A 72,089-nucleotide genomic window follows, 5' to 3' on the forward strand; every position below is an offset into this window, starting at 1 on the left:
CCATGCTATGGTTGGATGCATTAAGAAAGAATCCAAGAGCACCTTTTCGAGGTTCTCCAATTTTATTACAGGTATAAAATAATACTATTCTTAATTACAAGGAACTAAAAATATTTTTACACTGTAATACTAATCAAATACATATTTTACAGATATGGCTCATGGAGAGGTTAAAATTTATTAATCCTCCTGACGATATACACACATATATTCCAAATTGCATAGTCCGGCGAAAGAAACGATTTTTGAAGATAGGTCGCCGTGAATGGAGCAAGGTGTTTGCTGCCGGTGATTTTACCATAAGCTGGATCGTCCCTTGGTGGAAGATTGAGGCGATGGTTGGTTGTAATAATCAAGCATATTGTCGTCTCCCGAGCTTGTCAAGATTAACCTTCTATTTTCCTTGTAGAGTTATGAGACAATATGGTCTCGCACAAACCATCCCTATAGGAGATCTCTGTCGTCCTTATGAATTTCCTGTGTCACAAGAGGTTGAGCGCTTTGACAAATATTGGAGTGGTAGGCCCTTATGGGAGGTGGTTACCCACAAGGATCCACCTTGTTTGTCCAACAAAGTGAAACAATGGCTTGATGGAAGATTCCAGAAATCTCAAGTCAAGATTGAGAAGACCGATGTGAAGAATCGTCTAGGTTACAAAAAGGTCCCTGCTAAAGAATGCCTAGGATAAAGGAGCGAATTCAAAACTCCTATTATGCCAAGGAAGAAAAGTTCTAAGAAATACAAAGGAAAAAGAAAGGTTGATTCTACAGAAAAGAAAGTTTGGGTAGAGAAGAAACATGGGGTTTTGGCGGAAGGGGAAACTATCTATACTAAAATAGAGTGTAGATCTTCTAATGGATGTCTCCTAGCAAAGGTTATGGATCAAGAGGAAGAGAATGAAGACAAAAATTGGAAGAGAATCAAGAAAGAGAAAAAACAATAGAGCATTGCTTTTCCTTTGATTTATTAGACAAAGTTAATTTGTTTTAGTTAATTTTTCAGCTTTTATTTCATCAATATTGTAATTTCTTTATTAATAAATAAAATTTCAGCTTTTTTTTTTATTAACTTTTCAATTAAAGCAATGAAAAAAATTACAATATTTATTTTTCGGAGAATTAATTCGAGTACGGAAGTCGAATAAATTTCCAGAATATAAATTTGCCCAGACACTCGCAGAAACTTGGCGCTGCTATTTGATTCACTGTCGCTGTCAATTTGGCTCTGTCTCCTGGCGATACAGAATTTGAAAAATTAAAGTGGCCGCACCCTGTCTGGGTTGCCTACATATCCTTTGTTTAAGGAATCAAACCAAACGTAGCTCTCTGGAGTATTTTACTCAGTACTTATGGGTAGTATTTCTTAAGTTGGTCAAGGTTTGTCATGTTTGAAAATTCGTTACCATCCATGTCAGTTAACTTAGTCGCGCCTCCTGACAGGATTGTTTTGACGATATATGGTCCGGACCAATTAGGCCTAAATTTGCCTCTTGGGTCCAAATCATTCTTACTGCTTTCAATATTAAGTCTCCAACCTTGATATTTCTAGTCTTGACCTTCTTATTGAAGTGTCTAGCCATGCGGGTTTGATAGCATTGGGTGTGATGTAGAGCCTCTAGTCGTTTTTCATCGAGTAGAATTAGCTCTTCATACCGTGCTCTAGTCCATTCGACTTCATCAAGTTTACTTTTTAACGCAATGCGTAGCGAAGGTATTTGTAACTCTACAGGTTGTACGGCATCCATTCCATATACTAAGTTGATTGGCGTATTTCCTGTTGATGTTCGAAGTGCGAAGTGAAGTTTGGAAAAACATAGAATTTGATAAGGAATAAAACTACACGCTGTCGCCATGAATCGACTTTGTCGCGAGGCGACAGGGTCTGTCGCGCGGCGACGGACTTGTCGTTTGGCGACAACCTGTATTAGCGCGTTTTCTTCACGCGGAATCCGATCTTTAATAAACTTGATCTACGAAATCTGTACAGAAGATAAAATACGTATTTTTAAGATAATAAAATAATATTTTACTCAAAATAAAAGTCTATTTTAAAATAATTAATTATTAAATCTAATAATATTAGAATTAAAAAGAATCTTCTAGAAACTTCTAGAAAATTATAATTAATCCTAATAATTTTAGGAATAATAATTAATATTGGGCCCTCCTCTAGATCATTGGGCCGTATTTAAATAATTAACCGAGCCCAGTTAAGTATATTGGCCATAACTTCTTCAATATTCATCGGAATTGGGCTTATAATATATCGTTGGAAAGGTCTTTTCAAGCCCCATCCAACTACACTATTATTGGACCTTAATTATGGACCAAACTAAACTGGTTTGGCTATTTTCAAATAAATAGAGATATTTTCAAAAATAGAGAGAAGAGAATTTTAATGAGAACTAATCCGCAACACTTGGCTTTCAACCACTTTCACCTAATTCGATAATGGTTCGACGTGAAAGGCATTCATCACTGGGTTTGGTTTTGGGGAGACACAAATGGGTGTCTACAATAGGCCTCTACTTTATTCTACTCGTATTCATGTGCGCTTTTTGACTAACATGCAAACATTAGATTTAGCCCTAAACCTGTTTATCTATGTTGGTTGAATATTAATGCAAAAATAAAACTATTATTGGCGATCACTTGAATTAAAATCATATTAGCCTAAACCAACTTATTAATTATTTTATTAAGCGTGATTTCAAGTACAATTTCCCTTTAAACAAGCATAAATGGCGTGATCAAGCAATAACAAAAATATAAATTAAGAAACATAATAACAATCATAATAATAATAATAATAATAACAACAATAGTCAAAATCATGTTAGGGCATAATAAAGCTTAAATATAATAGCAAGACCCTAGGCATGATACTAACAAGATTAATAACAAACCCTAGCATGTCACTAAGCAATAAAGATCAAAGCTTTAAACCTAACATGGTACTAACATGCTAACATGATATTAGAAATAATAAAAGGAGCCCTAAACATGATATTAGGAAGCAATAAATAACATCCTAACATAATACTAGGAATTAATCAATAATAATCATGCTATCTACATTGAAAGAGAGTAATTAGATTACATAATTTGAAGCTTTGTACCTCTTTCTAATAACAAAATACACAAGTTAGTAAACTTCAATGAAATAATGAATCAAAGAATTAATTTTAATAAAGTATAAACTAGATTTTGACCAAACCCTCAGAAAATTATAAACCTTGCACGTCTAGGGCGAAGGCGACTTCGAACTTGGCTAGATGATTCTAAATCTTGTGTATGCGGAATTGTGTTTAAAAGGTTGGTTTAGAAAGAAAGAGAGAGAGAGAAAGAAAGAATATATTGCTCAAGAGAGAGAATAGAGAGAATCAAGTAATTTTTGATGAGAGTTGATGATTGGAAAAAGGGGAGATACGACCTCTATTTATAGGGAAAATAGTCCGGAAAAGCATAGAATTTGATAAGGAATAAAATTACACGCTGTCGCAAAAATACACGCTGTCGCGAGGCGACAGTGTCTGTCGCGAGGCGACAAGGTCTGTCGCCAAGCGACAGACTTTTCGTTTGGCGACAGCCTGGCTTGCATGCGCTTTCCACGCGGAATCCGATCTTTAACCAAATTGATCTACGGAATCCGTACAAAAGGATAAAACGTATTCTTAAAAATAATAATATAATAATAAAAATAATACTTGCAAAACACCTTTTAAGCACGCAGTTTTAGGAGATGATTAGTGAGGGTAAACGAGCGATTTTATCAATATAATTTTTACACGAAAATTAGAATAGGGTTAAGTATCATTTGTAAAAATCATAATGAAAAATTTGTCCGTTTACATTACATAAACCCGACCTGAAAACACGTGCCACAAGGCTGTGTTGCAAGTAAAAGAAAACGGAGGAAGTAATATTTTATTCCAAATAAAAATCCATCTTAAAATAATTATTAAATCTAATAATATTAGAATTTAAAATAACCTTCTAGAAACTTCTAGAAATTTATAATTAATCCTAATAATTTTTGGAATAATAATTAACATTGGGCCATCCTCTAGATCATTGGGCCGTATGTAAATAATGAACCGGACCCAGTTTAGTATTTTGGCCATAACTTCCTCAATATTCATCGGAATTGGGCTTATAATATATCGTTGGAAAAGGTCTTTTCGAGCTCCATCCAATTACACTATTATTGGACCCTTATAATACAGCAAACTAAACTGGATTGGCTATTTTTAATAAATAGAGTTGTTTTCCAAAACAAAGAGAAGAGAATTTTAAATAAAACTAAACCGCAATACTAAACTTTTCACACCTTCACCTCATTCGATTATGGTTCGACGTGAAAGGCATTAATCACTGGGTTTGGTTTTGGGGAGACACAAATGGGTGTCTACAATACTGCTGGAGCAATTATTGATGTGAAGAATGGTAAATTGACGCTATTAGTAGGGGATGATAAAATTGTCTATAATTTGAATAATGCCCCTGAAAGCCCCATGATAGAGGAGAAATATTTTAATATTGATGTGGTTGATAATTGTTCTAATAAACCCCAAGCTCTTGTTAAAGATCCCTTGAGGCGGTATCGCGTGTTGCATCTTCTACAGGAACAACTAATCGATGGGAAGCGAAAGTAGATGCAATAGAGAGAGCCTTATATTGTGAAGGTGTTGGCTTTGAAGATGAGAAGGTGGAGACAAATAAGCAAGTTGCGAAGACTGAGCCTATAGTGAGAGTTCCACCAGATCGAGTTCCAATCTCTCAATCCAGTGACAATTCGAGGCAACCAACGGCCAAAAAGGGTTCTATATCGAATAGCAGCGAAGAACCACCAGTTCAAGCCAATGAGGATCCACCCGATAGGGTGAATTGGCGCCTTACAAGGCGTGTTAGGAAGCTGAGTCATGGTCTAAAAACCACCCGACCAGGCGATAGGCCAAGGGTCTTAACTTCTCGATGATGAGTCTATTTTATACGTATATTTATTCCCCGTCCCACGGTCATATTTGTGCTTATTTGAGATCTACGGAGCTATTTTTATTACTAATATACGTTTTCCAGTATTTTTGTAGAGTTGGTATTATTTTGTAGGAATTTGAAGAATTATGACAATTCCCGAGCTTATTGAACCACTTCAAAGATATTAGAGACGGAGGGTATTTTATGACCGAATATTTTAAGCCCAAGACTGAGTTAAAGGAATTATTTCAGTGATTAAGGGCTCGATTAAGTAAAGGAGGTCCAAAATTTCCCACACAAATTATGGACCAAGCAAAAGAGGAAATGGGCCCTAAGCAAAAGAAGCCACAAGGCCCAGCATGTAGCTCCAGCTGATCGGGCCCGATCGGGCGAGGCCTGGCCCGGTCGGGCGGACACCTTCAGCACTTTTGGGCCTGCAATTTTATTGGGCTACCTCGCTAATGTTGGTTTCCGGCTTTTAATGGACTTGCTCCAGTTTCACGCTAAGAACTTGAGTTTTGTTTCTAATAGGAGTTTTAATAATTGGTATAGACTAGACTCTAGTGTAGGTACCACACCCTACACCCCCCTCTAAACATTTAACAATCTCTCTCATATACCCACTTTCTACAATTGTAGAGTAAAAATCAAACCACCATTTATCTTTTTTCACTTTCTCTCTCCTCACCCATTTTCTGCATTTTCTCTCTCTACACACATTTTCAGCATTTTCTAATCCAAAATTTTCAACAAAATTTGCGACAAATTAACCAAAAAAGTTGTTCAACTGCTACATAATTCAACAAATCAAGGTCGAAATTCAAAGAAGTAAGTGATCTTGTTCATATTTAATTCGAAAAAGAGTATAAACCCTAATTTTTATAATTTATTGTTGCAATTGTGTTACGGGAACATTTACTATTTTTAGTTTTAAAACTAGTAATTTGAACAAGTACATTTTGAATTTTGAGTATGAAGTATTTCATTTTTTTTATTGTAGTATGAAGGAAATAGCTTTAGAGAAGAACATTAAAAAAATCTGGAGAAAAGTAAGCATTTATTAAATTAGTTTGGTTTTTTTTTTTGAATTTTTTTTTTTTATAAATGTTCATTTTCATTTTGATAAATGTTCATTTATATATTAGTATACAATCATTCACATGTTAATAAATGATTAATACAAATATTTATTTATATATTACTACATTATAGTCATTGTAAAAATCCTCCTATTGTAGATCAAAAACTTTTAAAAGATATTAAAACTTATGGTATAGATGTTAACATTTCTACAATTCCGAGGTAATATATGAACATATACTGAATTATAAATGTTCATTTGCATATTTGAATCTATTTGAGTTTATATTTGACTTTATATGCTAAAATAAAAAATGTTCATTTTTATGATACGTTATGCACATTTATGAAATGCATAAATATTCATTCATGTGAGTTGAGAAACTAACTTATGCATACTATGAAATCTTTTGATCATATATGAAATTCATAATGTTCATTTACATATATAGTAATGTAAATCAATGTAAGTATTATACTATAATCTTAGCAATTTTCATTGAAGAACTAATAAATTATATCTGTACATTCTTCAATTTTGTTTGTAGAGCGAAGGAAATCGTTTCAGAGAAGAGAAACAAAGATTATAGTTCGTAGTTATTTTTTTTATTATTATTATTTCTTTAATTTATTTTATTTTTATGAATGTTCATTTATATGTTAGTATAACGTCATTCACATTTTAATAGATGATAAATGTTAATTTACGTATTGATAAATGCTCATTTTCATTATATATAAATGTTAATTTACGTATTGATATATGTTCATTTTCGTCCTTATTCATGATCAACAAGTAAATGCATTAATTTTAAAATGAATATGTGCATATACTTAAAAGTTCATTTTTATACTACTAATTAAAGCACCCAATTATATCATGAATTAGTTATTTTTAACAAATTTAATTAGGAATTTCAATAAGAGTGTGTGCTATATTGTAGTTTTCATGGAAATGATTCTTACAATTACAATAAGGAGTGTGTGCTACCTTCAAAAAATTTCAATAACAAGTACAAAATTATAAATTTTATACATTTTTCATCTATAATAATGCTCCTTATTAAATGTTCAATTATAAATAATTGTATGTTCATTTACAACTATTAATAAAATATGTTCAGTTTTGAAATATTATATGTTCAAAATGACGTCACTGTTTTACCCTGTGATGAGATTTAATATTGGTAAATTAACTCTGTGATTGTAATACGTAGAGAAAGCCTTTTATGCTCTGGTTAACTGATGTATTGATGATTGATTCTTATGTTTTACCCTGGAGTATTATTTATTGGTGAACCTATGCCCTAGGCCTTTTAATATTTGATTTCCTCCTACTTTTATTTCTCCCTACTTTTATTCATCGTAGTATAATTCTTTTAAATAACAACAATTTGGTTACTTAATAATTTAGATTATAATAATTTATTAGAAATAAAAGAACACTGTTTCCCTGTGGATTCGACCCTACTTCCCTATCTATTTTAGTTAGTGGTTTTAGAAATTACTTTTGATTAGGTGATACGACTTTACCCTGTCACTCGACATGTGGTAATAGGGTCGTGCGGGACCTAGATAAACCAGCACTTTGTGGGAAGCAACCCGTATTTTTCTTGCTTTTTAGTCTAGCTTTCTTTCTTTCTTTTTCTTATGAGAGGAGAGAGGAGGGAGTTTAATGAGTGTATTGAGTTGTACAGGTTTGATGGAAAAGAGTTAGTGAAATTTGGAGAAAAGTGAAGGAATTTATCGTACCAATTGTGCTGTCTCGGGCCCGACTAGGTGAAGCCTCACCCGACCGGGCGCGAGAGTAAAGGAGTAAATTCAGTAATTTTCGCCCGACCGGGCGCGAGAGTAAAAGAAAATCAGAGTTTTTAATCGGCCGACCGGGTGCGAGAGCCATTCAATTTTCAGAGTTTTCATCGCCCGACCGGGCGAGAGGGCACCCGACCAGGCACGAGCTCATCCAACAAAATCCACCTTCTCTTTTCTTCTTCCTCCTTCTTTCTTTTCTCATTTTTCCATCTTACCTCCATTGATTCTCTCTCTAAAAACCTTAAACTCTCTAACTTCTCTCTAAGATCTTCTCACCATCTCTTACCCAAATTCAAAAATTCTTACATATTTCTAATCCCCTCTTCATTCTCTACAATTCTATACCAAAATTCCCCAAAATCCAAAAAAAAAAATTAATACCCATTTTTCTAATATGGCAACAAAGAGGGCAAGATCGATTCTTGTGAGGAGCTCCAGTTCAAGCCAGCAATATGATCCGAATTTGCAACTTCCGCAATGGCCAACCATCCGAATAGCAACACGGAGCAAAAGGAACGGCTCGAACAACTCTACGGGCGTGAGGTAATCCCTTCACGGTGGCTACACCCCCCTACTCTTGAATCTTTTGGTTTATATATGTTAAACATTTTTTGAATGATATAGGAATGAGAAAATTTGTTGATATGCATTATCCTACTTATCGTGAATTGACGTGCGAATTTCTTTTCTCTTTGAATGTTGTAAATAGTAAAAATGGGCCGAATTTATTTTTTAGGTTGAACAACAGGAACGTTAGTTTAACTTGTGTTGAATTCTATAAATTATTTGATTTGAATTCTAAATTACCTCATATTTGGCATGCTAATTATAAAATGGATGATATTTACCATATTTTGACTGTTTACCGGCCCCGGACGCCCAACATGCTAATACCAAACCCATTCATCACCCTGTCCCTAAAATCTGGCAAAGATTTGCAGGTGTTTGTTTACTAGGTAGGAACGAACCTCATAATGCCCAAACAAATGAACTAGCTATAATTGGACATTTTGTGTTTGGATTTGGTAAACTGAACATAGGTAGATATATCATCCACCATTTTAGTAGACATGCCACGGCTAGTAACCAGGCTAGTACCCCTATTTGTTTAGGAGGCCTAATTACTAGGATAACAGTCAAGAAGGCCGGGTTTGTTGAGAGTGGGCCTCACGGTCTCATTAACTGTGGAGCGAACACCTACGTGACTGCTAGGTACCTTGAGGAGTTGGGTTGGGTAAGATTGGTTAGCCAGCAAACCCCCCATTAGTGTATTAGGACAAGAATTGAGCAACCATTGCCTATCTTAGCTTTCCCCTGCCTAGTCCCGAGTAGACCGGTTTTCCCCTTCGGCAAGAGTCTTACACTTATGACCTTTTAGTTGCCCATGCCCGAGGGCAAGCACCACCAGTTCCACCACTCCAGCCTGAGCCCGAGGTAGTGCATTCACTACCCCGCATGCCTCATATGCCTCCAACTCCCCCTCAGAGTGACTTTGAGACAGTTTGAGACCTTCAGAGTGTAGGTCAGGTCATAGGACGCATAGAGCATTCACATGGTGACCTTAGGAGGATGGTTGGCTCCCTAGATTCTCGATTAGGGTCCCTTTAGAGGAACCAGAGTAGAGCCATGTACCCCATGTATGATGATTATGCTCGTCGGGTAATATTCCTGACGATGATATTTACCCTGATTGGTTTCAGCCTCCACCTCACGGATACGCTAGAGATCCCACCGCCCGTGGTATTTATACAGACTATTCATCTTTCCACGGGTATGACCAGGACATTCCTTTTGGGGAACCGGCGGGGGGGAGTTTTAACCTTAACTATTTTGGTGGTAGCTCTTCTGGTGCAGGTGGTAGCCATGGAGGATTTGGCTCCATGGATGAGGATGATTAGGATTAGCCATGCTGGGCTAGTTCCCAAGCCAAGGAGAACATTGTCTGATTTTGGCTTGGGGGAGATTTTTGGATTTGGTATCTTTCTTTTTCCTTTTTCTCTTATTTTGGTGTATTTTCTTAGAGTAGATTTATTGCTTTCTAGTATAGTTTTATTGCTTTCTCATATGAAAAATACAAAAAAAATTGAAAAATAAAAAAAAATACAAAAATACTTTCCAATGAATTGTAAATCATGTTTCCCTATGCCCCATACTTGAAAAAATTGTTATGATTCTTGGTATATGATGATGAGCATTGTGGATTTGTTGGCCATGATTTGAAGTTTGATTGCTTGGATGTCTTAACATGCGTCAATTTTGTCCAACTGCTTGTAAATATAGTGTTTGACTAGTTGATTTGGTTAGGAATGTGTGTTAGTTCCTGGTATGTCAATGAATTTGAGTATTGATTTACAACTATGAGTAGTGTTTCATGGCTCACCATTATGCAAAGGTGGAGCGTTCATTCTTTTAGGTGGCCATCAGATGATTTTAGATACATTTGTATGTTGTTGCTTGTGCCTTTTATTGTTTATTAACCACATTATAAGCCTAATTAGCCCCATTGGTTACTAGTCCCAAGCTTGGCTTGGGGGAGCTTTTCGTTAGTGAAGTGAGGAAGTTGTAGTGTGCGCATTATTTGCACAATGTGGGAATACAAGATGAGTAATTTGTTCTTTGATTTTTGTGGTTGGAAAAAAAATAATAATTTGTGGTTCAAAGTTGAAAATTTCCAATGTGAGAATAAAAAGAAAAAAAAAAAAAGAGGAAAAGAAAAAAATTGTTTAATGTTCAATGTTCTATGTGAAGGTTGCTCAAAAAGAAAAAGAAAAAAAAGAATTCAAAAGAAAAAAAAAGTATCAAGTTTGAAAAAAAAAGAATGAGTTTAAAGTTTGTTTATTCACTCTAATTCTACATTGGTATATTTTATGAGTGAAATTGTTTGTGCTGGGTTTGTTTGATGTGTTTTTTGGTGAACTTTTAATGGAGTTGAGTTTGTTGGAGATTTTGGTCATTATTTATTTTTTGACCTTGGTTTTATTAGGAATCGTCTCCCTTTAAGCATGGCTTTTCTCTCACATTTCCCCAAATATTTCCTACCCTTTACCCTGGCCTTATATTACAAGCTTTAAAGACCTTCCGACCTTGTGCATAGAGTTGTGTGGATGTGAAAGTGTTGCCTATCAATGCAAGGAATGACTTGACGTATTCCGAGTCGACTATTAGGTTGAGTATATGTCTTTTTAAGCACACGAGAGTGTGAGTTGGGAGGGCATTGTTCACATTAAAGGGGTTAAGATGGAGAGCGATCGAGTACATCTTTTACTCGCCACATAAATGAGAGTTGAGTGTGTGACCACTAGTCTTGAATTCTATATGCTCATGTGGTTTTCTCTACTTGACAATTGTTGGGGAGGATGAGTGATTGGATGAATGAGATTGGTTGATGTTGAAGTATGTTTGTTAGATTTGCCTTGAATTATTTGTTCTTGATTTTGATGATTTGGGGTGAGGCATGTTTGATTTATTCATTGATGAGCTCTTTGCAGGGACAAGCAAGGTTTGGCTTGAGGGAGTTTGATATGTCTATTTTTTATAGTATTTTACCCCCATCCCTTGGTCATAATTGGTAGTGTTTTTGGCTCTTTAGAGCCACTTTTATTACTAATTGGTGTTTTCTAGCGTTTTCGTAGTTTTGGTTGAGTTTTGTAGGGAATTGCACTTTTGGAGCATTTTTTCGGGATTTTATGGAGCGACTACGAGCATTGGAGGAGCACGACCACCTTTCATAGCTCTAGGCCGGTTAGAGTCATCGAACCGATGATTAAGGGCTCGGCATATATGATACTGAGGCATTGGACCAAGTATTCAAGACCCGAAGAGGAAATCCGGATTGGGCCAAAGAATCGGAGCCCAATTAAGAAGTCCAAGAGTGCCGAGTGGCCTTGCCCGGCTAAGATGCTACTGCCCGAAGGCGCGTCCGACCGGGTGGGGCTGATAAGGAAACAAGTCTCGCGCCCAAGCTTGCGCCCAGCCGGGCGTGAGAGATGCACCTAATGGGAAAAAGTCGAGCCCGATCGGGTGCGTGTTTTGAAGAGCTAATTTCCGACAATTTTTACTTAGTTTCTAATTAGGATTTTAGGAGCTTAGTATAAATACGTTTTGGGTTGTTTTGTTACGATTATTCTCCCTTACTCTCTTTTTACTTTTCTTAACTTCTTCCCTTAGACTTTTTCTCTCTACTTTAGTTATTTTCTCTCTCTTACTTTCTCTCTCTACAACTTTATATTTTGTTCTTAATTCAACTCTTTATTTCCGATTACTTTGGTAACGATTTCTTTCTCCTTTATCTCAGTTATTTATTTTCTTTCTTTCATCATGACTTCTTTTATTGCTTTGTTTAGTTTAGATTTAATTATGTGTGAGTAGTTTAATTCTAGGGTTCTTGGGGGATCCATAATTAATATGAAGGGATAATTTGTTATTATTGATTATTTATATTGCATGATAATTTCTTATTGAATTGTTTTAACGCTTTACAACCGAATTATAAATCGAGCAGATGTTAATTTGATATCAAAGGCTATTTTCAATAGGAACTTAGATCTAGTAAGTTGCGAGAGCCTGTTAGATCTATGTTGCTTAATAAATTGCGATAGCCTATTAATTATGTTATATGTGCAATGTTAATAATTGATTGTTATGTTTTATCCCATATTATTAATTATTGGTGGACCTGTGACCCTAAGCCTTTTATTATTGTTTTCTCTCTACTCTTGATCTACGTAGTTAGTTCCCTTTTAATAACAACAATTTGGTTACTTGATAATCTAGATTATATTAATTAACTAGGAATAGAAAGACTTGTTTCCCTGTGGATTTGACCCTACTTCCCTACCTATTATTAGTTAGTGGTTTTAGGAATTACTTTTGATTAGGTGATACGACTTTCTACTTCCCTAATCTAAGCTAACTTCTCATCTCTGAGTTCTCTGCCCTCTCTCTCCTCTCCTCCGCCCCCTCATCTTCTTCGCACCCTCTCTCATCTTCTCCGCCCTCTCTCTTCTCACTATCTCTCCTTTCGTCTTCATCTTCTCCACTTTCACTCCCATCTCCTCTTTTCCCCACCAGCCCGCATCACCATAGGCGAAGGTTTTAAGGTTTTCAAACTCCATCAAAGGCATCTACTAAAGGTTTTTCATTTCGAACACCATCAATTAAAGGGTTTTCATGTTAAATTCGACCTTGAAAACTCTAGATCTAGAGTTTTCATGGTCGAATTTGACCTTTAAAATCCAAAATCAACGTTTTTTGGTGGAATGTGAGGACGTGACGTATGTCCTCTTTTTCTTTCGTTTAATTTGGTTTAAGTTTTATTTTTCTACTTTATTTTTATGGTGGTGTGATTGAATTGTGGTGGTGGTAGGTAGTTTTGGCCTTTTGGGTCAATCTAGGGTTAGGGCGTGGGTGGAAGGGTGAAACATGGTGGGTTGTGGGTTGTGGTGGGTGCGGATCTAGGTTAGGGCTTCGGTTTTGTTTGTTTCGGTTTTGATTGGTGTGGTTAAGTTCGGCTCTTTTTTGCTAAATTTGATGTTTATGTTTCTTGATAGGAAAATTCGGTGCGGTTTGGTTTTTTTTAGATAATCGAACTATCAGCTGTATAACACATATACAACTTTATTTATAATTGTAGTACAAAACTCTAGGCATGGGGCGAGCCATGGCCTGGGTAGACCCGCCCCTGGATCCATCCTTGTCTCTCCTCCTCTTCACACCCTTCAATAATGGAGGACTTATGCGAGGGAAAAGACTTCTCCTTCCCAAAAGAAGAAGAAAAAGTTCATTTGATACCACCAAACAAACCCCTTATCTCAAATAACGGGTCTTTTTTCCTTCAAATTATCAATTTCCTAACTTATGTAACAGACTCGTTATCACTAATGACGGGTTTCTTTGGTCCTCACAAACAAAAACCCTTTTAAGGAATGGGTCTCTTTATCAAACACACCCCTGAAATAGAGACCCATTGTGAGGAAATCTCTCAGTCTATTTTAACGGATCTATTTGTCATTTTTCGTAGTAGTGTTGGGGTTGGCTGAGGGTTGAGTATCGGGGCTAAGTGGTGTTTTTCGGGGCTAGGTGGTGTTTTTCAGGGCTCGGGGTGGTTTTTTTGTGGCTTTAGGGTTGTAATTTTTGGTGTTAGGGTTGAGTTTTTCTAGGTTGGGTGGTGTTTTTCAAGGCTGTGTAGGGTTTTCCAGGGTGGTTAAAGAGTTTTCGGTGTGGCTGGAGAGTATCCTGGTGGGTGGGGGTAAGGGTGGCCATGGCAAGGTTGCAGTTTAGGAGGCAAATGGGTTTTAAGGGTGGTGTTATGGTGGTGGATTGGTGGCCAAGGAGAGAGACTAAGAATAAACAGGTGTGGACCAGAACCCGGACCGGTTGATTACATTCCGGTCCCGGTCTCGGCCCCCAAAAAAAGTCGATTCCAGGTTTCGGTCCGGTTTTGGACCGGTGCACAGTCCTATGTGTGTTTAAGCTTTCAATTTGAGTGTTGTGATATTTCCAAATTAAATACAGAGTACAAGTTTTCTTTCTGAAGGAAACGTTATCTTTTTTAACCTTATATATCAAATGAGTTATCTTTCTGTTGAGAAAATTTATTATAAACATAATATAAAGTGTTTGGTTAAAGACTATTGTTTAAGGTATAGTAGAGAACAAATTAGATGGGTCTATGTTTTGCTTGATCTAAGGAAGATAAGGTTGGGGTTAGCTAACTTGGTAGCTCAGAACACTAGAGATTTCATTGTCGACTAAGTTCAAGTAATGGTCAAAAGTTCAAAACTCTCTAATTAAATAATTACTAGGTTAGGTCTCATGCCACGCACGGTAATTTTTAGTATTATTATCAATTCAGCAAGTCTATACTATTTTAGTTAGTGTAAAAAAATTAGTGTAAGAAAATTGTCTAATAATATTGAAAAATGAACTACCAAATATTTATTGAAATAATCACAGAAAATCCAGTTAGATTTTATGCATTTGATCATATAATTATATATCTACCTCACGAAATAATTCAATTCCCTTCGTACTCGCTATTAAAAGCACGCTATTATTTTATTTCAGATCAAGCCATTTACAATATTAATCCATATCTTCCAAATAATGTATTATATCTTTATTCAACCTTTTTCTTATGAACTCTAATTGAATATCATAATGTTTTAAATTATGTTTTGGCAATATCTTATACAAATGTTAAATAAAATTATTAGTAATCAATCAATTCATATATCATGTAGTTATTGATGAATGTTTATTACTCGTATGTAGTTAGTGATTATTAAGGTAATTAGCTTGACAAAATAATTTATAATACTCTTTTATTATTATTATGGATTGTATTATAATCTACGATATTTTAGTGTTGTAATTGATTTTTTTTATCTTCTTTCTAAAAGTTAAGATTTAGACAATAATTAATTTTTAACAATTAAGGAAGTACACTTATTAGTCAATTTTTTTTACCTCATAACTTTACTTAATTAGTGTTTTCCCAAAAAAAATAAATAAAAATAAATAATAAAACATAAGAACACACCAAGAGATGACACGTGTCATGGCTGATATGTCTTTTAGTATATAGTTATTGATTGATGATGATTGTGAAGCATGGTGGGTTTTTAAATTTAAGAGTTAATTTATTTTGATCTATAAAGCTGTAGAGTTGTGATAACTAGTACCATAAAAAATAATTAAGATATAATTAAGTGATCTTTAATAAACATTGTAATTAAGTGTTCCCTTAATTAGAGCTGTCAAAAACCGACCCGAACTGGTGACTCCGAACTGTTCCGAAAAGGAACTGAACCGTTAACAACCCGTTATGTTATAACCGTAAACTGACCCGACCCGATTTTATAAAACCTGAAACTGAACCAATCCAAATGTTTGAAAACTGTTAAGAAACCGTACTCGTTTTTCAAGCGAACCGATGCAACCTGAAACCGAGAACAACCCGAACCGAGTACTGCCAAACCCGATAGTAACCCGACCTAGTGTAAACCGAAACTGGTAAAACCCGACAAAAACCTAATTAACCCGAACCGTTTATAACCCATAACCAGTTATGACCGAACTGTTTACAACCCGTGACCGATTACGACCGAACCGTTTACAACCTGTAACCGGTTATGACCGAACTGTTTACAACCTGTGACCGATTATGACCGATTAAATTATAACCCATAAGTCCATAACCTATTATGACCAAATCGTTAACTCTATACAAATTCCTTTTATGAGTAATGGCTTATTGGATAGTATATACTTCCTCTGTTTTCTTTTAGATGCAACACACACTTTTCACGGTATTTAAGAAATGTGGGGTTCACATGATATAATACACTTTAAAATGGGATGAGTGGTTGTTAGGAGTGTAATTTAATGGGCCATGTGCTTTAAATAAAGGAAATAGTATAGTATTTCCCTAAAGTAACTTTCCTTTTATAGTGTGTTGCAAATATTGTGACATTTCCTTTTTAGGGAAGTGTTGCAAGTAAAAGAAAATGGAGGAAGTATTGTGTTAAAAAATTGAAACAGAGTTGAAGTTTACCGATTTTTATTAGGGTTTTTTTTTTTGAGGGGATTTTTTTTTTATTAGGTTTCATTATTTGGGAAGACGAATAAGGCCATTGGATTAAAGATGAGTTTAATCAGCGGTTGTGAGGGTGTTTTGATGAGGGGGTATGGATTCTAATCCGTGTTTTTATCGAGTGGCCAATGAGAATTAATAAATTATAACTCAATTTAATACTATTAAATAGATTATAACAAACTAACTAACTAACTATTACTAGCTTACTATTATTAGTAACTTACCAACTTGCTAGTTAAAACAAAATATAAGTTCAAGTCTACAACTAATAAAATTAAAGTATAAATTATAATTATTACTATAAGTATATAACGTGTTTATAACCTGACCAATTACAAGTTTACAACTCAATTCGTTCTAATTCATTTCTCGATCAATGTTATTTGTTTAAAGTCTTTAAACCTTTATTCAATTTTGACATGTTTAATACCCGTACATTTCAATATTTTATGACCCGATAAATCCATTATCTATATGGCCCGACTTGATAATGACTTGAGTCAGTTGACTCATTTCAACTCATTATTCGATTAACCCAGCTTATTTTTAACTCATATTAATTAACCGAGCATATTTATGACTGAAACCAAATTTCAACTTGTTTTAATTTTCGTTACCTATTCAACCTAACTTGTTTAACTTATAACTCGATTTTAATTTGATCTGATTTGAATTCGTGTATGAGTCGTAACCTAAGTCATTTGATTTGAATTCGTGTATGAGTATAAATGTATGAGTCATAACTTGTTATACGTATGCTCAATCATATCCTAACTCACTTGATTTGTTTAACTCACTATTCAATCAACCCAGCTTCTTTGTGACCCTTATTTATTAATTGTGACTTTGTGAGTTAGGATTTTACCCAATTCTTCATAACCTGCTCAATTATATCCTAACTCACTTGATTTGTTTAACTCACTATTTAATCAACCCAACTTGTTTTATGACCCTTATTAATTAATTGTGACTTTGTGAGTTAGGATTTAACCCAATTCTTCATAACCTGCTCAATTATATCCTAACTCACTTGATTTGTTTAACTCACTATTCAATCAACCCAACTTGTTTTATGACCCTTATTAATTAATTATGACTTTGTGAGTTAGGATTTAACCCAATTTGTTTTGAACCAAAACTCGTTTTTAAATCGACTGAGTTCAACCGGAACCAATTATAACCCGACCCGATTATAGCCGGACTCGATTAGGACCCGATATGTTTTGACTCGAAAACCGTTCTAAATTGGGAAACCCCGTTTTCAAACTGACCAAGTTAAACTCGAACCAATTATGACCTGAACCGATTACAACCCGACCCGATTAGGACCCGATCTGTTTTGACCCGAAACCTGCTTAAAACCGAAAAATCCCATTTTCAAACTGTTGAATTCAACCCGAAGGGCCTGTTCACATGTAATCCCTCGTATTTATAAATATATTATAAATGAATTTTTATTTTATTTATAATATTTATATGTGTTTTTCCGGGATTTAAGTTTTAAAGTTCCTAATTATTTTTGGATTGATGATTGATTTTGTTCTAAAAGGATTTTTAATTGTTCTTTCTACAACTTATGCCATATTAAACAAAGCTAGCCCATTTCATTAATCTAATTGGCCCATTAATTTTATGAGGCCCAATTGTAAAACTAACCCTACACTACTCTCTCTCCTATAAATACCCCCATACATCCCCAAATTTTTCCCCACACAAAAGGTTAGTCTTATTTTTTTTCTCCTCTTTATTTTCTTTATTTTATTTTTCCTTTATTTTCTTTTTCCTTTTTCCTTTTTTTTTCTTCCTTTCTTTTCCTTTCTTTTTTTTTCTTTCCTTTCTTTTTCTCCTTATTCCTCCTTCACGTGAGAACTTTCTCACTCCCCACTGCCGCCATCTGCTGCTGCCACCGCCCGCCGCCTGCCGCCGGCGACCCACCAGCGGCCCACCTCGCTGCCCCCTTTCTTCCTCCTTCCTCCTTTGTTTCATTATTTTCTTGCTTAATATTTATATAATTAGTTTTGGGTTATGATTTTATGGTATAAAGTTTATATTTTTAGTATCAAATTCATGTTTTTGATAGCTTAAACTTATTCATTTCAGATTTTAATTGTGTTATAATTTTCAGATTTTATAATTTATAAACCTAGGGTTTTAATTTAATCAAATTCGGATTTTAGGGTTCTAATGACTAATTAATTTGGGGCTTTTGTCCCTATTGGATTTCTAATGCATAATTAAGCATAAAAACATGTTTTTGATAAAGTTGTAAGGACTTTTAATCTAATTTATATTGCTGGAATTTTCGTTAAGTATTAATTTATTGTTGTTGGGTGTTTTCTAGGAAGTGATTTTTCTCTAGGAGACTTTTAAGTAATTAAAAGTGGCGCAAAGAATTGTTTATACGAGGTACGTACATGTCTACTTCGTTATAAGTAGTATCATGTTTAGGTACCAAAAAGAAAGAACTTAGTTTCATGATTAGAGAACACTTGGATGGAAATTGTTTGGTTATATATTTAATTAATTCATGTATTTATGTTTATGAGGCATGTTTTGGTGAATTGATTATGTTTGTATGGAATTATGGATGCAAACATGTTGAATTATATTGGATTAATTGTTTGTATGGAATGTTGATACAAACATATTTTATTAGATTGGTTTGTTAACCACATTTGAATTATTAAAGGATTGGAATTGAATGGTTTATTTGGAATGAATTTATTAATTATTCCACAAGGTTATTATTTATTTATTTATTACTCAATCATGACTTGTTAGTATGTTGAGTAAAGGTGGATTAAGCCGAAATGGCTAGGTGGGTTGACTATGTTCAACAATTTTGAATAATTTGGAAGTTTAATGGAATTAAAGGTCAACTTGTGATGTGATCACTATTGTCCTAAATAAGATTAAAAGTGAATTGATGTATGATTGTTATGTATGGTCTTCTTGATTGAGTCGGCTATTAATTGAAATTGTAATCACGTAAAGTGAAACATGGATGAGCAATAAAACTCTGGAAAGTGTGCACTTCTAGAGTATTGACAATTACGGGTTGGGGTAAACGGTGGTAGCCCGTGGCTTTTCGAGGCTTGTTTGATCAATATGTCCTCTTCTCTTTTGGTATTTACATTTTATTTTATAATGAAAGTTAGATGGGATCCTAGACTAACTTTGTGAGAATGGAGTCGCGCCCATTCTTGCATCGCGCTAAACTTTTATTTCAAATGGTCATTTGGGAACAAAATGATTTGGTGGATTGGACAACCTGGTCTATTGCTTACTCCAAACTAAATTAATTGAATTAAATACAAAGAGTCAAGTGTTTGGAATTAGTTAGTAAGTATGTTGAGTCAATTGAATTGTTTAAGTGTGGAGTCTTGATTATTGAATTCACATTGTATGTTTATTTACTTCAATTAATTGAGCATGCTAGGTTTGGTACGTTGTAGCTTGTATGTACTCAGCTTTGCTGATTGCGTGCTTTTGTGTGTGTCTTTCTTTTGGTCATGGCCTTCGCCTTTCAGTGACCCTGTGATGATTCAATTATTACACTTGTATTATTGGGGAGCAGTATGCACAGGTTAGCTTGATGATGTGAAGTTCAGGGATTTGAAAAACGCATTGTCAAGGGATTGGTGTGATTGAGAGTATTCGATTCTTGTGTTGAACTTATTTATGCTTTGTTATTTCATTTATGTTTTGGACTTTGATTATTGGTATGGTTTTAAATAAGGGCCTTATAGGGTTCCAATTTGTAAGCTTTGACTTATTAATTTCCTAAACTATGTTATTTTAAAGACTTAAGTTTGTTTTACCGCTGCGATACTTTGATAAAGCCTTAACGTTTTAACACGTGGCGGTAACATGTCAATGGTTCTCCACTATTTTATTTAAAGTAAGTGGTTTGAAAAAGGGAGAATTATTGGGGTGTTACATCACATTTACTTAATTTCAGTTCAGTTCAGGTCAGTTCAACTCCAATCAGTTCAGTTCAGTTCCAATCAGTTCAGTTCAGTTCAGTTCAGCTCTTAATTTCCCTCTCACATAAAATATTCATTTCAGCTCAATTCAGTTCAGTTCAGTTCTGTTCAGCTCCAATCAGTTCAGTTCAGTTCAGCTCAATTCAGTAAATATGAACAGGCCCGAACCAATTATGACGCGAACCAATTACAGACCGATCTGATTAGAACCGGACCCGAATAGAAACCGTAGTTAAAAAAACCCAAACCGAACTGACCCGATTTTATTTAAAACCGAACTGAACCAACCCGTTAATTATTTAAACCCGTTATAAACCGACCCGTTACAAATCGAAATCTGATAAACCGAACCGAAAAATCGATTGACACCTCTACCCTTAATAGTACTAAGACATAGTCTTATCAGTGGCATAAAATAAAGCATCAATATTATGATAATGAGAGTAAGAGACCTAATGCTATTGTACATATACATAAATAAATAAAAATTAAAGATTCCTTGCCAACTGTACTTGTTAGACATTTATAGTTCATATCTCACAACCTTCTTTTGGAAATTGATTTTGGCACACCCCTATGTGAGAAGAACATAAAAAATTGTGCTCTCACACAGAGGTTTTCCAAAATCAATTAAGGGTGTGCTAAAATCATTTCCCCTCCTTTTTGGAACGCCTAGTTTCCCTTTCTTCACCTATTACCATACCACAACTTTCAAAAAGTCCTTACAATCACACCATCATTATCTTCCCCTCCCTTATATTTCATTTTGTTTAATTTTACTTTTATTACCCTAAACCCCTAGTAATACAATTCACTCAATCCAAGTATACCGTCCACATGTGAGGTGTGAGCAACGATAAGATAAAATGTTTGAAGAAAGACAAAACGAAAGTTGCAATTTATTTAAACCTATTCAAAACATATATGGAAAAAAAATATAATAAGAAAGATAAACATTTTTGTTTAAGCGCCATGATATTCATGTGACAAACTGGAACAAGACTCACATAAGCACTAAATTACTTCGTATATCACTAGTGCACTCAATGTCTCAATACAAAAGATTCAATTTTTTTTAAAACAAAAAAATTACTTTCTAGGACGGAGCTCAAATAGGTCAAAATTGTCAAAACCTTGGAAACAATGTTCCACAAACCTCATATAGCTCACATATTACCCTTACCGCCACTCCTACTTGAACCTTTCATAGAACCCTTGCCCTTGCCCGAACCTTTAACTGAGCCCTTGCCAGCTGCCTTGCCCTTGCCTGCTCCCTTGCCCTTGCCTGAACCTTTCTTACTTTGCTTGTTCATTCCCTGCTGTCTTGCATCGCTCTTCATCCTCCTATCCACAAGAAGTTTTCCTTTCCCTGCCCTAACCTGGACCCCCTTTTTAGCGACGACTAATTCCTTCTTAGGCTTTCTGGGTGTTGCTGCTTTCTTGTAGAGTTGATTAATCATCCGTGACTTTGAACGATCAGGGAGATCATTCTGGTCGGCGATAGTGTTAGCCTTCTTTCGTACCTTCTCCATGGTCCTCATTGCAGCCCTCTTTTTTCTAGCTTTGGCTTCTGCAACCTTCTTAGCAGGACGTGCATTGATCTCTTTGAATCGGGCCTTTTCAGCATCTATCTCCTCCTTGGTGACAGGTTTCAATGGTTGGTTATGCCTCTTTTCATCTTCAGCAAACCAGCTAGGCAAGCCTTGATCATCAAATGTACGTTTGTTGTAACCATCATCCAATATCTCGTCTCTTTTTCTCTTCCTGAGCATCTTCTTTGCAGCAGCCAACACCTCACACTTTGTGTCAGTATCATAGTCCTCAGATTCATCATCTGAGCTACTGCTTGAATCAGTAACAGGAGCCGGAACAACCTCTAAATCATCTTGTATCTTTGCAGCCCTATTTTTTGGTGCTTCTGAGCCCAAAGAATGAGGCTTTGACCCATCTTTAGCTTTGTTTCTGAGGGCAATCTTCTTCTTTTGTACAGCTATCTGCAAGTCATCCTCATCACTACTATCCTTGCCTAGATCTCCCCCCTCAACAGCTTCAGTGAAAATGTCTTGACTATACCACCTGTTTTTGATTTCCTCTTGGGTTAGTTCTCTATCTTCATCAATAGGAACCACAAGTGGATTCGCTCCCTTATCAACCTGATCATTGTCAGAATCGTCATCTGGCTGATCTACGTCGTTATTATCATCATCACTACCCTGCAAAAACAAATGTACAGACATCTTAGGTCAATCCAGTATTAAATGAACTCACACAAGCGAGGCAGAAAAATTTTGGTATCAACTGCAAAGAGGTACATAGCACCCACCTTTCCACCACCAAAAAAAATTTTAAAAAGAAAAAAAAAAAGAATTATTTTGCCGACAAATGAACCAAAGATTTGCAGAAAAGGAACCTCAGAAGATAGCTTCAACAGTCACAGCATTTCAAGGAAGCTATAACTTACATTGACAATTAAAAAAAAAAAAAAAAAGCAGAAAGCCCATCAGTTCCAGCTTACCACAGTGAGCACGTCAGAGTATGCTTCCTTTGCACGCTTCCTCTGCTTTGTGCTACCATCATTTTTGGCCAAGAAACGTTCATAGGCTTCATCAAGAATCTTATCTAGTTGTTCATCATACCTGGGACAATCATAGGAGCACAACTTAGTGAGGTAGTACAAGATTACATACTCCCTCCGGGTTTTTTTCAAGTAGGTCTATTTGTTGTAAAGGTCATTTTATAAAAACGTGGCATAAAGGTCCTTTTATCACACTAAAGGTTGTGGCGAGGATCCTTTGACCAGATTCCGGCCCTTGACTCTTTTTTTTCCCGGCAAAAAAGCCATGGGCCTTGCGCGTGACCTCTTAATATCTTTTTTCCCCCCTTTTACCTTTATTAAACCCTAATTTCTTCATCATCAACCTTGATGCGAATCCTATTTTGTGAAAAAAAAATCATCAAACTCCAATTCTAGAGTCCCTCACATTAAATTTGAAAGCAATTGAAGACAAATCGAACCATGTCATAGAGTAAAGTGAGGAAAAAGGATCTTGAGTGGTGCACGTGACATTTTTTGGTCGGAAAAAAACAAAGTCAATGGCCTAAATCCGGTGAAAGGACTCTCACCACAACCTATGTGCGATAAAAAGACCTTTTGTGTCACCTTTTTTATAAAAGGACCTTTACAACAAATAGACCTACTTAAAACGGACCTTTTCTTACAAATTCTTCTTTTTTTAAAGTGTTTAAATTTCCTTTTGCGACCTCTTTCTTTTTTTTTTTTTAATGTTACGTTAAATTTCCTGTTACGACAAACTACATTTTAATAATATATATCTCTCCGCTCATAGTCCCCACACATATCCACAACTACTTTTTAAGTTATTTTTCTCCTCTCACATTAATTATTTTATGATTTTTTAATACCCAATTACCTTATGTATTATTATACTAAAAACAATTAAGTTGTCTAAAATTATGTGCCAGCAAAAGTGTAACACTTAATAACAGAGGGAATAACAAAATCATTACATGGGGGCACCAAAAGCCATTCAGAAACAAACAAAAAAAAAGGGACCAACCTTGAACGCTCCTCATCAGAATCCAAGTCACTAGATTCACTATCCTCATCAGCTTCATTGTCTGCATCATCATCACTACCAGCCAATTCATCACCTTCAACATCTACTGTGGTATCAATAGTTGCTAAGTCGTCCTTGCCCTGAATGAAAGCAAACACAAATTAAAATATAGGTAATACAGGAGCATACAGCTCAAGGTGCAGTACAGCTTTCTCAGTATTGTAGTATTAGTTCCCCATGACTACAATGTTAGCAACTTCAATCAATTCAACTAAAAACTGCTCCAACTTAACAAAAAAACAGGTAATAAAGAGAACATTGAAAGCATCAATGAGACTAGAACAACCACAAGCAAAAAGAGTTGAAAAAACAAGTCCAAGATCTGAATTAACAATTTCAACTGAAAAAAATTGATTTTTCATCAAGTCCCTTCAATAAACCTCCCCTCTTCAATAACGCATCAATGAGATTAGAGCAACAGCCATCAAAGAGAGTTGAAAAAACAAGTCCAAAGCTCTATATTATCCATCCAGTTACAATAATTTTACCGTACTAACAATTTCAACCGAAAAAAAAATAGATTCTTCATCAAGCCCCTTCAATAAACGTCTCCCCCACTCTCTTTCTGCAAGCCAGCTCCCCAAGAAATTGAAAAGAATAAGAAACAAGTATCCAAACTACATTTTGGAACCCCCCCCCCCCTCTCTCTTTCTGCAAGCCAGCTCCCCTAGAAATTGAAAAGAATAAGAAACAAGTATCCAGACTACATTTTGGGAACCCCCCCCCCCCCCCCCTCTCTTCTGCAAGCCAGCTCCCCAAGAAATTGAAAAGAATAAGAAACAAGTATCCAAACTACATGTTTGGAATCCACAATTCAAGTAAAATAGCAGCTTATAATGACTAACCTTGATAGAAGCAAGAGAAAACAATTCATTGTCAACATAACCATCTTGTAGAGCATCTATTTGCATTCCTGTTGCTTTTCGAGCTTTATCCTGATCCAACAAACCACATCATCAGAGAAATTCTTATTGTATAATACATCAACTTAAAAATCACCGGTAGTATGAATCCTATAGTAGAAAATTCACAAAGCATCATAAAATACACAAACATAATTTCAGGATATTTAGAGACTGATCATCAAAATGTACATTTATTAGAAGCTAAATGTGATTGGAGATACTGAGATTTTTTTTTGTTTTAATTGTATAAGTATATCATATAGGAGGTAGTTGAGTGATATTTGTAAATGTAAGAAAAAAACGAATCATTTGAGAGAATACAAAGAGGCACCTTCAGTTGTTATGCACAGATATTGTTTAAAACAATGGATAAACCCAGCATGAAGAGCCTGAACGGACCACATCAACAGAACATCATTAGAGATCCTTTTCTTTTATAAGAACCAAGATCTTTAATACAAGGGATCTTTATAAGATCTTTAATATGGGCATTACATAGAAACAAGCCGCCAAGTAAAACCTCTTCCCCATAAAAATGCAAAGGCTCTATTCTCTTAAACAAACAGACAACAATTAGTAACTCCACCCCTGTTTCATTGTGAGACCTGACTCAAGGCTTCATGGCTAATCCCAGTAATAAATCCTCACAAAGCTAAAAGGTCCAACAACAATCACAACTTACGACACCACATTCTTAATCAATCAAGAGCTACTGATAAATTATGAGCATAACATCCTTTTTTTTATGGATTATAAAGTAAATCCATAAGCACAGGTACTTCAAACTCAAGGCTCATATTACCGAACAGTAAAAAATAAAAAATAAAACATAAACCTCAAAGCACAATAAGGCAAAAATGGTCAAAGAGCCTAGGTGCAAATCTAAAGCATAAGGTCTGCCCAAAATTGAAGTGAGGTGCATATTATACAAATATATAACTTTGGTGCCAAAAAATGTAAATGTGCTCCTTGGTGCATTTCAAAGCACTTTTCTACGCCTCATCGAAATCTTTTGGCCAACCCGCAAATAAGGACTGTCAGGTGCACTTTTTATACAATGATTAGGGCTCAGTATTTGCCTAGTTTTCTAAACCAACGACAATTTATATTACATTGTTTTTACTGCATGTGACGGCAACAAGTACTATCCTTAAAATAACTTCGGGGGGGGAATTGATGCATTCTGATATGTTTCATTAGGAAATTGATGGGAAAGGTTAGTGTTAATTAGTGTGTTAGGTAATGGGTTTGGGTGTTTTAAGCGAGTGGGCTAATTTTTTGAAAAAAAATTGTATGTGAAATGGTAGTTTGGTAAAGTAAAGTGGGTAAAGATGTTAGAAATAGAAAGGTTGCAACTAAAAAGAAATGTATCAAAATAGAAAAGTTACAACTAAAAGAGAATGGAGCAAGCATAAAATTTGACTTCATCTTCAGGTGTAAGTGACAGTGTTAACTATTAAAGATGCATCAAAGCCATGTTTATTGGATATAACCTACAAGTCCATTGCACATGACAATATCAAAAATATTTCCCATGAGGATCTTTAATTTTAATGAACAGCCACAAACATGTAATTATATTCTGATACCCAGAGGTCTGGATTAGCTAGATAAGCTACTAATTACAGGACATGAAATTAACTTATCTTTGATTTTGAAAAATAATAAATAAATTAATAAAAGAAATATACCTTAGCCCGCCTCTTCGCAAGAATTTTCTTTTCACGTTTCTTTTTTCTCTCTACATCATGCGTCAACTGCTCCATTTCATTGAGAACTTTCTCATCCTCGTCCCCATCCCCATCCTCATCCTCCTCTTTATCCACATTGTTGTTCTCCTGATCAATGTTTACAACAGTAGAAGTGGTTTTCCCAATTGGAGAAAGAGCCTTTCGAATATTTATCCTCCATCTGTAGTAAAATTAGAACACAATTAGTGAAAGAAGAAAAAGAAAAATTAATGCAAATGATCATTATAATCCAAGAAGAAAACGGAACATGCAGCCATATTTGAGAAAACAAAGGTTACAAATCATCTGAAAGCTTGAAATTGGGTAGCCATATATGTGTTCCTCAAAACAATATTCTGTTGAAGGAGATATTTAGAACCATTATTATGTAATATAAGCCGTGTTCATTCTCTGAACATCAATGTCAGGATAAACCAAGAAATTTATATGCATGTTCTATATATATATATATATATATATATATATATATATATATAGGGGAGGGATCCGGTGAGAATAGGTTCATATGTGAGAATTCATATTTATAGAGAACTGATTTAAAATTTAAAGCATATGAGTAAAATTTTAGAACATGTGAGTTAAAATTTAGAACATGTGACTCAAACTAAAATTCTGAACATATGAGTAAAAATTTAAAACATGTGAGTAAAAATTTAGAACACGCGAGTTAAAATTTAGAACATGTGACTCAAACTAAAATTCTGAACATATGAGTAATAATTTAGAACATTTGTGTGAGTAGTATGTTTAGAACATCTTATTTAAGAATTAGAACAAATGATTAAAAATTTGTAAAATTTGCTTTATGAAATTTTAAACATATGAGTAAAATTTAAAACATCTGATTTAAGATTATGAACATGTGAATAAAAATTTAGAACAAACTGATATAGAATATGAAAGTATGAGTAAAGAATTTAGAACATACATGTAAAAAAATAGATCATACACTTTAAAATCTGGAACATATAATTAAAAATCTTAGAACACACGTTTTAAAATTTAGAACATATAAGTTAAAATTTTGTAACAAGTTATTTAAAATTTATGACATCAAACTTAACTACTTTATGGTTTAGAACATGTGAATACTAAATTAGAACATTTGATTTAAATTAGAAATTTAATTTAGAACACCTAAGGAAAAGTTTAGAACATCAGATTTAAAATTAACATACGAGTAAAAATTTAAAACATAAAGAGTGTTCTCACATAAGAAAAATTCTCACATAAGAAAAAATTCTCACGAGAGCCTATATAACATGGAACTCAAATTTTTTTTTTTTCATGGCCAAAAAAAAGGCATCTCTGAAACGAGACAAATCAGCATTTTAATAATGGGAATAAATAATAAATAAACTTACTTTAAAAGCTGCTTGAAATCTTGCTTCCCCAAAACACGCAGGTCTTCACATAGGGTTATAACCTGTCAAAGTTTCAGAACTCATAGAGGTAAGATTATTATAGCAGGACAAATGTGAAAAAATAGATACTACAGGAAATCACCTCCTCAGTCGTCGAAGGATGCTCCTTCAAAGGCAAACTAGAATCATCACCAAAGCTGATGGATGTTACTTTGCCAAGAGTTTCAACAGGATCATCTGATGACCACACAAATTCAGCAGCAGGGCAAACCTTTCTCACTAGGGATACATCATCATCATACCTAAGAGTACCATTTATCAACAATCAAAAACAACCGAACAAACATGAACACAGCAGCATTTATTGCTAAGCATTAATCTATTTCCTTCTATAAACAAGTCCCAGTTTTTTGCAGCAGGGAAGTACAAACATCATTGTTAGGAAGACTTCTAGGGAGCAGAAATGCACAAAACATACAGATATTCTTACTAGGTAGAAACTGAACACGGAACAACATATTGGCTTACACAGTATAGGTCCCTTAGACATGCAGGCAAAAGGTAATCAGATATCAGGAAATATAAAGTCTTTATTAAAGAATAAAGAAGTAAAGCGTCAAACTCACCCCTCACGGTTTCTCTTTTGCTTTGGTTCGAATATATCATACGCCTGCATTGAATTCAGGTCAAAATAATAAAGATTAGGACAATAAAAAAAATGGCCACTTCCAATAACACGCAAGGAATAACTAAAGGATATGTTCATATGTCCTATCCAATGTCTAGTTCAAATACCTTTGTTGATTCAATAGCTCCCTGAAATAAATGCTTGATATCTAGAAGGCGAGGGTCAATTTTTGCTGGAGCCTTGTACTTAAGACCAATAACATAAATTTCTGCAGATGTCGAACGACTGGCAACAGGTTTAGTTACCTCCACCTTTTCAAATAACTGCAAACCAATGATTCATTAAGAGAGGTTGGATTAATGAAAAGAAGGTAATCACGATGTAAATAATCAGATAGGAGATGACAGACTAGCTTCAGTATCCCAATTAAAGCACAAAAAAGTTCTAAAACAGCAAAGCATTTTTATTTGGCTACAAAACATAGGTAATTATGAAATTTAGAATCGAAAACTCTGGTACTGCCCTAAGAATCATGTTTCACAGCACATTTAGAAAGAAGGTGCAGTACCTGCCTAAGACAGTAGTGCACGGCATTGTAATCCTGTGACCTGAAAACCTGAGACCACAAAGATATATGATTAATGAGATAATCTGTCCAAAAAACCAGCTCAACTCTTGAAGTAATTATAACCGAAGAACAAACAGATGAAATTTTGAATCTTTGATTACAGTCCATTACACATTAAGCTCAAATATCAATGTTTATAAAAGGCAGGACATAAGAAAAATAAGCTTTTGGTTCTTAGAAATCAGCAAATTATAGGTCTCTAGATTGGCAATTGCGATTTCAGGAGCCAATAAGACTTAAGGAAGACATAGAATCCACAAACTACGATATTGGAGGACTTCCACAAACTACGTTGAAACGCAATAAATTGAGCTATTCAGAAAGGTCATTCCTTTTAAATTTTAAAATTCGTTATTCAAATAGGCACTAACTTACAATGGTTCCACTCATAGAATTCAATCAAAACTGAAAGACAAAAATTACGTTTTCTTTGAGAAACAAAGACTTCCTCCATTTGTATAATATAACATCCCATCAAATTTTTTAAACCAAATACAAAAATACTGCAATAAAAAAAGATTTGGGGTGAGCTAACATGAATACGAGAATTACTCCCTCCGTTTTTAAATACTTGCTCCATTTCTTTTGGGAGCGTATGCCGATGCTAATCTTTGATCAATTATACTTCGTATCTTTATTTATGAATAAGTATAAATTGTAACATTTAAAAATTAATAATTTATTCATTGAGACGATTCCAACAACTACCCACAAGACTATATTTTTTCTTATGTATAAATCACAAACATTAATCAAAGTAGGACAAAAGAATAGTGTAAAAAAATAGAAATGGAGCAAGTATTTAAAAGCGGAACGGAGGGAGTAGAAAAGAAGCAAACCTTAGTGACAAAGGTACCCTTTGGAGCCAAGAACTCAGTAGCAAGCTTAACCGAATCAATAACTAAAGCATTCTGACTAGTAGCTTCCTGAGCCCAAGCACCACCGACATTAGGGGAACCATCATGAAGCACAAGATCAAAAGCCTTGAAGCCATTCTCAGCAAGCAGTTTCTTAATAGTGGAGCGACACTTGGGTTTGGTAATGTCTTCTTCAACGGAGATACAACCACGAATGGGGCGAATAGGAAAGAGATCGATGCCAAGAACGAGGGAACCAACAGGGACACGATTGACGGCGACTTGCATCCAACCACCTGGTGCGGCGCAAAGGTCGAGGACTGAGCGAGAAGCATGAAGAAGAGAGTATTTGGCGTCGAGTTGGATTAGCTTGAAGGCTGCTCGTGATCTGTAACCTTGTTCTTTGGCTAAGTGGTAGAATTTGTCTAATCTATGCTTTCCTTTTACTTTCCCCATTGTAAGAGAGAGTAGAGAGAGTCGGCAGTGGGAGGAAGAAGAAGAATAACAGAGTGAGAGATGAAGGGGATTATTAGGGTTTAAGCCACAATCAGATAATACATCTCCGCAGAATTACACTGACTTGCCGCATATACCCCTCGCTCGTGGATTTGGAGTCAACCCTTCTCTTATTCGAACTCCCCCTCTTTCTCCAATTTTGCAATTATTATTCTCAATTGTGTATATGCTTAGTCCACTTAAAGATGGGCACGGGCCCGTGCCGGCACAGCACGGCACGTATTATTAATACCTACACCTTTCTTTAGGCAAGCTTGCCTACACCCCCACCGTACCCCTACTAGATTATCATAATAGCCTTTCTAGACAATCCCACACTTTCCAATTACTGCATTTTTCTTCATCCTCCACTTTCTCTCTCATCAAATCTTTTGAAATTGCAAAATTCTCAAAACAATCTTTAAATTTGCTACAATAATCAGTAACAATGTCTGATATACGAGATGAAATTGCACTATCTAAAGAAAAATCTCCAAAAAAAAAGGGCAATAATCAAAATCGTAAATTTAGGACTTGTTTGGCATTGTTTTTTGTTTTTAGTTTTTTGTTTTTTTTTAAACAAGAAACCATAAACAGGAAACAAGAAAAAGGTGTTTCCACTTTTCTGTTGTCAATTTTCAATATATTCATGATTTTAATGGGTTTGTCTAATTTTTGTTTTAATCTAAAACCCTTTTAATAAACATGGGAACTTCTGCTACTGTTCCTTATGAACAGTAACTGATAATCAATAGTGTGGTTCCTTTTTTGCCCTTGGATTTATGTTCAGCTTTGGGTTCTGTTGGGCTGTTATTGTGGGCTTTTTATTCTTGATGGGTTGTTTTGTTGATGGGTTCTATTTTGCCTCCTCTTTGGGTTTTTGGAGATCAACAATTTATTTATTTAGATCGTCTTAAAGATGTTGTCTGTTAATCTCAAGTGAAGGAAGAAGGATGAAGAAGCAATGAGGTCAGCATAATTAAGTGAATTAATTAATAATTAATAATAGGCCTCTAATAATATGCATATGCATATATATACATATATATATATATATATATATATATATATATATATATATATATATATACATATATATATATATATATATATATATATATATATATATATGCCTCTATTAATTAATATGCATATATATATATATGTATATTAGTTATTAATTAATGGAGTAAATTAATAATAATAGTGAATATTAACTTTACATTTTAGAGGCGTATTAGTGCGTCTGTTAACATTGATCACTACATATATATAGATTAATGGAGTTAGTTACTAATTTAGTTGCGCGGCCTTGATGCGGTGGTCCAATTAAGTAGTTTGTCATAATATGGATTGAGTGAGGTGCTTAGATTGCTATTTTCCATACTGTTTTAATTAATTTAGTTAATTCATTTAGTTAATTTCAGTAAAAAATCTAGAAATTGTAATTTAACTGGTTTTATGGAATTGTAATGGAGTATTACATTGGTTAATGATGTCTATTTTTATTGTAATAATGGAGTAATTACAGTGGTTAATGAATATCTATTTTTTGGTAAGTTTTTGGTATTATATAGAGATATTTTTTGCCAAATCTATTATGTATTTTTGGGTAAAATTCACAGCTGTAATGAATTGGGTTGTAATTAATTTTACTGTTTGTGGGTTGACTTAGTTTTCACTTTTATCATGGGGTATTGTGTTGTCTTGTACTTGCAATTGCTTGAAGTGTAAGCTTTGTAATCTAAAATTGATTTTCTGTACTTATTCCTGTATTATCAAATCAATATATTATACTTTTTTGTGCTTCAGAGTACTAGAATTAAATTAGTTGAAAAAAAAACAAATCAATATATTATACTTTTTTTGTACTTCAGAGTAGTAGAGTTAAATTAGTTGAAAAAAAATGAATGGGCTGACTTTTAATATTTATATATGTATATGCATAGCAATTGAGTGTATCAGTTAGTTGAGTGCATCAGTTTTGCATCTGGTTAGGTTTTCTTTTCTGTTTCCAGAGGTTAGTAGTTTCTGCTTAGTGTATTTCACTATTTCTGTGTTCTTTGATTTACTCGCTGATAATGGTTTACTAAGCTAATTGTTCACAATGGGTTGCAGGTTTATTGTCTTGTGGATATAAGGGTGTTGTTTGGATTCTTTTGAAGGTGCTGCTTCTGTTTGTGGTTTTACAATTTGGTGGGTTCAAAAGCTTTGCAAGTTCTATATTATAGAGTTTTGCATGTATTTTTTTGTGTACTTGTATTACTGGTTATTTTAATGTAGAGGATTTTGCTGGTAGAGTAATGCTACTTATTGGTTATTTTAATGTAGAGGACCTACGAACTGTTAATGGCCATGTATATGCAACATTTCAAGAACCTGCTTTGAAGTTGGGATTGCTTGAAGATGATGACATTGGTGATTTGTGTATGTCAGAGGCAAAAGAAAGTCAGCTGCCTGTTGCTTTGCTACGTTTATTTGCAATTGTTCTGATATTTTGCCAGCCAAAGGATCCATAGCATTGTGGTGTAAATACTCAGGGGATTTATCTGAAGATTTTCAGCATCAGTACCCAAGCCAGGTTGAAAAGGCCAAACAATGCACTATACGATCACTTGAACAGTTTCTTGAAGCTATGGGAAAATCACTAAAGAGTGTAGGATTAGCTGCATTGTGCTCAGGTGAAGAGGATGAATTTCAGCGGACTAAAGATATTATTGATGCTCTAGATGCGCCTATTCCTCAATCATGTATTGATTGCATAGATAAACTTAATTCTGCACAGTTGAATGCTTTTACCTGTATAATGGAACATGTGCGGTCAGGTACATCTGGAGCTTTTTTCATAGATGGTCCTGGTGGTACCGGGGAAACTTTCCTGTACAATGCTCTTTATGCACAAATTAGACTGATGAATAAAATCGTGCTGCCAACAGCCACTTCAAGGATTGCTGCGGCTAATATTCCTTCTGGTAGAACTGCTCATTCACGGTTTAAAATATCGATTGATGTAGAGAGTTCATTGGTATGTGATGTTCCAAAACAAGGTAGTCTAGCAGCTCTTTTGAAAGAAACGACGTTGATCATATGGGATGAAGCTTCTATGGCAAATAAAATCAACCTAGAGTCTTTGGATTTGTTGTTGCAGGATGTCTGTGAGAATAGCAAATTATTTGGTGGGAAATTGGTAGTTCTTGGAGGCGACTTTCGCCAAGTATTACCAGTTGTTCCTCTAAAGAATCAAAAAGAAGTTGTGCAGGCTAGCATAGTCACTTCATATATATGGCCTCAGCTTAGAAAATTCAGCCTAACAGAAAACCAAATAGCAAAAGAAGATCCAGAATTTTCGTCTTTTTTACTTGCACTTGGAAATGGTGAGCTCCAAAGATCTGAAAATGCATATGTAGAGCTGCCTGCGAATATAGCACACCCTTTTACAGCTAGCGATAATCCTGTCTCTGAAGTAACGAAAGCAGTCTTCCCAGATTTTAACACTGTTAAAATTGATGGCAATTTGTTCACAAAAGGGTTATTCTAACCCCTTTGAATGATAATGTTGACTCTATCAATAGTTCTTTGATAAATCAGTTTCCTGGGGAACCTGTGGTGTATAAAAGTTTTGATGTCATGTTAAGTGATACATGTGATGTGTATCCAACAGAGTTTTTGAATAAACTTTGTCCGGGTGGATTGAGTCCTCATGAGCTTGTACTTAAGAAAAATTGTCCAGTCATTTTGCTGCGGAATTTACTTCCATCTGCTGGACTATGTAATGGGACACGCCTTGTATGCAAAGGCTTTTTTCCAAATGTAGTGCATTGTATAATTGCTGTAGGACAGTATCAAGGTAGTCATGTTTTCATACCGCGTATCAATCTGCGGCCTTCTGCTTCTGCTAGATATCCATTTCAGTTTGAGCGAAAACAATTTCCTTTGAAATTAAGTTTTGCTATGACGATAATTAAATCACAAGGGCAGACATTGAACAAGGTCTCTGTGTACTTACCTCGGCCATGTTTCTCGCATGGACAGTTATATGTTGCCCTTTCACGAGCAAAAAAAAAAGGAAGATGTAACGGTCTTTTCAGCATTGCCTCCGCAGCCATTTGCTTCAACATGTACTAAAAATGTAGTGTGTTATGAAGTTCTACGTTTATCAGGAATCTGTTAGCACATTAACATTAGAAATACTATGTGTAATACAGACTATGATTTCCTATCAAATAATGTGCTTCTTATAAATTTAATTTTGTATGAAAACTGATATATCTGTATTTAGACTCAATCTACCTGGATTTATACTACCGTTCTTTTATGATGATTGTTTAGTATTGCAGATCAGTTATATAGCACAGAAGATAACTTAGTAATAAAAGTACAGTATATTTAGTTTTAAAAAGAAAGCAGAGAAATATATGCATAAAAGTTACTTTTACTACCTCCATAGTACATATATATAGGAATTAGGTGAATAGATTACTTTTTAGAGTTTCCTACAGAATTGTTTTGCTATTATATTGACTACAAAATCTTCTTATAGTACACATAAGATTTTTAGAATTACCTTTTGCAGCCTTGGAGGTGAAGTAAAAGTCCTTTTCAGATTTGTGGTCACAATTAACTAACTATACTATCCATGTGTGCCTTCCTCTATAGTTTACTATACTTTCATAGACTATATATATATCATTTCCAAACAACCTATTATTGTTCTTGTAGAAGAAGATCAATATATTTCAATCTAGAAAACACTCCTGGTTTTATCAAAGGTACTACACTTATTCATTGGTTATATTTTTATTCGAATTTATGAGTATTATTGTATGTAGCTATAGTAATAGATATAGTAATAACATTCCTTTCATTGTTTTAAGTGCAATTACTGTCTACAACCTAACATAAACCTGGGAATGAAATCACATATAGTTTGAATCTGTCTTTTACTACAATTTGGTGCTCTTTGTTAGCTATAATTGCCTTAGTTTATAAGTTATGTAAAATAGCTACACTTACTATTGTAATTTACTTTCTAATTCTTTATAGGCTTCGAATCATGGATAAAGGGTTTGCTTACCTTGATGAGCTGAACAGTAACAGCAAAACTTACAGTGTGAAGGTTAAAGTAGTTGAGAAAGCAAGAGCAAAACCATCTTCCAAGAAAGGCCATTTGTATCAGATTCTATTACTTACTGATGCTAAGGTAATTTCTTAGTTTTAACTTATAATATGATTAGTTAGAACAATGTCAATTCTTTATTATGGCTGCATGATAATATTATAGAAATTTGATACCACTTAAGTATTGTACATATAGACCAGAAACACTTACAAATGTATATTTTAGGGTAATAAAATGAGAGCTGCATTGTTTGGAGATCAAATTGACAGTTTCAGTGATGTAATAGTCTACAATGGAGAGTATATAATTTCAAATGCACCTATCAAGCTTATAGAAGAACAGTGGAGATCCAATAATGGTGAACTACCTTACCAAATGACCTTTGGAGGACAGACTGTTGTTAGACCAGCAAATTCTGATATGCCAGTTGGTGGTCCAATATTTCAGTCTATACACACAATACCTCGTATCATGATAGCAGACTCTAAATATGGTAAGTGATATCAAAGATTCTGTTGAGAAGTTCATTTCAGACGTTACGTAATTACCAAGTCTTACAATTTTATAGCTAACTATGTTTGCTGATCGCTTTCTAGATGTTATTGGAATTGTTCTTCATGTGGAAGAAAAGTTACGAGTTATCAATTCAAACCAGGGTCGGGAATATCATGTCAGAGAGATAGTTGTGACTGATCATACGTGAGCTTTTATCTGCATTTTCTATAATCTATATTTAAGAAATCCTAGGTTCATATTATGGTTAGGAGTGTATTTTTTTTTAAAAAAAAGGAACAGAAAACTTAAATCCTTATATATGTATCTTTACTGACAGAAACACTCAGCCTCTTACTATAACTGCATGGAATGATTTGGCTAAAATGCCCTATGATGCTCTATATACATGTGCCAAGGATTTTGCAGTAGTTGGTTTTACAGCACTAAGACCTTCTCTACATAAAGGTGACAACAATTATTTACAGGGTTTCCAATTCCATATATCATTTACAGATTACATCTAACTTTTGTTAATGATAATGAAGGATTTTTGCTATCTACTGGTATGTCTACTGAAATCATCCATGAACCCAAGGGAGAGAAAGCAGACATTCTGCATGAATGGTATACCTTCACAAGATTCTATATGATTTATTGTTTTTATAACATAATTGTGCTCAAACATTTGATATCCCTTGCAGGGTTAGGATTCATACTCAGCTGCTATTACAGAGGCAGGAAAAAATATTGCAAGTTCGATATCAAACTTCAAATGACAACTACACGAAGATTCAAAACTTGCGAGAAAAGAAGGTTCAGTTACATTTACTATTGGTTAAATAATAAGACTATAATTCCTGTTTTCCAATTGAATAAAATTCAAGGCTACCCTTGTGTTTACACTGCAGGCACATAATGTGTTACAAGAAGAACGTCACTAGTTGAATGTAACAATTGCCCAACCTGAGCTTGATAATGTTATTGCTTATATCGGATGTTTTAGCTGTGGAAGACGTACAAATGTCCCTGTAGCGACGGGATTCTTTTGTGGTGGCTGCAAAAAAGACAGCAGTGCTGCATACAGGTAAAATACTATTCTAAAAAGGTTTAAGGAAAACTATCCAATATGTAATTCTAACATGACCAATGCCTTCTAATGATACAGAGTTACTTTCAAATTTGAAGCAGTTGATGATTCTGGAGTTATGACTTTCACGACATTCAACAATGATACAGAAAAATTATTTGGACAGAATGCACAAAAAATTCATTCTATAAGAGATTCTGTAAGTGATATACTAGAGTTATAAATTTTGCACTACCTTCTCAACATATATACTGATTAAACATTACTATTATTGACAGAAAGATGAAAATGCATTCTTGTCTATTGTATGTAGACTACGTACAAGTCAGATTTTAGTACAGGTTTGCCCTACAACAGCTCTTTCAAGGAACAATGTTCTTGAATGGTGTTTGAAAGGAATAGAAATAAGTCCAAAAGACAGAAATGAGAAAGTTCCTACAGCCTTAGTTGTTGAGAATTTGCGTACTGATGTAATTACAAAGCATACAAACATTGCTTCAGTTGCTGCTGTGAGACAACTATCATCAGAGAACAATGAATACTCTACACAAACAACAGTTGAGACCTCTGAAAATGAAAGTGATCTTGAAAATGCAGCAAATATTGCACGAATTGTTGATGGGGAAAAAAAGGATGCTGATGATTATGAGCTAAACCTGGAGTCTGCAGCAAATACACAGAAAAAGACCTGTATTGACCACACAAAAGAGAAAATCAATACTGATGCACTGAAGTTGATGTCTGAGTTATTTGCAAATACCTCTGAATCAGATCATAACAAAGATGCCTATTCAGTTGATGATGATTCAAAAATGTCTGCAGCAAAAATTGGTGCATCAAAAATTGATTTGGACTGTCTTCCACAGCAAAACCCTGGTACTCAGAAGAAGAGAAATGTTGAATTCAGTGGAGTAAAAACAACACGGAAGAAGCACTCACTGAATGCTCGGACTACAGGTACAGAAGCCATAGGGATAAAACCCAAAGAGAAATCAGAAGATACTAATCAAGTGATGGCAACACAAAGTCTTGATGCACCAGCATATGGAGAAAACTCTGATTAGATAAGCAGTCCTTGAACCTTGGCTTAATGAATACAAAAACTAAGGCTTCAATTAAATTATGTGTTGTTGATTTCAACATCTTTTGCTATGCATGTAAGGACTGCCCTTTTGTCATTATAGTATGCTGATGTAGGTACAATGTATTAGTCTTTTTCTAAGTATGGGAAGCCAAAAAAAAAAAGAATGGAGAAAGAAAAATAAAGAACAAGAATATGTATTACTATGGTTATAATGGAAGTGCATTATGTTATTATGATTATTAATTATTAGAACTTCTTTATAATCGATATTTTGCTTTTATTGTTTTCCAGATTTGTTATAGGCTCTATATAAATACAATAAATCTTATGCAAAACACTTCAAAGATACATTGAAACAAGTGAAAAGATTCAACAAGCTTATAGTAGCTCTTCTAAGCTCAAACTGTTTTACCATTACTAAAACTCAGATGGTAAAGGTTGTTTCGAAAAATTAAACTTTGATGAACAAGATTATAGAAGCCAATTGGTTATATACGAGGCTAAAAGTACTTTGACAAGTAGGATTGAATGAGAATTATATCACTTATGCTTTTTAAAACATAGTTTCTGAGGTTATGTTGATCAAAACACTGAATAAAGCATATACTATAAGGTTATGTTGAATTATTGATCAAATAAAGGAATGAATATACTTTGTGTTCAATCTCTCACTCTCTTCCACTGAAATGTATTATGCATTCTCTGTTGAAATGGCTTGAGCCTTGGTAACTTTACTATCCTTTACTGAAAGAGCTTAGTTAGTGAATATCTGTTTAGAATCTAAGGTTTCATGTCAATTACTACCAAGAATGAGGCAAGAAAAGGTTATGAGAGTTTCCTATTCCTAATGTATAGATCTATTCACAGCCATTTCTCGAATTGATGTTTCTGATCTACAAAAGCACATATAAATTTGCTAATGAACTGCAAATTTTACTGAATATAAAAAAAGGAGCAGCTTATCAAGAGGAAAGTAATAATAGTAGCTTACATAGTTTTGCTATTCAGGTTTACAAACTAGACACATATCTGCCTCAAATCATAATTTATAGCCCCTAATCCTTTCAAAATAATCGAAATATTTATAGTATATGGATAATTTAATAATTTAAAACCAGCTACTATCGAACTAAGACCATATAAACTACACGTTTTTATACAGGAGAACAGATTCATCAAAGCTATATTTAATTCGTATATATATATAACGAGTCGACGTACACTCAACCTCAATTTACATATTCGCCAACAATGAGTTAAAATAGTTGTGCAAATAATTTAGATTTCTAGAATACCCCAACGTTTGCAAGCTTGCTAAACCATTCCAAGTTCAAAAGGTAACCCACATTTTAAGGCTTACAAAAATCATGTCTTTTCATCTACTGAAACAATAAAAGGATACCAAAACTAAGCAAACTTTCAGCTTGCATACCAAGATTTCAAAAAATCTGAATCACAACCAGTGCAAAGTATGGGACTTAGTCCTTTTTTACTTTTTTTAAAAAATCAAAATGGTAATTTTTTTTTATACAAAATAATAATTTTTTAAAAAAAAACACAATGGAAGTACTGCAATGTCACTTCTAAAAAAATCTTCTTCCTAAATTTTTCATACTACTACAAGCAAAAAAGTACATGTCTTTATGGACAACCACAACTTTTAAAAGGATTACATTTGTTTAAAATAATAAATGATATTACCAATATAGAAATAATATAATTGTATTTCTAAAAATATATTTTAGACTGTTATATATTCCTACTTATATATGCACTATATATACTTGATGCTCAAAAGGTTGACATTCTTTAATTGCTTCATATATTAATTTCAGCAAAATTCGTACATCATAAATTGTGGAAAGAATTAGCAGATCTATATAGCAATCAAGCTTATAACCTAGGTAATTTGGCTTTCCTTTACCATATTCATCTCCTACAATTACCTACTGTGTATAAAATCAATTTTTTCTACATTTTACTTAAGATTTAATTACTGCAATTTCGCTTAATTACCCATATCAATGCTTCTTTTTCAGCAACTGTGTCGATTCTTACTTTGTTGATGCAATTAAGCATATTTGATTAAGCATGCAATTTAAGAATGTGTTAACAATTTAATTGTAAATTAACCTAAATTGTTAGTAGAAGGAAGTACTGTATATTCTATTTCCCAAAAAAAAGGGAAAAAAAACAAGGGAACCAAAAAATAAAACCTACAAAAAACACAAAGAACTACTAAACAATATTAGATAATGCAGTATAAAAATATAATATATTCAAATTCAATAAATTAGGCCTATCTATGAATGTCCTTTAATTTATTGAATTATGGTTATCTATAATAATCAAGAGATTGACTTATTTGTTCCTTGACAAATATAGGTACCAAAATGAAACCAGAATTACTATTTCTTAGTGAATTGAGACCAGGAGTTGACGATTATCGAATAAAAGTCAAGGTAATAGACATTTCAAACAGAAAACTATCTACGGATGATTGCACTTTCTACGAAACGCTTCTATTCTGTGATGAAAAGGTATATTTTTAACCTACATGCCATTACATTTATCATAGTTCAGTGTTACTTCATTAAAAAATCATTGTTGTGGTATAGATCTTGCTTTTATTATTGTAAGTGCTATATAGATTTATATCATATTCTACAGCACACTATCTGTCCCTTTTTCCTTTTGTTATTTCCTCTTTGAATATTTTTTGATTCTTCAAAAAAAAAAACCAAAAAAAAAGGGGGGCTGTTCTATTAACCTATTATGATATTGATAATGTTGCCTACATATAATTCAAACATAGATATAACTAAGGCAGACAAAGTGAAGCTAATAAAATAGAGTCATAATGTTGGACTGATTAATAAAAGCTTCTTGTAAGCTTCTGTAAAGGAAATTATCTACGAACAGGACATTAAGTTTGCAAGTTTCAACTGTGGATAATTTAAAATGGAGTACAGGTCCTGTTCCTAAGCAAAAGTATAGTGTCATTGTCTTTCCTATTTTTCACCTAGACTTGCCACTACAAATATTTGAACTTCATACTATGTCCAGTGTATGTATTTGATAGCAGAGGAAGCTGTCAGATTTACATTAGCATAAGCAAGAATATGTTTGTTATCGAATATTCAATAGAATAATTAAGGACCGTGATATAGTAGTGATTACTGAACAATCTCATACATCATTAACACAAAATACATAGGCAAAATAGAAAGTCTTTGATTGAAAGCATTGAAAACTAGAGATTTATACAAGCTAGAAAGTATCATCCTTAGAATACCTTCCTTGAGTTTAACTTAAAAGTGGTAAAGTTGATAATTTGACAGTTTGACTGATAAGGTTTAGTTTTAAGCTACATCAATCATATTTTTAGTTGTTTGACTTAACAAAGTACGAATTACAAAAATAGGCTAAAACCTTGACTAATATGCATAATCATTCCAGAACATGCCATAAGTTCATTTGATATTTGGAGTACTCCACTCTATAACAAGTATGGAGTAAACACATGCCATAATGCATCATAATATCTACATATCTACTACTGTCATTCTGTCAAGTACCTCAACATGCATTGAATATTTAAGCATTGAATAATCTTATTGGTAATTTTTCAAAATTACAGGAAATTAATTCATCTCACTCCACCAATATATACATGGTTTTAGGTTTTTACAACTTAAAACAAGTTTAAAGTCAATTTGATGACCCGGATGGCCCAAAATATGCCTATAATGGCTTCTACTTTGCCTGTAAATGCTGTAAATTCATTTTTTTTTGTCCTCATAGTAATATTGCTGTAGATTTCACCCACATCACTTATCTAATTACATTGGGTTTTAGTTCCCCTCAACTTCCTGATAAATCAAGCAATTAAATTAAAACTAAAAGAACCAAGCTGAATTAATGTGCTTAGTTTTTTTTTTATTTTATTTTATTTTATTTTTTTATTTTTTGACCAGAAAAAAAAACAAGCACACTAATTCAACTTGACAGCATAAATTTCCACAATTTAGACTGCTAACTGATATCAGCCTAATTATTGAAGTTCTGTCACTGTGTAACTCTGCTTAATACCTGGTTGCATGGTTCTACATATTCTAAGCCAACATTTACTTTATAATTCACATGATACTTATGCATCAGATAACGTTTTGATAATGTAGCAGTTCCAAAAGTTAGAATATTATGTATCATATTACTAGCATTAAGTTGTTTCATTGTATCCTGTAGGGTACTATAATGCATGCTCGGTTAATTGAGGATCAAATTCACACTGTTGGTCAGCATTTCACAATGAATGCTCACTATCAGATAACTAATGTTGCAATCAACCCAATGCCAAGACATTTTGAGACAGCAATTACAAACATACCGTACCAGATTAATTTCACAGACAAGACGTTGATTCAGCGTATATGTTCTGTAACTGGTCAAATAGAGCCAGAATTTCAAGAGATATCTGAAATAGCCAAAGTACATTTCTTGGATGAAATATGTGGTATGAAAACTAAAACTTTTGTTACCTTGAATAATAAAAGATATTTTATCCTAACATAATTTTCTATACAGACCTTCAGCAAATCAGTTCTATATCACAGGACATACGAGAAGACGTTAGATATGGTATGAGCACTTATATTATACTTATTCAATTTATTTATATACACTCTTAGATCTAAACTAATATATGGCCTTAATAATAGCAGATGTATAAGGAGTAGTCCTGTTTGTAGAGGAAGAAGTGCGTTTGGTAACTTCATTTTATGGACAGAAAGCCTATGTCCGAGAAGTTGTCATAACTGATCAAACGTAAGTATCATATTCAAATATCTATTGGGCAAATAAATACTAATATAGCTAAGATGTACACAAGCTAATTATGTTAATCTTGAACAGCAACACCCGGCCTATAATTATTAATGTGTGGAATCATCTTGCTGGAAATAACTGTGAACAACTCAAAGGTTGGGCTGAAAAGTTTATTGTTGTTGGGTTTACATCAGTCAGACCAAGCAACATCAAAGGTTAGAAAGCATGGATAATAACATACAATTATTCATCGAGTTTCTTGTGAACTAATGGTTATCTATATTGTAAAGGTTTCTCCCTGTCCACTGGAATGTACAGCTAGATAATTTATGATCCTAAGGGAAACAGAGCTAATGTGTAGCGAGAATGGTAATAATATACTGTATAGTAACTTGTAAGACAAAATTACAATGCCATCACTTATATTTACGTATTATACCTTCTGTGGGTCAAGCCTATACACACAAATGCTGTTAGATCGACAAGCAAGGATTATAGAAGTCCGAGACCCTACAAGCGAAAGAGCACCTGTCACTGTTCAATATTTTAAGGAAAAAAAGGTGATCACTGTCACATTTACTCTAATATATTGAATAATTATCTTACCTAATTTTGCAACTGATCCCTTTCAACAATAAAATACAGGTACAAAATGCACTCCAGGATGAAAGGCACTGGATACTTGCAGCTGTGAACTTTACATCTATGGAACAACTCAAAGTATATGTAGGATGTTCAGTGTGTGGGAAGCCAACAAAACTACCAGAGGGAAGGCAATTTGCTTGTTCAAAATGCTATACCAGAGAAACAATTGCTTATCTCAAGTTATCCTAACTTACATTTTGTTATAGCAGCTGCATAAATAAAACATAATTTTCTACTATATACTGAACATCATAGGATTATATGCAGGGTTGCTTTAACTTTTGATGCTGTAGATGCTTATGACAGCATATCTCTTATAGCATTCGCCAATCAAACTGAACAAATTTTTGGAATGAATACTGCTGATATATATAATATGATGGAAAATGTATGTATTCTTCCTTATAAGGTAATATAACTATCAGTATTCTATATACATAAGCTAACAAATTCATATACTAATGATGACAGGAAAATTTAATTTGTTTCACAACGGTGCAACAAAAGATCAAGAGTAAAGTTTTCTGTCTAAAAGTTAGTCCCTCACCATCACTAACTGCTGCCAACATACTTCAATGGACTTTAGAAGCACTTCAGATAAAAGATGGTGAAGGAGATTGCACAGCACTTGCAAAAGAAGCCTTCCCTAATTGGTCATTGCATAGACGAGCACGTTCTTCACTCAAAAGAAAACAATGCAGGACAGTCAGTGAAGATGAATCTGTTAAGACCAAGATCTGCATAGGCAATGCTCGCCTCAAAGATATTCCTTCTGATCTGAATGAACCATGCACTGAGATGACTACAAACAGCAGAACAATTACTCCACGGGAGGATGAAAATGCCTCAGCAATGATGTCAGACTTTCCAAAATGACCCAAACAAGATACAAGGTGTGCCTAAAAAATTCAGCTACTAATTAAAAATATTCAACTATGGTATATGACTTAAATCTTTTGTAAGGGTTGTGTAGGAACATAGGTAATAGCCCCTGTTCCTACATAACACTTACCTTAAAATATAATATAAAGTTGTTGCATTTTGCACTCACAACAACTTGATAGTGTATGATAGGCTATGTATAATCTTGATTTATAGATCCTAAATCTTTTGGAGGGTTGTGAAGGAACATAAGTGATAACTTGTGTTCCTACACAACACTTAATCTACATAAATTTTAAATAGATCACCTCTTTTGCTTATTCCAGCTAACCATTTAAGGTTAAATATCCTATGATGTTCAGTAGATTTCGATTTCATATGCTATGCATATCTATTAATTGTAATGGAAAGCAAACTCTAAACTCTTGTAATTTATAAAATTAAGCCCTATCTATTAGAAGATATGCTTTTGTCTTATAAAGTTTCAATGTTACCTTTGTTATTATTATTACAAATCCTTAGCTATTAAATCCTTTTCAATATTATTTCTGGATGTTGGATTTATTACTACCATTAAAATCCCTTCCATATCACAATTGACAATTATTTAGCTTTTAATTGAATGTTACTTATAACCCGTTTATGATGGATATGTGATTAGGGTCCTTTATGTTTGAAGCCCAAAAGTAGTCCTTTAGATTAAGAAGATGAAAAAATGACTCCAACACCTCCACTGTAATATAGATAACCTTAAAGGATATTTTAACAAATTAAAGTAGACAAATATTTTAAAGTGAATATTTATTTTTTGGGAAATTATAGTAAATATATTTTAGTAAACATTTTATGGTAGATATATTTCCATTTTTCATAGATATATAAATATATGGTAGATATATTTATTTTCCATTAATATCCCATAATGCATCATAGTATTGTATCATTTTTCACAATCTTTTATCTTTTGGGTCAAACAACCGCGCTTGCAAACTATATCGAATTATTAAGGATATTGGTTCTAAGTGAAAGTTTCGATAGTATCCAAATCAAAATAACATTCAAAATAATTGGAATTTTCTCAGGTAATGTTAGTAACAAACCATCACACATCAGTCTGCAAAAAGCACAAAATCGGCTGCTAGAGAAACATAATAACTAAATAAGCTACTGGAGAACTAAAAACTTGGTATAGGACATTAGGACACTTTATTCCAAGATAAATAAAGGTGAAACACACAACAAGGCCTTAAGCAATTATACTACAGGAGAATTAAGGTGGATTGCATAGAGCAGCACAAGTCTAATGTTCATATATAAACATTTTCATTTTCCGACATTGATTTCGAAAATCATCTGAATAGTAGCACAATAATGTGTTCAATGACCACATGTGATCGTAGAATTTATTATTGAATAACATTTCAGCTTAAATTGTTTGAGTAATTTTAACATATCAAATTTCCTTGCAAAATAGTAGAACTCTTTCGCTAATTGTACCGAACTACCAAAATTCAAATAAGATATGATACTTTATATACTATGTATATATCTTAATTATCGTGAAAAATGAACTCTAAAATTTGGTACTCTATAAAATTAAGTACTATCTATTACAAGATTCACTTTTTTTGTCTTATATAGTTTTCATATATTTTAAGTATTATAAAATTTATTGCAATCTATTGTGCTATAGCTCATTTACATTGTCACGTGTACATTTTTTAAATATTGGATTTCTTATTAATCTCTTTGTTACAAAAGAAAAAAAAAACCTTCAATTTTTGATGTGTTAAAAATGCTAGCTTTCTAAAATATCATTACAATGTTGCATAGCCTAGGTTCACATAGTAGCCTTAGCAGAAAAAGCATTGGAAAATCTATACAAGATCTATACATAAACCACAATAAGTAAACAAGTGGCATGCACTATTCACTTTTGACAAAACAAACTACTTATCTTATCACAAAATCTCAAAAATGTATGAGCAATCTATACAACCATGCAATACATCAACGCGTGTTTAATTTATTATCTTCCCCTTTTTTTTTTTTTTTTTTACAAAGATAAAAAAAAGAGGAAAAAAAATTAAAAAAAGGAAAACAAGAGAAAATTCCACTATAAATAGATCTCTACGAATTTAGACCATGGCCTTCACATTACCAAGAAATCCCACTTCAAAAAAACAAACACAAAAACTCTACATACATTATGATTGCAAATATGATACAAAATAAAAAAAAACCTCCTACTTTCCACTTATCAATCAAAAAACAATTACAGCTTATTTCAAAATTCCACTCAACAACCTCAACTCCTTGATATTCAATAGCACAATTTTTGCTAAATTATAGAATCATTAGCACAATTTTTGCTAATGTATTCCTAAAATAGATTCTTTAATACAAATATGAAGTTGCCAATTAAATCGCTTTCGTCAACAACATATTTGTATTAAAGTTTCATAATAATAACTCACTGCCGCAGCAGTGCCGGGTTGTGCGAAATTCGGGTTACCCAGAAATTGGCTAACCCGGGTCGCGAATACTACTATTGCCCGGGAAAATTTGATAGCATTTTAAGTGATATTACAATTGTAATTTAGTTTCCTTCATTATGAAATACTTACTATTTTAATGCAAATAATGAAATGCAAGTGAATACATATTTATGCAAAGAATTTTAATATTATTATGCTTGTATCTACCTTTTTCAATGCTATGCAATATCTACAGATACTCCCATTGCTATTGTTATAATAAACCTTTAATTTGTTTTGCCGTAATAGTATTATTAATGGTATGATAACTACTCATAAAGTAAGTAGTAAAGACAAAACATAACTTTAATTAAGCAACCTTGATGTAACAATTCAATTAATTACCTTCGCATGTGCAGCGACATGGTTAGAGTAGTATTACTTACAATGTCTTGGTTTAGATTTATTTGATACATACATTAATATGATTAAATTAGTTTTACCTTTTTTTATTTTCCCTTTATTTTCCAATTAAAAGAATATCTAATTAAATTCTTATTAAGAATTGATATACGAATGTTTCTCTTCACTGTGGATTTGTAGCTAAGACAAGTTTTAAATTGCTTTCGTATCTTACAAATGGAGTTATAGGAATATAGAACATGCTAATAAAGAACTGAGGTACACTATGATATAATTAAATTTGATAGGAACATGGATAGTGATTCCACTGCTTTTCTTTAAGAAATTTTAAGAGATATATAGTCATATTTATTACTGTGACCAAATTATTTGTTTCTGTGGGAGCTATTGAACATGATGACAAATTAAGTACTTATTCAATCGAACTAACAACATTAGAAATCCGCACTCAATTGCAAATAGACATAAAAAGCAGTATAATTTCCCCGGCTAAACTTGAACACAACACCTTCATCTATTTGTACCTCATACTCATTTATCAACTTCTCAACTCCTTTCTTAATAAAACACATCACAATTGTATTTTTGACACTGTGTATCTTCAATTCAGCTTCAAATTCAGAATCATAAAGGCGTAACAATATTTTTGACTTTTCTCCAAGATCTTGAAAATGTCTTCGAGCAAAATTCAGTGGAATATTCTACATAAGACAAGGGAAACAAAAATATATAAGCACGACAATATCTAACATAACATGTCTTTCAAATCTAAACAAATATACACATAATTAAATTAAATTTTAGAAACACATACTATAATTCCTTGTGAATGATACGATTTAGAGAACACAAAATGAAAATTACGACCCTTCAACCTAGCTGACATATTATTTGCCCAAATATTAGCCTTGATCATCCTTGATGAGCGACCTTCAATCAAAGTCTTACGACCGCGCTTGTCAATACCATTACTGCCAACATTAGCCATTTACATTAAAATGATTTCAAAAACGAAGACAAAAAAAACACGACAATGAGGCTTTTATAGAGAAAAATAGCACTACTTACTAAATACAACCATGAATAACTAACTTTAAATATAAATAAATAGAGAGAAAAACCAAAAACCCATACAAAACAACCCAAAACATACATTAATCTTTGACTATCTCATAAACCCAATAAATGCAGACATAAACAAACATCCAATTGTAATTATCCAATTAAAAGCTTACATAAATCTTTGACTATAACATACATACAAATAAATCCCTATAAAAGTCAACAAACAAAATAGAAACAAATAATCATAAAACAATCTGAATTTGAAAACACCTATCCAAATGAATGTAAGAGCATAAAAAATATTTTTTAAAAAATAAATAACAATCTATCATCTTTTTGTCATTGGGCTCCTTTTTATTTGAGCCCAAAAGCACTCCTTTGAATCTACAATCCAACATTCTTTGTCCATTAAGACAAATTCAGCATTCTTTGTCCATTAGGATTCTCCATTAACTACCTATTAAAGGCATTACTTCAATAATCTTTGTGCATTAAGCATAATTCATTCAAAATACTCAACGACACCCCTCACGACGTAGTACATACATACAATGTACATTAACACTTGACCAACAAACATAAAACAAAACACTCTATATTAATAATAATCTTGTTATTTCCTATTACATAAACCAATTCATAAAATATACAAACATCCGTTAACAATACATAAAACCTAATATCGATATCTTGAGGAACCGCGCGCAACGCGCGCGGGTCCACAACTAGTATATGAAATGTATCATATGAGTTTGAAAACCAAAAAACAGAAAACCACAGTGATGCCAAACGAACCCTTATATGTTCATTTTTATACAATTAAACCCTTTTTTGTTTACGATTTTGAGTTTATCATAACTAATTAAGTGCAACATTACAGAATATTGTTCAAAAACAAGTAAACAAAGTAGTAATATGAAATTTCAGTAGTGCATGATCTATTATTATTTTTTCATAATATAATGATATCTTACAACTATAGTAGAATGATGTTTGGTATACTCTATTATAAGTTGAATTAACTTGTGGTGTATATTATTAGCTTATAAAATTACTGGACAAAAAAAAAAGTTTAATTACCCTAATTTTATAGACAATTTGATTTATTTTGTACGATTATATAGACGTAAGTTACCAACCTTCCTTGTGTCATATTGGCATAAATCATTTGCTTGGTTGCATTTGAACAAGGGTTCAAGGGTTAGTAAAGAAGGAAAGGGATGTGAACAAAAAAATATAAACGTAAGTCAAGTTCGTTGTGTTTTTTTTTTTAATAAATGTTCATTTTTGTTTTGGCAAATGTTCATTTATATATTAGTAAATGGTCATTCACATATTAATAGATAATCATTAGAATTCTTCACAAATCTAATAAGAAATGTCGATTAGAGTTTGTGATCTTTCATAGTTTTTAATTGAAGTGATTCTTATAATAATAATTGAATTATGTTATTAAAACTGTTATTCGGTAATTTCGTCTAGTACATTTAATCTATCGTAAATGTTCATTTTAAATGGACTTTATGTTCATTCGTAGAAGGATTAATATTTAAATTGTAATTGTCAAAGAAAGTATTCAAATTATAATAACTAAAACTAAAGACTAATTATCAATTTATATTACATGTTTTAAAAAATGTTACTTGACGGATTTTGGCTAACGTAAATGTTTGTTTTAGACGGAAAAAATATCAATTTAGATGGAATTCATGTTCACTTATGATCATTTTCATATTTTAATATATTCGTTTAAATTTGATACATGATCATTCTCATAATAAACGATGTTCATTTTTACAATCTGATATAATATTTATTTTTGTATCTAAACATATTCATTTAGTTTTATCTTTTTATTTTTTTATTCTCATATTAAAAGATATTTGTTTCAATTTCTGACACATGTTATTTGTTATTATAGTAAAAAACTGCTCAATTAAGTATTTATGCTTGTTAATTCTCGTATTGAAAATGTTCATTTTAACTATAATATATGTTCTTCTTATGTTGAAAGATGTTCATTTAGATTCTAATACTTGTTCATTCTCGTATTGAACTATGTTAATTTTCTAGCTATGTGTTCAAATTTGTTTTTGCAAATGTTTATTACATTATCTTGTTTTGTTTATAGTGTATTTTGATTGTCTAATATTTTACTTTAAAATATTTTGATCTCTTATTACACAGGAAACTGAAATGAAAAAGTTGAAGACGATTATGTATGTACTGAGAAAAAGTTGTGTATCAAGGAAAACACACAAAACATCAAAAAGTAGAAGGGGTCGTACAACTGTATTACAAAGACGATGATTCTATAAACTTTGTATGTATTAAATTAAAAGACAATAATCATTTTATAAGGGGCGCGCGCGCGCACACACACACATATATATATACACATTTGAAAAGTTAAAAGAGTTCTCTTTTACGCTTAAGAAATTATAAGTATGTATTTATTTAAAATGATGTTATAATTTTGATTGAATTAATTTTATTTTATATATTGAATGATTATTTTTTAAGCAAAGCCTATTAATTTAACTAAATAATAACAAAAATCAATATAAAAAATTGTTTGAAAATAGAAGCTGAATAAAAATACTAATTTGGATATAGTACGTCATATTAACATGATTGAACATTTAATGATACAAAATTGAACATTTACATATATAAAAATTAACATTTTATATGTGAATCACTATTGAAAAATTATAAGATGTCGTCATTATGATGAAAAGGGGGTGCGGGCAGTGCTACCTACATAAGGGTGTAGGTAAAAATTTGTAGCATGGCACGGCACGGCGGCCCACCTGTAGGCCGTGGCGTGAACAAAAATTTGAGATTCGGCACGGGCACAGCACGGGGCACGGCGGGCGGCACGGTGGCCAGCACGTGGGTCGGCACGCCGGCACGGCACATGACACGGCCGGGCACCCGCCGTGGAACTAGCCGTTTTCCAACAGCTCTAAACCGGCTAGTTAACGTCTAGTTTTTGCCCATTTTTCCCACCCAAAATCCCTATAAATACCCCATTTCTTCCTCCAAAATTTTCACAATTCATCAACTCATCTCTTCTCTCTTATTCTCTAATTTTCTTACTCTCTAATTCCTACACTCTTTTGTGCAAAGAAAAAAAAAATTCCTACTCTCTTATAAATTTTATATTTTTGCTGTTATTAGTCTACTACAAAAAAAAAAAAAATTAAAAATAATTAAAAATAATAAATTGTTATATTTACATTCGGGAAATTATAAATTCGGGAAATTATAAGTTCGAGACATTATAAATTTGGGAAAGCAATTGAAGCGTCATTGTAAGATCTAACTCAACTTTATTTTAATTTGTTATTGTTATTGTTATTATTGTTATTATTATTATTGTTATTATAAAATATCAAAAAACCTACAAGGTCAATCAATTTACAAGAAATTAGTGGGGAGCCGAGATACAATCTGGGCCCCCACCCCTCTAGCTATAGCGAACCCGATCCTGCTAAAGATGTGAGCCGCTGCACGACCACCAATATCCTGAGTCTTAGCGAACGCCTGAACCCGCTTCAGCAACGCAATAGCATCCTTCTCTAATTCCCCTAACGACAAAAAGGAGAAAGGAAGAAAACCGTAGCCAATAGCCCTGCGATGCGCCCCATACTTGTCCCGCTTCCGCTGAGCCTCCGCAGACACAACACGACCAAGAACGAAGAGTCAGACAACCCCGATTTTGTCAAATTATTATTATTATTATTGTTGTTGTTGTTGTTGTTGTTTTTGTTGTTGTTATTGTTGTTTTCTTGGAACTACTTAGTTATATAAAAACTACTTTCTATTTTGATTGTGGGTTATTTGGATTGTTGAAATCTGTCTAAGGCGGGACTTGGGCTCGGGACAACGTCGCTCCTAACCTCTCCTACCTGGGAATCTCATTGACCCAAGTAATCTACTATTATTATAATTAATTTTAAAAACTTAATTTATATAAAAATTACTTACTAATTCTTATTGTTATTGTTATTATTGTAGTTAATTGTTATTATTATTGGTATTGTTATTTGTATTATTGTTGTTGTTGTTACTATTATTGTTATTGACTTATTGTTATTATTATTAATATTAATCATGGTATCAAACCTGAACGCTTCCTCCTCCTCTAGAAAAGCCAAGTCAAAACGAAGGGAATTACCAAACCCAAACACTTCAATGCCCCCCCCCAACATGCCCTTTCCCTCCCCTAACATGCCCTTTCCAAACACTTCCACCCCTTTCTTTCATCCCTAAACCATGGGAGGGCACGAACAAATGGGTGATATGGCTCCTTGGACCCAATTTCAACAAACCCAATTCTCACCTCATTTGTACGGATCACAACATGAATTTTCTTTTCCTCCTTCCCAAGGTAGCCAAACACAAGCCTCCGAGTCGAGTAAACCATCCACCCAAATGCCTAATACCCAAATGCCTAACACCCAATTACAGTGGTGTAATGAAGAGCAATTTGCCCAATTCAACCGAAAGAGTGAAGTTTGGGCACAAAATCAATTGAGTATAGATGGAAAAAAAGCCGGTGTCGGACTTGTAAAAGAATTTACTCGGCCGAAACCAAGGGGGGGACGGGACACAAATAAACGTGGTGGACCATCTAGTGATCCAACCCAACCCAAAATTTACCCAATTCCATCCACAAGGCATCATGTACAGTTATGAGCGAGATAGGGATGAACTTGGGAGAATGATAGTACATGCCGAACAACCTTTTCTTTTTGCCGAAAATGATGCCTTTAACAATTACATTAACCGAGCACTACAACCCAAACACAAAAAAAATCATCCGAAAAACGGTTTGATCTGCTGCCATGAAGAATTATCAAGAGTACAAATTGAAATTAGAAAATAAATTGAGTAATCAACCTAGTAAAGTTTCTTTAACTGCCGATGCATGGGATAGTAGATACGGACTTCACTATTTATGTGTTACTTGTCATTGGTTGGATAATGATTGGTTGTTACAAAAACGCATCATTCATTTTAAAATGCTTACCCTCACACCGGTCTTAACATTTCTCATCATTTAATGGAAGCCATTGATGCATATGGTCTTAGAGATAAAATCATGTCTATGACTTTTGATAATGAAACTTCTATGACATATAGTGCGAATTTGGTTAAACCCCAATTGACCGATGTAATATTAGATGGAGATGCACTTCATGTTAGATGCATTTGTCATATTCTTAACTTGTGTGTGAAAGATGGAACATAAGCTAAGCAATTGGTCCATTTTATCACAATAAGGAATGCTATTATGTCTATTAATAGCTCTAACTTGAGATATCAAGAATGGAAAGGTTTTTGTAGGCAACAAAGGATAAAGACTATAAAAATAGCACCGGATTGTTCAACTAGTTCCACCTATGAAATGTTGAGTCGGGCAATCGAGTACAAGGTTCATTTAACACTTTTTTATAATATGAAATTTCCACAATTTGATTTACTAGAAGATGATTGGGCTAATTGCGGAAAATATATGCAGTTTTTACAATTAGTATATAGTATGACACATTGTTTTTCTTCTGTTTGTTCCCAATCTTTTCGTAGCAATGCATGTTTACTTGCACAACTTTTTGCCGAACACCGATCACAACATGATTATCATGGATATCTTCCATCTATGGAGGATAAATGGCGTAAATATTACACTAATATTCTTATGATTTATATTTTTGCTTCTATTTTAGATCCAAGGCAAAAGTACGATGACACTTTTCTATTAATTGATATTTATTATAGTAACATAGAGTTTGAAGATGATGTTGAAACTTTTAAAACTAAGGTCACTAATGATTTTTTCTCTTTATATAGAGTTTATGAATCCAAATATGAAACCGTCACTCGATTTTCCCCTTCTCAAATATCCAAAAACGTAAGTAAAAGGGCCAAAGGTTTATTTGCACAAGCTGCTAACATGATGTCTAACTTTTCAGGTACGGAATCATCAACATCTAGGAGAACATAATTAAAGCGATGTTTCAGAGTTGCAAATGTACTTAAGTTACGACTTCATGAAAGGCATTGTAGGGAATATTTCAAGAATTATGATAACCCAAACTTGAACCCCACTCTGATCATACACTAAAGTACGGTGGCGTTCCAAAGGGAAAGACAAAGAGCAAAAAGAGTCGCCAACAAGTTTTAGGAACTTGTAAACCCAAAAGACAATCCAAAGGACCGTCAACTACTCCATAAGGTCTTGAACCAAATAGGGTCCGGGGATGAGGGTACGAATCCAATCTACAAAACTCGCCCTATAAAATAGGCCTCTACTTTGTTCTGGTCGTATTCATGTGCGCGTTTCGAATAACATACAAACATTATATTGAACCTACCCTGTTTATCTACGTTGGTTGAATATTAATGCACAAATAATACTATTATTGGCGATCACTTGAATTAAAATCACATTAGCCTAAACCAAATTATTAATTATCTTATTAAGCGTGATTTCAAGTACAAATTCCCTTTAAACCTGCATAAAAGGCGTGATCAAGCAATAACAATATAAAATACATCAAGCAACAATAAATAATAAACAATAAATAATAACGATGATAATAACATGATAAGGCATAATAAAGCTTGAATATAATAGCAAGACCCTAGGCATGATACTAATAAGATTAATAACAAATCCTAGCATGTCACTAAGCAATAAAGATCAAAGCTTTAAACCTAACATGGTACTAACATGATAACATGATAACATGATATTAGAAAAGAGTAAAGGCACCCTAAACATGATACTAGAACGCATAAAAAACATCCTAACATGATACTAGAAAGCATTAAAAGCATCCTAACATGATACTAGGAATTATAAACAATAATAAGCATGCGATCTACATTGTGAAAGAAATAGGGAGTAAGCTAATCTACTTACTTTGAAGCCTCGTACCTCTTTCTAATAACAAAATACACAAGTTAGTAAACTTCAATGAAAATAATAAAGAACAATCAAAGAATTAAAGAATTAAATTGAAATCAAATTAAATAAAGTTAAATAAAGTTTAAACTAGTTTTGGACCAAACCCTCAGAAATTATCAAACCTTGCACGTCTAGGGCGAAGGCAACTTCGAACTTGGCTAAGAGACTCTAAGTCTTGTGAATGCGGAATTGTGTTTGTAAAAAAGGTAGTTTAGAAAAATAGGGAGAAAGAAAGCATATATTGCTCAAGAGAGAAAAGAGAGAATTGATAGTGATTGATGATAAAAGTTGATTCTGAAAACAGGAGTTCGGACGCTATTTATAATGAAAATAATCCGGAAAATCACGGAATTTGATAAGGAATAAAACTCCACGCTGTCGCCAGGAATTAACTCTGTCGCGACGCGACAATGTCTGTCGCGAGGCGACAGGCTTGTCGTCTGGCGACAGCCTGTATAAGCGCGTTTTTCTTCACACGGAATCCGATCTTTAATCAACTTGATCTACGGAATCCGTACAGAAGATAAAATACATATTTTAAGATAATAAAACAATATTTTATTCCAAATAAAAACCTTTAAAAGATAATTAATTATTAAACCTATCAATATTAGAATTAAAAAGAACTTTCTAGAAACTTCTAGAAATCTATAATTAATCCTAATAATTTTAGGAATTATAATTAATATTGGGCCCTCCTCTAGATCATTGGGCCGTATTAAAATAAAACACCGGGCCCAGTTTAGTATTTTGGCCATAACTTCCTCAATATTCATCGGAATTGGGCTTATAATATATCGTTGGTTGCTTTGCCTCCCCTGGGTTGGTTTGGCCAAAGGTCTTTTCGAGCTCCATCCAACTACACTATTATTGGACCCTTATCATGGACCAAAATAAACTGAAATGGACATTTTCAAATAAATAAAGTCATTTTCAAAAACAGAGAGAGAAGAAATTAATTAAAACTAAACCGCGACACTTAACTTTCGAATCACTTTCACCTAATTCGATAATAACACAACGCACAAGGCATTCATCACTGGGTTTGGTTTTGGGGAGACACAAATGGGTGTCTACAAAAGCCCCCACTTTGACTGAGTTTGAAGAAACTTATGTTTCGAAAAACGAGAGTCAAAGTATCGATAGGGACGGAGAATGATTCAAAATGTTCTGCAATTCCAAATCATTCTTATAACGCCGTTACCTGCAAACTAATCATTAGTTAAAATAGATAAAAGAGTTAAGAAACGCGTATCTTGCACCGTCGAGCACACGTCTCTAGAGTAACCGTTTTATTGTTGCTTCATATATTGTTTATGACAACCTCCACTATGCCTCGTGAACGCCATCGTTGAAGATAACCATATGTCGTCGCCTTTAGTATTCTTGGTGACAATCCTCCACAGTATTTCGGGAACATCATCGAAAATAACTGTATGTCGTCATCTCCTGGGTGTGGCCATACGTCGCCACAGCAGTATGTCGCCGCTATAGACAATCTCTTCTTTACCTTGAGGGACCGCCGAAGGTGGCCTTGCTTCGCCATCTCCACCATTTGTGACACTACCTCGTCACGACCGTACTTCGCCGCTAAACAATTTCCCTTTATGTTGAGACATTGCCAAAGAATCACTTTACCTATTGACCCTTAATATCATTATTTATCATTGCTTTTTATGTTTATGCCGATACTTTGGTGCTTTTGCCTTTGTGAACCATTACTTTGGTGCATTTATTGAACCAATATTTCGGTGCCTTGAACCATTATTTCGGTGCCTTGAACCATTATTTCGGTGCCCTGAACCATTATTTCGGTGCCTTGAACCATTATTTTGGTGCTTTGAACCATTATTTCGGTGCCTTATTATGAGCCAATACTTAGGCGCTTTAAGCTAAAGTGAGATGATCTTTCATCAAGTCGATCACTCAGTGCATTTGATCAAGCTGACTAAATCATGTCAATTACTTAAAGGGGCTAACTGGCGTACCAAGGAACCCAAATTACTAAACTGGACCCACAAAACCATAAGGAGAGGCCCAACACTCTGTCGCCGCTCTAGCGTTGGCCAGAAGTGCCTGTCGCGAGCATTTGCATCTGTCGCCACGCGACAGAGTCTGTCGCCTCGCGACAATTCTGTCGTTTGGCGACAGAATCGGGGTTTTAAACCCGTCTTCTTCTTCTTTCTCATTTCGCTACTCTGCTTCACGAAACTCACGAAAATTTCATTTTACTCGTTCTTGCTCATTTCTCAACCGAATTCGCTCAAACTTGTTGCAAACCGAAGCTTTTCTCATCTATTTTCCCGATCTATGTAAGTTTTGCTCAAACTCTACTCGGTTTTTGATGAATTGCACGTTCTTGTTCGCGTATTTTTCGAAAATTCGAAAATGCTATTGCTTAATTTGCTTTGTTCGTTGAATTTTATGCCTTGAATTTGTTTAATTATGCTTGTATATTACCTTGGGAGTATTTTGAGACTTGTTTGACTCAATTTGGTGAAGAAACGAACAATTTACCATTGTTGGACCTATTAAGGTCGTGAAGAACAATGTGAGTCGTTCTTGGTATTTTAACTGCTCTTCTTGTACAATTTGTCGCAAATATTCATCATATGTTTGCAAGAAATTGTTTATTTGCTCAAAGAATACTTCCATGCTTGTTTGAGATTTTTGCCCTGTTTTAGTACTACGTACTCTGTTTTTTTTTTCTTCGAACATAGTATCATGCGGCTTAGGCGAACTTTAGATACTGTAGAAACTTAAGTTTAATTACTTTTACATACTTTAGCATGGCTAGACGACGTGGTTCGAGTTCTCGGTCGAGGGACACGCGTCGAGAGGACGAGCCCACCAGCGAGGGCGAGGACGTACCTTCTACCTCCGGGTTGGGCGTCATGCCTGACTGGGACGAGCGCACCTTGTTTCACGCGCCAGTTCATTATTTGTCGGAGAGAATCCGACGAGGTCTAGCGAGTGGGAGGACCCGTAGCCATGGCTCGGGTAATTCTACTATCATCTCCTTGTACGACAACTTCATCTGTCGCGACGAGGGGCTTCGTCGTCTTTGGGAGTCATGTGGGTTCACTCCTCTGCTGCAGGCGACTCGGGCCATGTTTTCATACGATGGGGGTAACCTTGTCGTTCGGTCTTTGGTGGAGTTCTTCTGGGACACCACCAACACTTTTCACTTTCCCTGGGGTGAGATGACAGTCACTCCAGCTGACTTTAGTCTCATCACGGGGCTAGAGTTCCAGTCTACTCCGCTGCCCTTTGATGCTGGCGTCACTGTTTATTCGCCGGAGGTTTTGGAGTTATTGGGGCCGATCGTCATTCGGGCCCAGGATGAGGCTCAGTCGGGACAGCTGAGTTCCCGATGTATCCGTCGCTGCACGTTGGCTGCAGCTTTCGAGGATGATGCGACTACCCGAGAGCAGCGGGTGCGCATTTTTGTGCTGATTATGCTATCAGGGACGTTTTCCCCTGATCGAGGTAGTAGAGTACTACTGTACTACCTGTCTGCCGTTCGCGACCTTGAGTTGGTCGGGACATATGATTGGGCCAGCATGGCCTATGCTGATTTCCTACTGGGCTTACGGCGCTCCTGTCGTCACAAGGCCTTGTTTGGAGAGGTTGCCCTTTCCAGTTTCTGGAGGGTCGTAGAGGTATGCCTCTTTTTTGTCAGTCAAATTTTGCTCTAGATTTTAGGAACATAATTTTCACTGATTTTTACTTTTGTATAGATTTGGTTCTACGAGCATTTTCCCTCTCTTGCGCCAGCGAGGCCTTCTCCTCGCGTGCTCCCCATTGCTGCTAGTTGGGGAGGCCGCAGAGGTCCGCCAGAGGTGTTACGCCTTCGAGAGATGATCCTCATGGTGGGTTTTTCTTTTAATTCTTACTTTCTGTTTTATCACCCTAGCATTAGTATCTTACTTAGTGATGTTCCAGGAGCCTAGCCCGGTATATCGACCTTGGGCTGCTTTCCCTATCTCTGCGCTGGCGGCGCAGTACACAGCTGAGCGTCATTATTTTCTGGGGACATATGACGCGGTGGTCTACCTGGGGGAGAGAGTGGCTATCCAGCACTCCTCAGATGCCTTCGTTGTTCCTGCTCCCCCACCTCGGCATATGTTCCACGATGCCTTGCAGCGGGATCGTGCTGGTGGTCCTTCGCGGGGTACTCACTGGAGGTCCCATATTCTTCTCGAGCAGAGCTATGAGGAGGATCTACTACCATTGCTGGCGCCGGCTCCTGTCCCTTCAGAGGAGGCAGCGGTACGCTTTTATTTTTTAGTTTTTCTTGCTTTAGGTAGCCCCCAAGTATTTTCTAACTTTTTACTCTTAGCAGGCTGGTCCTAGGGAGTTTATTCCTCCGAGGATGTCTATACGCTACCAGGGTACGTATGGACCGATCGAGGAGCTCATTCCGCCCGCTCCAGAGGGTGAGCAGTTTGTAGAGCGGTCTATTCCTCGTCACCAGACTCGAGTAAGTAGTTAGGCTATTTTATGTCATCCTCATATTGGCTTTATATTCATTGTTTTGACTTTGATTATTTCGACAGTTCTCTCGCGAGGTGGTGACGGCTATGGCCAGGTGCATCGACGCCTTTCGCAGCCAGCTTGTGAGGTTGCGGAACCATGCTACCTGTCGTAGCAACGACGCTGAGGAGGTATTATTTTACTTTCACTGTTTTTGGCTTTATTTTTGGTGTATTTGCTAACTTGGATTTACTTTTGCAGGGGCAGCCTATTCCTTCTCCACGCACTCGATCGAGGCCCGAGCCTAGGAGGGAGACTACTAGGTCTGACTCGAGGCGTCGTCGGACTACTTCTAGTGGCCGAGGTGGTCATTCTGAGGCCGCCGCTGTAGAGGATTCAGCGTCATCACCTGAGGACATTCCGACCGAGCCGACCGTTCGAGGTGGGATGGGTGGTGGGACATACGAGTTTGGCTCGTCGTCGCAGCAGCCCTTGCAGCCCCAGCCTCTTTCTGTCGGGTTTCAGAGTGAGGTTAGGTGGCCTGGTCCTGAGCTGCAGTTTGCGTCATCTGGTGGTCCAGGGGACGATGATGGACATACTCCGCGGAGTAGGGCATTTTTTGATACATTTGGTATTCCTCGCGACCTGCGACCTCCAGCACCATAGTTGTACTGTACTTATTTTATGTTTGACTTTTGTAGGACTTTGCCCAGTGTATTTATGCGACTCATGTACCAAACACTTGTATATATGCACTTTATTTCGTTATTTATTTAACATTTTATTTAGTTTGTTGTTATAATGTATGCATTGTGTGTGGAAAAGTGTAATTTTTGCGCAAAATTTTTCCGTCATTTTTAATATTAATGGAGGGTACCGACTCTCTCCCCCAAAAAAGAAAAAAGGAAAAATGAGAGCAAGCTTAAAATTAAGCTTTATTATTATAATAATAATATTGACAATAATAATAATGATGGTCATAATGATGATAATAATAATAATGGTGGTAATAATAATAATAATGATGGTAATAATAATAATAATAATAATAATAATAATAATAATAATAATATTAATATTGGGGTTATGAGAAAAGGAATAAAACAGTAAGTCAAGTCAAATTCGAAATCAGATACGTAAAAACACGGTTTCCTACGCGCAATAGGTGACGCTATTAAGGAAAGTACTGGCGCCGCATAATCCAATCTGTCGCCACGCGACAGCCTCTGTCGCCGCGCGACAATTTTGTCGCCTGGCGACAGACGCGTTTTCCTATTTCCTACAGGAACGGAAGTCTGTCGTGCAGAAAAGGTTATAAATAGCCCCCAAATAAACCGTTTACTGCATAATTCGATCAGCTTATCAAATAGTTAAATTAACTAGTAATCATGTTTCTAGCTAAAAGAACCTTTGGTGGGTACATGGATGAATGGTGTCGTCACTTAACTGCTAAAGATAGAAAAGCATTAGATCTTTCTCATATGGGGGGTATGTTTGGGGTCAAGGGGATGATTCTTGATATTGATTTTATATATTCTGCCATAGATTATTGGAACATTGATACTCATTGTTTTAGATTTTTTCATGATGAAATATGTCCTTTACCGGAAGAATTTGGAGCCATCATAGGTTATTATTCCACGGACCTTGCGGTAATGCCTAGAATCAATGAATATTACTATAAAGATTTTGAGCACTTCTTTGATTTGAGGGGGACGGCTTTAAAGCACATAGTGCATGGGAATGTAGTTAATTTGACAGAATTTGCACATTATTTTTATGATAATCCCAATCCCGATTTCCGCATATATAAAAGAAGGGCTTTCCTTTATTGTTTATTTAATCAATTGCTCTTAGTGAGCGGTAAAGATAAAGAGCGTCAAATAATGGAAGATAAGTGAAGCAGTGACTTGATGGAAGTTTTCAAAAGCCTCAAGTTACAGGAGAAAAGACCAATGTGAAGGACCGTCTAGGTGACAAGAAAGTTCCCGCTAAAGAGCGTCTAGGGGAAAGAATTGAGTTCAAGACTCCTATTATGCCTAGAAAGAAGAGTGCTAAGAAAAATCAAGGAAAAAGAAAGGTCGACTCTACTAAGAAGGAAACTTGGGTAGAGAAAAAACATGGAGTCCTAGCGGAAGGAGAAACTATCCATACTAAAATAGAGTGTAGATCTTCTAACGGTTGTCTCCTAGCGAAAGTTATGGATCAAGAGGAAGAGAAAGAAGACACAAATTGGAAAAGAATGAAGAAAGAGAAAAAAGATTAGAACATTGCTTTTCTTTTGATTTATTAGACAAAATTAATTTGCTTTAGTTAATTTTTTCAGATTTTATTTTATCAATAATGTACTTTCTTTATTAATCAATAAATTTCAGCTTTTATTTTAATTAACTTTCAATTAAAGCAATGAAAACAATTACAACACTTATTTTTCGGATAATTAATTCGAGTACGGGAGTCGAAAAAATTTCCAGAATACGTGAAACTTGTCCAGACTCTTGCAGAAGATTGGCGCTGTTATCTGAGGCACTGTCGCCGACGATTTAGCTCTGTCGCCTGGCGACAAAATTGTCGTCTCGCGACAGAGTCTGTGTTCTGGCGCCAGTCTTGAAACTTTGCAGACGTGCATTTTTTGCTTCGGGGATACAGGATTTGAAGGAATGAAAGTGGCCGCACCCTATTCGGGTTGCCTACGTATCCTTTATGTAAGGAATCAGGCCAAACGTAGCTCTCTTGAGTGTTTCCTCAAGTATTTATGGGTAGTATTTCTTAAGTTGGTCAAGGTTTGTCATGTTTGAAAATTCATTGCCATCCATATCAGTTAATTTAGCCGCGCCTCCTGACAGGATTGTTTTGACAATATATGGTCCAGACCAATTAGGCCGGAATTTGCCTCTTGGGTCTAAAACATTTTTCCTTAATGCTTTTAATACCAAGTCCCCAACCTTGATATTTCTAGTCTTGACCTTTTTGTTGAAATGTCTAGCCATGCGGGTTTGATAACATTGGGTATGGTGTAGAGCTTCTAGTCGTTTTTCATCGAGTAGGATTAGCTCTTCATATCGTGCTCTGGTCCACTCAACTTCATCGAGTTTACTTTCTAACGCAATGCGTAAAGAAGGTATTTCTAATTCTACAGGTTGTACGGCATCCATCTCGTATACTAGATTGAATGGCGTATTTCCTGTTGATGTTCGGATTGACGTGCGATAACCCCACAGTGCGAAGTGAAGTTTGTCAGGCCAATCTTTATAATTTTCAGTCATTTTCTCGATGATTGTTTTCAAATTCTTATTAGCAGCCTCAACTGCCCCATTTGCTTGAGGTCTATACGGGGAAGAATGGTGATGTTGAATACCGTACTTTTGCAGCAATTCTTCACATTCTGCTTGAAAGTGAGTTCCATTGTCACTTATCATCTCATGTGGGACTCCGTATCGACAAATTATGTTTCTTTCGATAAAGAGTGCTACATGTTTGGCGGTGAGTTTAGCGTATGATTGTGCTTCCACCCACTTTGTGAAGTAATCTATTGCAACCAAGATGTATTTGTGACCTCCTGTTCCTGGGGGTGTAATCCTTCCAATTATGTCTATTCCCCATGTAGAGAAAGGCCATGGTGAAGTATAGGTGTAGAGAAGAGATGGTGGGATATGTTGCAAATTTGCATAAATTTGACACTTGGGGCATCTTTTTACATATTGATGACAATCTTTGTTCATGGTAGTCCAGTAATATCCTTCTCGCATTATCTTTTGGACTAGCATTTTGCCGTTAACATGTGTTCCGCATATACCCTCATGGATAACTCTCATAGCCTTTTGAGCATCCTTTTTACCTACACATAATAGAGCTCGTCCCTTAGGTACCCTTTTGTGTAGTTCATTTCCTATGAGTACAAACTGGGAAGCTAAGAGCCTTAATGCTCTTTTCGCTCTTTTGTCAGCATGAGGAGGATATTCTCCCTTGGTGACATAATTCAGTATATCTACGAACCATGGTTCCTCCTCTGGTTCTTCTTCTTGAATTATTTCATCGTCCTCTATGGCTTGGATGTATGCTGGTTTATGCCTTTTCTCCATGATTAAAGGCATTTGTTCAATTTCTTTAGGTATTCTAACCATTGAGGCTAACCTTGCCAGGGCGTCGGCGAATTGGTTTTCCTCTCTAGGTAGGTAAGTGTATTCTACCTTTTCCAGTTGATCGGTGAGAGTTTCCAAATATGTCTGGTAAGGAGCTAGACTCTCACTCCTAACTTTCCATCTTTTGGAAATTTGATTAATGATTAGGGATGAATCTCCAAATATCCGGAGTTTTTTCACGCCTAAGGCTAAAGCGGTTTCGAGGCCTACCACGCATGCTTCATATTCAGCTGCGTTGTTGGTGACGTCAAAATCTAATTTGATGGATATAGGAACATGTTCTTCCTTAGGTGATACTAATAAGACTCCTACACCGCACCCCTTTTGGTTTGAGGCTCCGTCAAAATATAGAGTCCATGTGTCATCCTCCGTCATCATTAAATTTTCGTCCGGGAATTCGTTCTCTTCTAAGGGTGTTGAATCTTCTATCGGGAAATCTGCTAGAAAATCCGAGACCACTGATCCTTTAATTGCTTTTTGAGGCATAAACCTTATGTCAAATTGAGCCAAATTTACTATCCATCTTGAGATTCGTCCATTAAGTGTAGATCTTTCGAATAGATATTTTAAGGGATCCATTCGTGAGACTACATAGACAGTATGCACGAGCATGTAATGTCTTAATTTAGTTGTGGCCCATACCAATGCGAGGCACAACTTTTCCAACGGTGTGTAGCGTGTTTCATACTCAAGCATTTTTTTACTCAGATAGTAAATAGCATTTTCCTTGCTTTCTACCTCTTGTGCGAGCATAGCCCCCATTGTTTCCTTTGTGACGGTCAAATATAGTCTTAAAGGTCTTCCGGGGAGTGCTGGAGCTAATACGGGAGGATTCGCGAGATAGGCTTTGATCTTCTCAAAGGCTTTTTGACACTCATCGTCCCATATGATTGGTACATTTTTCTTAAGCTTTTTGAATATTGGCTCGCATATTGTGGTTAACTTGGATATGAACCTACTTATGTATTGTAACCGACCAATAAATCCTCGAATTTGTTTTTCAGTTTTGGGCGGTGGCATGGACATGATCGCTTTAATCTTTGTGGGATCTATTTCTATTCCTCGAGAACTTATGACATAGCCCAAAAGTTTCCCTGAAGTGACCCCAAAAGCACATTTAGAGGGGTTTAACCTCATGTTGTATTTTCTTAACCTTTCAAAGAATTTCTTTAAGGCTATTGGGTGTCCTTGACGATCTTTTGATTTTACAATCATATCATCCACATAGACTTCTACTTCTTTATGCATCATATCATGGAGTAGGGCAGTTGCTGCTCGTTGGTAGGTGGCACCTGCGTTTTTCAACCCAAATGGCATTACAGTGTAGCAATAAGTACCCCAAGGTGTTATGAATGTTGTTTTCTCCATATCTTCTTCGGCCATGAGGATTTGATTGTATCCTGCGTATCCATCCATAAACGAGAGAAGTGCATGGTTTGCCGTGTTATCTACCAAAATATCGATGTGTGGCAAAGGGAAGTCGTCCTTTGGACTTGCCTTGTTTAAATCTCGATAGTCGACACATATTCGAACTCTACCATCTTTTTTCGGAACTGGGACTACATTGGCGACCCATTCAGGGTATTTGGATACCCGGATAAAACCTGCAGTTATTTGTTTTTGTACTTCTTCTTTTATTTTAAGGGCTACGTCGGGTTTCATTCGACGTAACTTTTGTTTTACAGGTTTCATTCCTGGAATTAATGGTATATTGTGTTGAGCTATTTCTCTATTAATGCCTGGCATATCTTCGTATGACCAAGCAAATACATCGATAAACTCTTTAAGTAGATTTATTAAATCGGTTCTTTCTTCTTTGTTTAATGTTAGTCCGATTTTAACTTCTCTTTTAATGGTTGGATCTTTTTAGATATCAACCGTTTCTGTATCTTCAATTACTGGCGTCTTATTTTCAAGTGTTTCCATTGCTTTAATAATTTCTTTGTCATTTTCATCATTAGTTAAGCAATGTTCGTCATCTTTAGATAAAGAAAAACAAGAGAAATAAGGGGAAGAAGACATATTATTAAACTCGGAAATCATTACATCGAATAAGGAAATATCCGTCGGGACTTGATTACTAACTATCTTAGGAGTAGAAAAAGAAGATGAAGATGCTACAACTAAAGACTTAGAAGACTCGATAGGGGGAGACTCTAACTCAGATTCTGACTCAAACGACTCTTCGAAAATTGGTCCTTGTCCTGTAGTTATTGAAACCTTCCTTCCACTTGTAGTAACGATTCTCACCGTCTTGCGCCATCCACGCTCTTGATCTTCTATGGGAGTGATAAGTTTGGAGGGATCGAAGTTTTCACTTTGGAGGACTGCTTGGATAAGTGATGAATTATCCTCCACATGTTTTGGTTCATTCTTTTCCCTTCCAAAGAGGAGTCCCATGACATTAAAGTCGAAACAAGGAGGTGCTTTTTCCTTATATGTTGGAGCTGGGATCTCGTCTAGGAAACAACAATCCAGAAAGATTTCAAATCCAGGCTGCCTTATACCATTCACAACAAAAGGTTCGGGAAATTCGTGACAAGGGTAATCCTCTCCTTCTCTTATAAATTGCCCATTTAAAGTGAGAGGATATTGGTCCATGGGTATTTCCCTTTTTTGTATGCGGGCATTTCTTCGTGCCTTTAATTTTTCCTGGGCTCGTTTAAGGTCTTCGCGAGTTGGTTCGAAACCAAGTCCGAAAGTATCCAGTTTAGGAAGGCCAGGTAAACCCATATGTTTAGCTATTCCTTTTTTCTTTCCTAGAGTCATTCCGGGAAAGTGTCCTTGTTTTCTTAGGATAGCATTTGTCACCATGTTCGAGTGGAGGTCATAATGAAGAGGGGTCCTTTCGTCTTCCTCTATTAAGGAGACCTCTTCGCTAAAGCCCCACAAATCTTCGTCATTTTCATCGTGTTCCACATTTATTAGTGGATTTTCTACCGTTTTGATTCTCATAGATGAAGCATCAATGGTGATTGGAATGCCTCCAACTATAGCCTTTACTTGTTGATGGAGAGACGAAGGGACGGCCTTTAGATCATGAAGCCAAGGGCGTCCTAATAGCAGGTTAAAAGAAGCTTTGATATCTACTACCTGAAATGTAGTAGCATGTTCAATTGCGCCTGCTGTTATATTCATCGTAATTGTCCCTAATGCTTGTCGTCGTGAATTATCATAGGCTCTTATTCCTTGGGTTGATGGGGATAAGTCCTCATCTCTTATTCCCAGCATTTTGGCGGTTCTAAGTGGGCATACGTTAATTGCCGAACCGTTATCAACAAGGGTCATAGGGACATTCATTCTTTTGCATATGACTGTGAGGTTTAGAGCTTTATTATGTTTGTCACCTTCCGGGGGTAGATCTTTATCCGAAAAAGTGACTAAATTAATTGGACTTGGGAGATCACTCGTGAGGAAGTTTGCAAGTCCCTCAGGAGTGGTGTCCGAATCTATGCTTATTTAGCCAGTGCATCCATAACTGCTATTCTATGTTCTCGAGACGTGGCTAAGAGCTTCCATACATTCATTTCTACCTTAGTCTTTTTTAGCTGCTTGGCAACATCGTTGTCTTCTATAATAGGCATGGGAATTTGCTGGATAGAAGGTATGGGTTGCGTTAAAATGGGAGGTTGTATTCTCCCGGACCTAGTGAGGACATCTATAGGTGAATCCTCCTCATCCCAAATGTCACTTACTGGGTATATTGTTGATAGAGGAGTTTCTTCAATGTCTTTAAGGTAAACATCCTCATCATCACTGTCCTATACTCCATTTATCATGGCGTCCTGTGGAAGTTGAACTAACTTTTTCTCATCAATCAAACGTTGAACCAAATCTTTAAACTTAAAGCATTGCTCTATTGTATGTCCTCCTGATTGATGATATGCACAGTAATATTTGTCTGTCCTTTTCAGCGATTCAAATGGTCTTGGCTCGAGGGGTTGGATTTTTCCATTCTCGAAGAGCATTTTATATATGTTTGTGTATGACGTCCCAATTGGAGTGTACTTCTTATTGTTCTTTTTGGGGGTGTCAATTACTTGGAAAGAAAATGGTTTCTTTCGCTTAAGCAAATCATTTTGCTCTTTTATAGCTTCGAAGGTTTGTGACATAAATTTTTTCAATTCTGAAAGTACTAACGTTAATGCCAATACTTCTTGCTTAGTCGCGGGTTCCTGACCGGAGGATTCGAGAGCATCTTCAAAGATTTCTTCTTCAATGGTCTCGATAGGCTCTATGAGACTAGATGGATCCTCTTGGTTTTCTTCGTCGGAAATAGCCAAAGAATCCGACAGTGGTGCAGTATTAATACTTGGCTTCTTACTTGCAGGAGGTAATGGGAGCTTGTTACTATCAATCAAATCTTGAATAGCTTCCATTAACCTCCAACAATTTTCTGTAGGATGTCCTCTACCCTGGTGATATTTGCAATGTGCATTTGGGTTCCAGCTAGCCGTTCTCCTTTCGACAGGTGGATCTCCAAATGGTCCAATGGGAGTTATAAGACCTTTTGCATGTAAACGATCGAACGCGGTGTCATAACTCATACCAATAGGAGTATAGTTCTTCCTAAATGATTTCTTTTGTCCTTGGTTATTATTCATTGCTAATACTTCATTAAGAGGAAAAGTGCTAACATTATTTGAGTGGGTGGATTTGGATGAAGAAGGATTGTCGTTCTTCTTATTTTTCCAGCCACTACTTGAGTTGTTACTAGCAATTTTCTGTTTAGTGAGGTCATCCTCAATGTTGATTCCAATATCATATACTGCTTTGAAAGTATTTAGGTTGCTTTGGTATTTGAGATGCTTGGAATATTTTTCTTGGAGGTTCTTAATGAACACCCTAACGGATTCCTTTTCACTAGGCACTTCGACCATTTTTGCAGTGGTTTCCCTCCATTTATTGAAGAAAGAGGTAAAACCCTCATTTTCTTTTTGTTTCAGCATTTCTAATTCTCTGTGATCGGTTTCAACTTGTATATTGCATTTATACCTTTCAATGAAAGCGCTCACAATAGATTCCCAACTAGAGGTCTTTTCTTTATCAAGTGAAAAGTACCACTGTTGACATACAACTTCTAAGGATAATGAAAACACAGAATGAAAAGCTTTTCTATCTATCCCCTTAATGCTCATTACAGTTTCAAAATCCCTTAAATGAAAATAAGGATTATCCATAGCCTTGAACTTAGGGATGTCGTTGGGATTGAATTTTTGTGGGAGAAGATCCTTATCCACCGAGACCCCTTGGGAGCTAATCTCTTGAAATCTGAAATCGTTGGATAGCTTGCCCAAACTTTCCTGGATTAGGTCCATTTGTTTCTGTTTCTCAGGGTTACTTATTTGCAGCGATAGGTTTTGCAACATCTCAGCCAAGTTGGCTACCTGTCCCCTGACTTCATTAAGTTCTTCTTGACTAGCCATTGCCTTCTTAGCCTTCCTTCCTACCGATTGGTTTGTCGAAAAGTAAGACTTGAACAAAAGTGTTGTCTTTGATTAACCGCCCTTCCTTCCTTGACCACGCGCTGTAATTTAAACCATATTTGTTTTAATATTTGACTCTAATTGACTTGAATTCATGTTTAAAAGATTAAAAATAAAATAAAAAAATGATGGGGTATATATTATATATATATTAAGGGAAATTAAATTGGAGGATTAATATCCGACTTACCCCCCCAAAAAAAAATGACGGAAAACACGCATTCAAGACTCTCTAAACATGGTTATTGATTTGGGTAAAAATACCCAAGGCCAGTTGGCCCACTCAGAGTCCGCCACGTGTCACTGAAAGGGGCGCCACCATGGACCAATCAGGGAATGACACGTGGCAGACAGATAGAAGGATCTGGGATTGGCGGCTTTTAGGCCCAAATCCCGAGGTCTGCTAAGCTGCACGAAACCCTAGTAAGTGCACGCTTTTCGAGAAGCCTATAAGTAGGAGTTGACCTCCTCATTTATGGGGTTCAGAACTTCGGATACACAAAAACACCTTTTTACCCGTTGACATTCTACACTTTATACTCAGTGATTACCAATCATTGTTAGAACTGTCACCCCCAAGGGTACAGTACACTTGAGCTCGGAATCCGAGCAGATATCCTTTACGTTCCGCACCTTAAACTCTGGACTTTGACTAACTTAAGCTTCGGAGGCGGACCACTGACAATTCGGTGGCCCGTTGTTTTGCAGGTACAGGCATCCAAGTGGAGCGACCAGTCTTAGTGTTGTAACTCTCCCGAGGGACTCAAAAAACCCCGAAACATTTGGCGCCGTCTGTGGGGAGAGTATCTCTAAGATGGTCACTTCGGAAACTGTACCAATTAATGTAACCAATCGGCCTCCGGAAACCAATCGGCCTCCGGAGACCAAACAGCTACCAGAGACCAATCGGTCCCTGGACGAAGTGTTGGTCCAGACGGACCATGATTCAGGTGACGACGGTGACGTCGAAACTTATACTGCTAGAGATGGGTCTCTCATCTCCAGGCGCGTCCGCAGCAAAGAAAAGCGGGAACGCTCTCACTCTCAGAATGCTCCGAGCAAACCAGTCGGACATTCAAACAAGCCGTCTGACACTACCCATGCGGAAGGGTCAGCCCCTGTAACCAGAGATGAGCTCATGAAGCTTGTGAGCACTCTCCGTGGTGAGATAAAACAACTCACCAACAAGAAGTCGGCTACTCCTTCCAAGGAGCAGTCGGCCAAGAAGTCAGCCCAATTGGGCAAGCACAAGTCGATCAGGGACCGACAGCTGACTCCTCATCCCAAGGACACGGCTCGGCCTCAGTTTGACCTTTCAAGACTCCGTTTCCCAGAAACAGTTGCAAGAAAAGCCATTCGGCATGTTCAGCCGGATGGTAACAAGAAAACATTCTCTGATGCTCGGCATTACATCGAGCAGAAAAGAAATGAGCTTTCAGAGTCGGCCTCAACATCGACTTATCATGAAAGCACTCAGCATACCTCATTAAGGTATTCACAATCTGTGCATGAGACTCCAATTAGCAGCCCCCTGGTTCAAGTTGGACCTCATGTCATCCAGCCGGCCCAGTACATGGCTCAGCCAATGTACCAATCGCCAGCTCAACCATACATTCGGCCTGCCTTTTATGGAGGACAGGCGGCATGCGGCTATCAGCCCATGGACTGGCAGCTTAGGCTGCAGCACCTTGGAGTTCAACCCACTGCTTTCTCCAAGGAAATTACCGACGCCGAACAGCCGGCCAAGGTTAAAAATGTGTTGGTAGGAGCCTATGATGGGACCACCAACCCTGAAGACCACCTGCTAGCATACACCCACCTCATGTATTTACAAGGGTTGGATGATGCCGCATGGTGTCGCTGCTTTCCAGCCACCCTGAAGGGCATAGCCCAGCAGTGGTTCGGCAACTTGCCGGCTGGTTGTGTCAATAGCTTCAAGACGCTTGCGTTCTTGTTTGCTTCCAACTTCTCCATGAATATCCCTGCCAAGAAGACAAGCCTTGATCTTGGCAATGTACAGCAGGGAGATAGGGAAGGTTTGCGTTCCTATGTCAGGCGGTTCAATCTGGTACGAATCCAGATCCATGGGCTATCTGACGAGGTCGCCTTCACAGACTTTTTCAAGGGTCTGAAGGACGGTTCTACTTTCAAGTATGAACTGGTCCGAAAGCAAATTTTCACTCTG

The 72,089-nt window shown here is 35.3% G+C and overlaps 1 protein-coding gene across 1 annotated transcript; it reads right to left on the minus strand.

Annotated features, from left to right (window-relative positions):
• Positions 1–21,374: 21,374 nt before the first annotated feature.
• On the minus strand, positions 21,375–30,835 carry LOC145593564 (adoMet-dependent rRNA methyltransferase spb1-like). Its single transcript, XM_081649832.1, has 11 exons — positions 30,205–30,835; positions 29,306–29,353; positions 28,905–29,060; positions 28,736–28,779; positions 28,252–28,411; positions 28,110–28,171; positions 26,686–26,905; positions 24,935–25,024; positions 24,030–24,169; positions 22,967–23,087; positions 21,375–22,664 (listed from the first exon to the last, which is right to left on the minus strand). The coding sequence occupies exons 1-11, from the start codon at positions 30,676–30,678 to the stop codon at positions 21,618–21,620; spliced, it is 2,562 nt and encodes an 853-aa protein (XP_081505958.1). The 5' UTR covers positions 30,679–30,835; the 3' UTR covers positions 21,375–21,617.
• Between the last annotated feature and the right edge of the window lie 41,254 nt (positions 30,836–72,089).

The sequence above is a fragment of the Chenopodium album genome, chromosome 19 (genome assembly GCF_948465745.1).
Source record: "Chenopodium album chromosome 19, dcCheAlbu1.1, whole genome shotgun sequence".
Classification (NCBI taxonomy): Eukaryota; Viridiplantae; Streptophyta; class Magnoliopsida; order Caryophyllales; family Amaranthaceae; genus Chenopodium; species Chenopodium album.

What these genes read in the sequence shown, in the direction of transcription:
- LOC145593564 (XM_081649832.1), bottom strand. Translation starts at nt 30,678, where the DNA reads ATGGGGAAAGTAAAAGGAAAGCATAGATTAGACAAATTCTACCACTTA. An exon ending in AGGGTACCTTTGTCACTAAG is followed by an intron (nt 29,354 to 30,204) that starts GTTTGCTTCTTT and finishes TTGTGGTCTCAG; the next exon opens with GTTTTCAGGTCACAGGATTA. An exon ending in TCTGATGAGGAGCGTTCAAG is followed by an intron (nt 23,088 to 24,029) that starts GTTGGTCCCTTT and finishes TGATTGTCCCAG; the next exon opens with GTATGATGAACAACTAGATA.